Raw genomic sequence first — 72,089 nt, forward strand, 5'->3', positions numbered from 1 at the left:
GGACAGTGTATTTTTTCTGGTGAGAAAAGACCTCAAGGCTGGAGCTTTAGCTGTACTGAGTCTGTTTGCTGCCTCCTCTTCCTGCCCACATTTTTCTGGCGAGTGTGGAGAAAGGTCAGTTGGTTTCCTGCAGGATTTCAATATTTTGAAATACTATTTCAGTTCCAGTGTTTGAATGAAAAAATAAATAAAGGAGGAAATTGTATGTGGAGATTGGAGCTGAGACATCTGCCTCCAGGGTTGCTTTGAAATCGGTGACTGGAATAGCCCAGCAGATGGGCAGCTGAGGTGTCTGGGAAACAAACTGTCCACGAGCCAGACCATTTTCCACTTGAAAACTGCAGAACATTTGCAACTTGGCAAATTTTAACAACAATAGAAAAAACAGGCTTCAGCACTTAATAAATGCCTTCTGTTCAAGACCAACTGGAATTTCATGCATTGTATTGTGGTTTCCATTTGGGCATCAGGCCTATTTGGATATAACATATTTCAGCATGGGCCCTTGGACCTGAATTGATTTTTCCTGTGCTTCTCTGCATATGTTAATGAACATGTTTCAGACATCTAGATTTGTGAAAATGAGTGTATTTATTTCAGCATCTGTTAGTTTTTTAACCGTGCCTGATGTCTGTGCTATCAAGTCTGGCTCCTGGACAGTCCCAAGGTGAGAACAGATCATGGCAAAAGGGGAATTTAATTTCTTTGAATAAAATAATCATAATGTGTCAGTGAAAACAGGCAATAAAAGAGAACCAGCTGATAAAATTTTTCTTCATTTTCAAGTGATTCTAAACAGGTCCTGTTCAGAAAAGGAGACTGCATTGCACCAAGCAATGATAGAGTGAAGCAGATCAGGACTGATGTGGAGTCAGGAAACTAAGAAGAGAATTGCATGATCAGGATGCATTGTGCAAGAACTTTTGTGGGTGGTCCTCACAGTCCCTCCACTGGGTCCTGTGCTTTTTAACAGAATTTAGGGATGCTCAGGGAAGGAAGGAGAAACATGGGATGCTAACATCTGCAAATAGCATGAAGTCAGGCTTAGGAAGGATTATGAAAAACTCTAATGAATGAGGAAAAAGATTGGTGAATGAAATTTAATACAAACAGCTGTAAAGTAACGAGCATCAGAGGAAAAGCATCAGATGTTTCTTACAGTGCAGAAAACATGGACCTGGTTTCATCAGTTCAGGGAACTCTCTCCTGTGGTCATTACAAGAAGACTGGAGGAATATCCGGGTATGGGATGAATACAGAAAAGCTTCCCCTGCTCACTTGTTTCAGCAGTTGCTGGCCTAGGAGCACTGTGTGTTGCTGCTCACCCAGCAGCTGCAGGAGGCTGGAGGAGAGGATTGTAAATGCCCAGGGTCTGGAAATGATCCTTAATGCAATGGCTCTCAGTGCATTTTGGGAGATCTGCTTCAACTCTGTGTGCTAATACAACCTCCCTGTACATCAAGCTCTCTGTATTCTACAGCAATCCTATAGCTCTTCTTCAGGCTGAGTTTTATCTGTAAGAGCTTTATCTAACACCATAATTTCACAAAGCTTTAGTTTGTGTGTGAAGAGCTGCAGTTTCTCTGCCTTCTCCCATGTATTCTTCTATTTTGATAATTTTCTACAACTACCTAAAAGATGGTGGGCGTCAGTCTCTTCTCCCAGATAAAAAAAAAAATAGGACAAGAGGAAACAGCCTCAAGTTGTACAAGGGGAGGTTTGGATAGACTGAGTATTAGGAAAAATTTCTTCATTGAAAGGATTGTCAAGTATTGGAACAGGGAAGTGGTGGAGTCACCATTCCTGGAGGTGTTTAAAAGACATGCAGGTGTGGCACCTGGAGACGTGGCTTCGTGGTGGACTTGGCAGAGCTGAGTTAATGGTAGGACTTGATGACCTCAGAGTCTCTTCCAACCTAAACAATTCTACGATATAATTCCTTTTTATGATTCAAACCATTATTTTAAACACAGATGAGGCTAGCGAGTGCCACAGTAGGGCTTTCGGGTATGCCTGAAGGGGAAAGAAAGGATATGTGGCTACACCAGGAGGTAATCCTTAGCCCACCTTCACCAGTGATACATCCAGCTGATGACCACTGTGTGGGAGTCTGTAGGTGAAGGGGGTTAAGAATCTGCCTGTGCATAGGCCCTTGCCATACTATGCCCTTTTCACGGATAGAAAGCAGCAGGTTGATGTGATGTTTCCCACGCATTTATTTGACGGATTCTTTGCTGGCGTGAGGACAGGATTATAGAATTATCCTGAGATTACTTACCTTCAGTTCTACTCCTGCCTTCACTCGGCTGTAGTTCCATAACCCAGAGAAACATCTTCATATTTTCTAACAAGAAATGTGCTGTGGGGAGTGGTATTGCCCCCTCCTTACATTAATATCTGCTGTCATAGGAAATTTTCCCAGACATCAGCCCTTGCAGCTGTTTAGACACCCATCCACATTGTGGCTCCTCCATGTCTTCCTAGGGTTCTTCTGCATCTCCTACCTTCTTTCCCTGACTGACCTGCCTCTTAATTACTGTATAATCAAGCAAATATGTGAACAGGGGGCTCCACAGGTGCCTCATCTGCACAGAGAGCTGAAAAGTAAGCTAAGAAGTCAGCTGAAGGTAAATATAAAAACTAGAATGAGATTTTCAGGTGGAGGGGTAGGTCTTCAAGGATCTTGTTGTCATGTTATAAATTGACTGCTGAAAATATTGTATGAAACATGAACTATATTCAAACAGTGTTTATTGCATATAAATACATCTTCTACAGTTCTCAGTGGGTTTGCACAACTGTGTTAAAATTCACTCTATAACATCAGTGGTAAAACCTCCAGCAATCATGTGGTAGATTCTTGTTGATAGTGGTTTCTACAGTGTGCACTTCACTACCCAAGAATCCACCAAATGCCTTGTCCACAGTCAGCTGAGAAGTCTGATGTGGAGTTACAAAAATTTACATTTGCTGCTTCCAGCCCACATCTTCCTCATTGCAACATCCAAACACTGGAGCAAACTAGGAGCAAACTAACAAAATTAGAGGCCTATACAGCAATCGTAGTTAGTATGAGAAGAAATCTCATGAGTGAACCTAAATCTATCTAAACAGAATAATGTCAGAAAAATATAAATATGTTTCATGGATTTCTAACAGTAGAGACGGTCACACTCAGGGATGAGTCCTTCGCCTCTTCCTGTTGAAATTAAGAGGAAAAAAAAATACCACTGGCTTCAAAGAGAATTAAGAATTATCCTGGGATTACTAAAGTCATCAGTTAATAGAACTTTGCTTCTCTTCTACCCTTTCCCACAGATTTACTATCTTATTTTCTAAAATAAATTCAAAGAATGTTGTTTATTTTAGAAGACTACAGGCTGAAGAAAAAAAACTGTACAGAAGGATGGATTGAAATCCTCTTGTTTCAGTCATCTTCAGATGGAACATTCAGGTTGGTTTACCCGCTGTGCTATGTAGCAGGACAGCACCTGAAAATGTTTTGTACGTGGGAAAATAATGGAAAAGACATGAATTATGGAGAAATTGTTTGATTTTAAACTCAAAATTTGTACAAACCAACCCAGATAATGTACCCCCCTGGAACTGTATACTGAGGTATATTGTGTCAGGATTCCCTGCCCACGTCTCTTCCACAGGGCTTTATTTCTGAATGAATTCTTGAACAGAGGGTGAGCAGAGGGCAGAAGGTGAAAGCTTTCCTAACCCTATTTGACAGCTCAAGTGTTGTATGAGCCTTTTAACAGATGTCATTCAAGGGCCAGCTTCTCCCACCTTGAATATCTACTCCCATCACGAAATAAGCAAAAACTTCTTTCATAAAACCATAGAGTGCCACAGAGTAAAATCTCATTATTGAATAATATTAATGCATTTCCCTTCTGATTTTGCTTTTCAGATGTTTATACTCCAAACAGCTCCTGCTTTGACAGTGTACATTTTATACTTGATACAGTAAAGAAAATACTATGTTCCTCAGTTTTGTGATATCTGACTCACCTTGTTCCATAAAGATATTTGCAATATCCAAGGAATGTTTGCCAAGTGGCTGTGGACTCTTATTTATTATCTGAATGGTAAAAATCTGCTTAGGTTGTTCTGATGAGAAGAGTTCAAACTGAGCCTGAGAAAGGTCTCACTGTCCACAATGAGCACCTTCTGGTGGTACTATTCCTTGAATTAACATACCTGCTCTTCTCTTCAGCCTTGAAGAAGAGAGCATAATAATTCTCAGAATTTTATTAGAAGCCAGATGTTGAACAGGAATAAAAAATCCAGAAGAGGCAAACACCAAAATTATTTGACCTTGATGAAGTGTGCTCTGTGAGAAGTGCCTACAGGCCAAATATTGACCCTTTACAGAAAGTTTTTTAACCACTGGGAGGCTTCCTTTATAGACAAATGCCTTAGAGAACACTTGGAGATTGGGAAGGAAAAAGCGTGATTGGTTTTAGGCCTTGCACTGCTTTAGTGGTGTACTCTTTGTTCCATCAGCCCCACTTTTGCAGGAAAAAAGTGTATTTTATTAGTATTACTCAGCTAATGGAACTGCATTTCAGTTTTGCAATATCTTGGCATTCTGTTTTCATCTTGCTTTGGGATAAACGCAGAAGATGTTTTGCAATTGGATCTGGATTTACAAAGATGACATATTTTGACATTTTGAGCAGAATCTCATTTTGGCATTTGAAATAAATATTGATTCATACCAAACCGTTTCAATTCAAAACTGGCATTTCAGTTTGAAAATAGCATTAAATTGGCACTTGCAGCTGAAATGTCAATTTAAAAGAGAATTTTTCAGCTTAAATTGACATACAGGAACAAAACATTTTGCTTCAGAATCTCCACCTGTGGGAGTGTAAAAATATTTTTTCTTGTCCAAAACATTTTTTCTCAATTGCAATTATTTTTATGAAACCAGAGTTTCCTACAACAACAGGAAAACAATTATTTAATGCAAAACAGTTAAATCATTTTAGCACTTGGCATTATTGTTCAAATCCAGGCCCAAGAGCAGCCAGACTTGTTTGTGCTATCACGCAGACTGAGTTAAAATATTTGAGTTCATCCTTGTGACAGTTGCTCAGGAAGAGCATCATCACTGTCATCATTAGCATCATTTTCCTCCCCAATAGACCCCCCTCAAAAAAAAAGCGCACACATACAGCTCTGAGCTGGTGCCCAGTTTCACAAGAGAAGATGGTCAAGATTCATCTGCCTGCTCAGGTTCACCCTCTGCAAGAGCCAAGAGGCTTCATTAATTCTACTGCTTTTGTGTGGTTGGGAACTAAATGGAGAGTGAGCTCTGTTGGATTGGCTTCAAGGTGTCAGTCCTGATCTTACTAATTCTTTGCTGTGCTCTTCTCAAATGTCATCCTCTTCAAAACTTGTATCAGGCTTCTTCACGCTTCCCAGCTCTTTAAAGGTTGCTTTTGTTAGTGTTCTCCTTGTGTCCCTCAGGACAGATTTCAGTTTCCTAGTTAGTACATCTGGCCAGTTGTGGCTGTAAAACAGAAGAGAGGAGAGGAGAGGAGAGGAGAGGAGAGGAGAGGAGAGGACAGGACAGGACAGGACAGGACAGGACAGGACAGGAGAGGAGTTGAACTAAATGGCCTTGAAACATCCCTTCCAACCCAAAACATTCTATGAATCTGTGATTCTATGGTCTTATCTGCTGGTCTATGGTTTGGCCAGCAACATGCAATTATTTGGGTGTTTACTGTATTTCCTGAACAAGAAAGAATCTTGAAGAATCTCCTGTTGCTAAGCTGAGTTCATAGCATGAGAGATCATAATAGAAAGAGAGTCAAAGTCTTGAAGAACCAAAAAAACCAAAACAAAAACCAAAACAAACAAACAAAAAAAAACAAAACAAAAAAAAGGAGAGAAAATAACTCCACCTGTAGGCTTATATATCTAAAGGTCAGCAAAGAGCAGTATAGTTTGTACTAAGATTCATACACATGGTTCCCTCTATAAACATAACAGCTACCCATCACATGGGGAGCGAAATCTCACTCCTTAGAACTCCACAATGAATTCTGAATGACTTGCGTGGACTCTTAAGTCTCATCTCCAAAGAGAGACCAACGCACAGGTCCTAGGGAGTCATTGACCTCTCTTGTGGGACAGTTCTCTGTTGTGTCTTGAATTTAAAGAGAGAAATCCCTTTCTCTTTATCAGAAGTCTTTTAAGATGCTACGGGTGGGATTCCTCTGCTTGAGGATATTATCCAGCAGTGTTTGAGATGCCATGGTTTATCCTACCCGGTCTTCAGCTGCTGTTTCCTCTACAACCTTACACAAGTGTCTTTACAAACATGGTGCTCTGGGCTGAATCCCACTCACATGAATGGGTTGGAAGGTACATGATAAGGTCACAGATCCTACCACAGGACAAAGTATAAGAGTCACCAGTGATATAGCCAAGAGATTTATCTTCTGGTAACTGGAGATGCACTCAGGTATTCCTCATGCTTTGATGAACATTTTTATCAAGATCCATCCAGAACCATCACTTCTCTTTGAAATAAGGTGTCCACCAAAGACAGCAGAGTTCACTGCCACTCATTCAAGGTTAAAGGATTTGATTCTTGAGCATGAGAAGCACAGTTGTGACCTTCCTCTAGATTCCAGGCCAGATGAATACTTCCAAATATAATTACTCCAAGATGGGGATCCCTATCGTATTGCAGCAAGAACCCTGTGGGACTGTCAGCTGTTTATGGTCCCAGACTTATAGGATCATGCACTGAGTGAATACACTATGGATCACTACATCTGAGATCCATGGGAAGTGTTCCTTTATTGTTATCAAGGAAAAACAAGGTTGTTGGTGACATATTCCCTTTCACCGTAACTGTCTAAAATAGATTAGCTGGAAACATCACTGAACCACCAAGTAGGCATGTTGGGGATAAATAGCTGCTGAGGACTTAATTGCCTCAATTGAAAGCTTCATGCACACAAGAAGGATTGAACTAGGACCATTGAAAAGATCCAGGTCTGAGTGCCTTATTGATTTTCCAGCTATTTCCCATGGATTGAGCCAAGTTGGCTACTGAGGACCTTCTCTTCTCCACAGTATGCTACTAATCAGTCTGTGGGTGATATAAGTACTAAACAGTTATGTATCAGTAGATGTGCAGATTTAGTCAAGCAGGGTTAACCCAAGTGAGAGATGCTCTTTGGCCTTGGAGGACTGGCTGGTACTCTTAGATGTAAATCAGCAGAGTGGTCTTCTGTGCCTTGGAGCTTATATTTAGCAGCGAGTGTTCTCATATGGTAGTGCTTATTGCAGATCTCTGCAGATTGTGCCCCATATTTAAATACTTTTTGTTTATTTTATTTTTACTTTTCTAATGAGGAATTTCTGCCCAGGTCCTCGACAGGGAGAACCTCAAAATTTAGAAATCTTTTAAGGGAGATAAACCAGCCTAGTAACACACCCTGAATCTTTGAAAGTTTTGTTGGGGAGGAGGAACACAGCCAAAAGTTATCTGCTGGGTTTTATACACATGGAGCTTTAGTCTTCACATAGTAATCTATCAGCCTGACATGGTGTATCTTAAGGGTTTGTAACCATCCTGTATCTAGGTACTCTGGGCTTTCATCCACCTCTCCTTTTTTTAAGAAAGTGAAAATTAAATACACATTAGTTCAGAGGAACTGAGCAGAAGCATTATTGATGTTTTTAGAGATACTATTAAGAAAATCTAACAGCACAACATTTTCAGGGGACACCATACATGTGCCTGTTTGGGTGTGCATGCTTTCATGCCAGCCTTGCTCTGGTAACACCTCCTTGATCAGACACCTCAGGTTATGCTGTAATACTCCACGTAACTTTGGAATTCCACCCAAATCATCCTAAATCCATTATTTCTCATAATTGTAGATACCATGATGATGAATAACAGAGCTGCATCCTATTTCATGTCATGAGATATGGAATTATACTAGGCAGGAGATATACAGTTACAGGAAAGCAATAATAGGCAATTTGGATTTTTTCCAGGCTTGAACAGTTTTATCACTGTGTTTACCATGTACTGGTCTCTTCCTGGCACAGTGCATATCACCATTCAACGGACTGATAATACACTGCAGGTAAACACAGTAATACTGTATGCCTTTCAGGAATTTATATGATACTAGGGCATAAATTTGCTAGGAAACCACCCAACAAGGCTACTACTATCTTTAGAGAGCTTCACTGCTGTTCTGAACACATTTTGGATGAGACATTTTAGAATAATAATACAACATATTAAAAAAATAGAAAGGAAGAAAAACAAAGAAAAAAGGGGAAAAAAAGACACTAAAACCAGCAAAGTGCAGACACACAACATGCAAGCAGACACTAAGCAGAAGAGCTACATTGAGACTGTCCTACAGCTACTACCTCAGATCTAGGCCCTTTTGCCAAGGCTTTTTCAGCTTTCCTCCTTTTGAACTCTGCAATTTCTTCCGGGAGTAACCCATGAGCTCTATACCTGCAGTGAACAGGTAGGCCATTAGAGAAAGAACCAGTTCAGTTTCATCAGTAATAAAGAACAGACTGTAACGTAGACCAAGTGAAAGGTAAGTGTCTTCTGGTGAGAAAAAGGAAAACAAATATTGGTCCTGGTTCTGATTTTATTTATTCCCATTTTGTATCCCTGCATCTTGACTTACTGCAAAAAGTGAGGTCAACTAATTAAATTTTAAGTGTCCAGAGGTTTCTTGGTACTCTTAGACACTTCTCCCAGGACAAGATGAATGACTTTGTTGATTGAGGAGCACAAACTATATGTCTGTCATGGCTGTTTCAGAATCTATTAGACAAGATGAATCCTGGGGGAATGATTCCACCGATCCTTCCCCTCATTAATTAAAGGAAAGAAAAGAACAAAACTGCTGAGAAGACCTCACCTTTGGTTGGTTCAGTTCCTGTCTCAGTGCCTTTTGGTCTTCCAGGGGTGTTGCTTTCAGAAGCTCTCATCTCTCAAAAGTATGGGCACATTTCCTAATGGAAATCCTATTTAACTGTCCCCAGAGATAGCCAGCTGTCTCTGAAAGCTTAGTATAAATTTAACAGCCTTTCCTGAGGGAGATCAGAGTCAAGTTTCAGCTCTTTTGTCAGTTCTGTTCTACAAATGCAAAAATGTCTAGTCAAGTTGTCCTCCTATTCCTTACGTAAATCCTCAGCTCTGGGAACATCTTACTTTTTTTTAGAAACATTAATCCCTGTTTATAAACTTCCTCATGAGTGCTGGAGCATTTAGAGCTCGGTCCAAAGGACAGGGAAGCCAGGGGGATATAATCCTGATGGGCTCAATGAGGAATGACTTCTGGGAATCTACAACTCAGGTGGGATTTAGCTCCCTGCCATTTGTCTCTCCACAACAGAGTATTTTCATCTGAGCCAAATATCTTATCTTCCCTTCTGAGCCAGTGGAGGGAAGCTGACATTGCTGGACCACAGGAGGGGTTTATGCCAAGGTAGATATCCTTAGTGAGGCAGAAGATCTGCACCTAGAAATGTCTGTTTCTCTGCACTGACTCTTAAAAGGTGTGCAAGATGACCAGATCAGATGGAGGCAAATAACATTTAATAAGATTAAATCCTGACTGTTGGAGGGAGAAGAGGAATCTTTGTGTCCAGACCCTTTATGCAAGAGGTAGCAAAATTCAGCCACAGGGTGAGTGTGAGTGGTTTGTTCCTTGAATCCACTTGGTAGGACTCACCCACAGAGGAGTGGAGGATGTTGCTGCCTGTGTCTGCACAATAGTGCAGCAGGTTGTGACCCACAGAAGGTGAAGACCTGACAAGGATATTTAGGGATGAAGCACAGTATGAGATTGAGGTCCACCTCCAAACATTGCTCACACAAGTATCAAATAACTGTGTGATAATGACTTGACTTTCATCCACAACTCAATAACAAGAAGAAAGATCCAGTGCAAAAATAGAACTTCCACATCTCCTGACCTCAGTAATGTCTGAGCAACTGAAGAGGTCTGGTTTTGCACCCTCCATCCCATTCTCTGGCAAAAGCCCTCTTTTTGGAGACAGCTGTTATTTTTCCAAGGTCCTCTCTTCCTACCATCTTGCTTCCAACAGCCAGCAGAAGAAAATCTGTAAAGTCCTGACTTTGCTTCCTTTCTGAATACTGCCTTTACGGTTTCTTGCTATCAGCACCAATTCCCTAACATTCTGTCAATTCTTCAGAAACCTCAGCTTGCTCAAAAAGAGCTTGTTTAAAAATAAAAGCTGAAGCAACCATATCACAAGTCAGACAGTCTTGTTCAAAGGGAGATGTCACAGCTTTCATTCCCTCTCTCCCATCAAGTTTCAGAGAATATTCTTCTTTCTCAAAATCATTATGCCACAGCCATGATCAAAATATTCCTTTTTCTTTATTTTTCTACTGTGTTAAGGGGGTCAGAAATAATTCAAAAAAAGGGATCGATTGTGAAGCAAAAAGCATCTGTCCTAAGATTTGGTGATCAAGTCTGTGAGTATGAGCCAGAGGATGTTTGGATTTCCCTAGATAGCTCTTGTTATATGTTATGTAAAGTTTATCTAGGAAATATTTTGATGCTGTTATATAAGTCCAGCTATGGAAGGACAACAGAAGTTTTTTGCTGCTGTTTGCCCAACAAGCTCTTTTATTTCTGATTTAAAAGAGCATCGGGTAAAAGACTTCAAATAGGAGCCTGAGTAGAAATCTTTCTAGACACATCATCAGCAGCAGCAACAGGAGAGGCTCTCTACCAATCAGCTCCCATCAGCTCAAGAGCCTAGAAATTAGGAAATCCTTATGAATGTATATGAGATCATGACTTGAAACTTCCATATTTGCCAACAAGAGAGACACAACTTCATTTTTGGGCCAAAAACTGAACCATCAAGATAAAGCAGGAAAACCAGGACATACTGTCTGACACCGATCTGATAACAGCACAGCTGATGCATGAGGTGCTTCTCCAAATATTTACCTTGTTCGAACAACCAGTTACTTCTTTCTGTCATCTGATATTTGATTTCTACAGGGTGTAACTTTCATTATGACACTTCACTAGGACAAATTCTGTTTTGTATAATTTTACTTTTTCCTCTGATTACTGTAACATTCATTCAACTGCTGCGTGACGATCTAGGGGGACAGAGATACTGCAAAAGAGCAGTGAAGATCTGCACCTTGGGACAAGAGCAGATCACCTCCCTCTCTGCAGTGCTACAGGTGGACTCGACAGAGGTTACACACGGATGTTCAAGACCTTGTGATCCTGGGTTCATGGGAACATTTTTTTACTTCTCTTATTTTATGCATGGACCTTATTCAATTTCTGCTATTTACAATCCATGTTTAGAAACAGCTGAGCCCTGCATAAATCTGACTTTGGTTCACAGGACCAGAGGCCAGGATCTTTGAGAGTGATGAAAAGAATCTCAACAGTCAACAGACCCATAAATCATGACTTTTAGATAATAAAACCAGGATGAGAGGAATCTACTCTCAAAGTAAAAGTGTAAGTGCTTCATTGGTTGCATGGTAAGCCAGCCCACCTGTGCTAATATGGCAAAATTCCTCCAAGTTTCATATTTCCTGGGCATAATGCATCATTGGTATCAACACACATTATTCAATAGCTCATTTCCATCAAGTATTAATAGTAAAATGCCTTCAAGCCTAAGAAATATTGTCTTTCAAAATTGTCTTTCAGTAAACTTCTATTTTCACCCTGACTGACACCCAAACAATTTTAAAATGATGTCCCCAAATACTGTAATACTGTAAGTTCCACCTTACTCCAAGAAAGCTCTGGGATGGCTCTGAGCATGGGCACTGCCCTGTATGAAGCCTCCCAAATAGTTGACTATTGCGTGTATTGCGTGCAGAGAGAGATAAAAAAAAGAAGTCTTCATTTTACTAGGAGGAAATGAGATAATACGTAGAACAAGACTGATCAGGAGAAGTCAGAGTCACTTGAGGACAGACCTTGTTTGTTGTCAGACCTCTGTCTCTGAGGTAGTCACTGTAGGATCTCTTTACAGTCAACAAAAGAGGCACCATGCAAGGGCAACTCATCTTCTAACACAGACGTCCAAGTAGGCCAATCAAATCAGACACCATAGCTTATATTTCTCTTTATTGACTATAAAGGGAGTCAAAGTTGACTGCTTTTAATGTGGGTGACTATGCTGTTCTTATAAAACAAATCTGACTCCTGTTTTTTGATGTCCTGACCCCAACATCCTTTCCAGGCATACAGCAGGTAACAGCTGAACAGGCAGTACTCTGTTTGCAAAGTCAGGCATGACAAAGCTAGAAAAATACTTAATAAATTTTGAGTGATCAATCTTTGCTCACCGCCACCTGTATGGAGGCAACAACATTAGGTCTTCAGTTACCTAACAGTGCCATAATTTATAACACAAAGTCTCCTTATTTTTCTATTAGAGCGAAAGGAAAGAAACATATTTATATGTTGGATGAGGTTGGTGTTTTCCACAGGAATTCTAATGGAGGGAGAGAAAAATCTGAGTGTCACCCATACACTGATGACAACAGACCTGAAAGTGTCCGTACCTGTGCGTCTCCCATGTGCACACAAAGTACGAAGGAAATTAAGGAAGGAACTCCCTGGTGCTCAGTCTCCGAGGGAGTATAGGGGAGAAGCAGCAGGTTTCCAGGTCACTTCTTAGGAACTGTGACTAAGGAGAGGAAATGAAGAAACCACACCACTTCTCAGTCTCAGTACTATGCCTGAACATACAAGTCACCTAAGGGAAATGATACAGACTTTGCAAACAGATAACATGGAAAGACAGGTATTCAGCCCGCAAACTCCAAAAAGGACCTTTTACTGAATGTGTTGAACAGTGATGAAGTCACACTTACCCTGGCTTTAATTCAGGAGGTTTAGGTAAGGGCTTCAGAAAGCCTTTTTTCCCAACCAGCCAATATGTGTCTTCTACTCCTTTACCCTAAAATAAAACCAAAATTCCAGATAAAGAGCAGCTTTCTGAATGCCCTCTGCTCAATATGTAATTTCCTCTGGATTTCTCTGGCTTCATATATATCCAGAGACAGACCATGGCTTGAAATCTTGGGCGGTCCTTCAGAACAACTCAGGAATTATTTGAATTTCATTATCCTAAACCAGGATATTCATTATCCTTTTTGAAACTGTCATTTACAAATGACCCAAATTGATCTGGGCCATTGAAACTACACAGTTAAACAGAAATGGGAAAGTACAGGATCTCTAATCATCTTATTTGGCAGTACTAGCATTATTAATTGAGAGATTTTACAACTCTTTCTGGACTGAGTATCAGAATATAACTATCCTCTCCCACTACTGATGATTTAGCTTTTGAGATATGATACATCTGGTGAACTGTAGGCATCTATATCAGAGCCAATCACCCTTGGCTGAAGAAGTGGAGGAAATCATTCATCTTCACATAAACTGGACTCTGAAATAATTTTCTAAAGTGCCAATTTATCTCCACTAACTGTGTAAAGATTTCTTTCCATTGACTCAACCTGGAATAATTACCTCTGATCTCCACTTGCAGACATGTGAACTCAGATGGGATGATTCCACTTGTCAAGAAAGATTGTTGAGGGGCCCGAGGCTGTATTCAGAGCTTTAATTCTAGATGCTTAAGGCAAGTAAAGATCCTAATTTTGTCTATTAACTGTGCAAGGGTAGAAATGATGGTTGAATTATTTAACACTGTCTTATTGGGACACTGTGAAAAGTAGCAGCTTCTGTTAAGGGTGGACTAAATAGAGTACTATATAAATACTTATATCCAGCACATACAGCTGATTTCTCAATCCCACAGTCCTTCAATAACCATCTCATGTACTGAAACAACTGGAAGGGACTATTTTGGAAGGATTTGACAGAAGAGTGGTGGATGAAGGCCAAACAAGAGCTTAATATGTAAACTCCTTAAACAAGAAGACTCCCTTGTGAGGCTCTTCACGCAGCTCTGGCCCTTCTTACCCTCAGTTCTGTTTTCCCTCTAGGTATGATTTCATAGCCTTCATTCAGACTCCGAAGCGTATCCACTGTACTTTGGCTGACATGAATTCTGTAAGCTGGGAACAGAAAGCAAAACAGCTGGATCACTATACTGCACACAGGCTGCAAATTCCCCACTGCTTCATACTGAGGAGGAGAAGGGCTCCAAAGCATGCAGGTGCGTAGCTGGTGTAGCTGTGTGGTGCTCCTCTACATAGAGTTCAATGCTGACTGATGGATCCTACAAGGCAGGGCTGTAACAAGCACAGGGGCAGGGGAGATCCACGGTGGGGGCTTCCTGGAGATGGTTACCAAACACATTAACTGCGGAAGCCCAGCTCAACAAAGAGAGTAAGTGAATTTTCCAGTAACACTGTCAGCTGGATTGCTGACATTTACCTATTTCCACAGAATAACTAGGGAATGGGAAAGACAACAAAATTAACTAACTGTCCTGCTCCAGACACCCAGAATAATTTGAAAGTTGGGATGAAGAGCAGAGACATGGAGTTTGCAAGGGAACATAAAAAAAATGTGGCTATGATTTATATGACATATCAATGTGGATATGTCTGGGCTTTCAGTAATTTTTCAGAGCTACCATTAATCTGTGAAAAAAAATGCAAAGGTGGAGAGCCCTACTGAATTCCCATCTCCCCCAGTTTGTTTCACAGCCCTTGCTGGAACTCACTGAAATTTGTTATTGTTATTCTGGTGTGAACAAGTGAGGCAATGTTTCTAAAACTTTTTTTTCAAAGAAAAGTTCAAAGATACTTTTCTTTTTTTTTGTTTTGTTGAGCTTTTATCTCAATTGTGTCAATCACATTCCCTTCTGTCTTTAATGATGTAGGATGAGCCAATTCATTTTTTTTTTTCATAATAATCTAAAAGAAGAACATCAGTTGGAGTATGTAGAGGAAGGTCACATAGCTATGAGCTACATTTCCTGAGAGACTAACCTACAATTTTCCTGTTGTTATTTATCTATATGCATTTCTACTGATGTACAACAATGCTTTTGTACCTGCAGTTCTCCTGCTGCCTCCATCTCAGTGGGACTTTCTATGACCAAAGGTATCATGGAAGCAATGCCCTCGTGTGCTTCAACCCTTGCTTTGTAGTGGTCATGACTGGTAAACGCATTATTTTACTGTGCAAGAACAGCTCTGAATAAAGGGTTCTCAGCACTGACTGAAAGCAAGATCCAACCTATGTCAGAGAAAACTAGGGCAAGATTCATGTTGATTTTGGTTGGTGGGATTCAAATTAGAGGACTGTAGCTGAGAAGGCAGGATCATGAAGGCAGGGTCTTAAAGGCTGACTTACAATTGCAAAGCTGATGCCCTGTCCTTCAGGCTGCTTTGAATTTTGTCATTTGACTTGCCCTTTTTTCAGTTGCAATGCTTACAATTACAGATGTGCATTTCTTCATCTCTCTTGAGAAGTTAGTTCAGCCATCCACCCCAGGGACTGTCCCAAATACTCACGCAGGCCCGTGGACTCCATCCGTGACGCCGTGTTCACCGTGTCTCCGAAGAGGCAGTACCGTGGCATAGTCAGCCCCACCACACCTGCCACACAAGGACCTGAAAGACACATCATCTGTGTAACCCAGATGGTACTGCACAAATCTTGGGGCTCACTGACAAACAAATCTTGTCCTCTCCTCTGACACCCAAAAAGCCACTTGGGAATACAGAAGAAGGGTTTTTTTAAAGATCTCACTGGACTCAGTGCTTGCTATAAGCAATCAAAAATTAAGCACTGCTCTGGATTGCACACTGGTGTTTTATGCCTGAGAAAGACCATGTGTGGTAGGACCTCAGTTTACCATCATCTAGGACAAGTTTGTCCAGAGTTCATGGAAACTCAAGGACTACTATAATCTCACTTTATAAAGACCTTTTTCCATGTGAGAAAACAAAAGTTTGGATCCTATGATATGCCCTGTATCCCACTGAAACAGGATTAAAAATCAGCCTTGGAATTCCAGAGGTGCTGGCAGCACTCTGGACCACCCTGTGTCCCCTCCTTGGAAAGAAAAACATCATTAGCTTGCCTTTCTAGCCAAAACCTGTTTTTTTTTCCTTTATCTCATTCTTTTTACAAAATCCATTCACTTCCAAAATAGCTTCCAGAGAATTGGTGCCAAGTTCGCAGAAGAGGTATGTGTGCAGGATTCACAAGAACATGCACACACTGACAGATGAAATGTGTGACAGCCAAATATCACAGACAATTGTCATCCCCTTGGCTTAGCTGATGTTTAGACTGCACTCTGAAAGATAAGATGCTAAATTTCATCACCCACAATATCAAAATATGAGGCCTGTAAAATAAATGCAAAACCAAACAAACAGAAAAATCAGTGTAAGGAGGTGTGGGGTTTCCTGTAGAGAAAAGACGGGAGACACTGTATTTTCCATTAGATGCATTTATGAGATATGTCTTTGCCTTTTCAATGTCATGATCACTCTGAGTTAAGATTTAGTATAACTGATATCTAGGAAATCTTTTGCCATGCAAGTTTACAAGAGATGTGAACATCGTACATCATCAACACTACCTGAAATGATGCTACAGATAAGGTTGTATGTTAAAATGTTGGAGGTTTTGTGGGTTAAAACATTTGTTTTTAAAACAGTAGTAATAATAATTGTAGCCCAATTTAGAAGTGATCGGTTACTTGTTTTAGTACAATGTAATTTTAGTGCGATGTATTTTTAGTGCGATTTTAGTCTTATTTACAAAAACTGATTCTTTCAGATACATCTTAAGGACAATGAAATTCCATAGCTGAAGGTTATGGGGAACTTTGCAAGGACCCCTATTGCTGTGACCTCTGAAAGGTTGTTGCTGCACAAAGCTACCAGATTTTAATATACTTTATGGGGATGCAAACTGAGAGGTGAGACAGATTTTAACTCTTGCCTGATAAAGCACTGCTAGATTAAAGATTAGAAAAAAAAAAAGAGATAAGAAGAATACCAAAAATGTTCATACTAAAAATGTTACAAGGGCTTAAACAGCATGTCTAGATCAAACACAGCATGCAGAGACTGATGGAGATCATAGAAACCCAATTTAAGGTTTGGTTTTTTTCAACTGTCATTGAACCTTGGACAAGACACTGCTCATCAGAATCTCTTCCAATTTAATTCCCATCCTTATCGGTACTTTCTAATTTGTTTCACGAAGCTCCTTCTGTAGTAGGTGTTGCAAGGACACAAAAAGATGGTTCCTGTCAAAAAAACACTCCTAACTGAAGGGGATTTGATTCCATCTTAAGAAGCACAAGTAAAGGGAGCCAAGCTTCTACTGTTGTCAATGGAGGCAAGTCAATGTGATCAACTGAGCTGTGAGAGCCTTTCTACACCTGCACCTGAACAGCTCTCCAGGGCTCACTTATGTGTCCTCAAAATTAATGCAGGCTCCCTAAAAACCCTGGAAACACCTCCATGTGTGTGCCTAAATTCAGATTACCTACTCAGTCAGTGCAATCATCTAGCCATTTCTGCGAAGCTCACAACCTAGGAGAGGCCAGATTTTTAGGGTGAGGTACTTATGCAGGAAGTTCCTAGTTCAAAACCAGCCCTACAGCGTAAGCATTTCCAGAAGACTTCTCTGTGTTGAAAGCATCCAAGACTTAATTCACTCACTGCCTTCACTGCCTGGGTGTGTTCTCCCTTGTCTAGACAGCTTCAGCAAAAGGCTAGCAAAAATTTTCTGGTGGTAAATCTCCCACAGTAACAACTTTCAGAGAAAACCAGACACTCTGTGATGAGGATGTTATGGCCTAGTTGTTTAATTACACAGGTTCACAGGTTTGCTTTGAAATGGTTCTTTGCCAGGGCTTGCAAGTGTCAATTAATGAGGAGTTCTGGCTAAGACTTTGCAACAATTGTCAGTGGTGCTACAGACTTTAGGAATCCAGATCAAAGTACAGGGTTGACTGGTAGAGAGCCTGACTGATAAACAAATCTTCAACCTCAGTGGAAAAGCTTGTCCTCTCACCAGTGCTCTCCCCAGATGTCCAGCTCCCACCCAGATATGGATGGCATGGAAACAGCTGAGTCAGCTGAGTTATCCCGGACATGCAGTGAAGTCAAGAGTGGAGAGACAAGATTCCAGGATTCGTTTAAAGCAGGAGAGAAACTGCAGACCAAACCTTGGTCTTCTTGTCTTCTTTGCCTTACCCATGCATTGCCACAACTGGACCATGGACATGGGCCAGCAGATTTTCCCAGTTATGTAGCTCTTCATTGGGGTTGAAAGGACATGGGCAGCCCATGCTCAAGTGGCATTTACTGCTTTTTCAGAGAGGTGATCATGAGCTTTCCTTGACACCACTTTCCAGAGAGCAGTTGAACTGCATAACTGGAGGTCACACCCGTTCTCCATCCTTTCCAGTACAGTGAAAGTGTCAGCCAAGATTTCCTCTGCCCCAAGTGCCTCCTCAATGCTTTCATGATGCTGACGATTCCCTCTTTGTGCTTTTTTTCTCAGTAGAAATAGGGTCTAGGGTTAATCAAACTCTATTGTCAGCTCACTGGCTCAGAGAGCTGGATTGCTTTGAACATGGATTTGTGGCTGCTCCCATGACAGTACAATGCTGCCAGATCTGTGCAAAACAAGATCTTCCTTCTGCTTCTTTAGTAAGAAAACAGCAACTCCTCCCCCTCCTCCTCTCACACCCAATACAACAATTCTTAGCAATTCTGCATTCCAGATACTTAGAGTTCATAAAAACAAGAAAAAATATAACTACCCCCTGTACACATCACCTAGCGATAGATTTTTTTGCAGACTGCATGGAAGACACATTGCAGAACTGCTGTCAGCAGGAAGCAGCAGATGTTGCACATCAATTTCTTCTCTTTCCGTGTTGAAAATGTGCTGCTTGTGCAGGTGGGTGCTGCTGCCTACCTGTGTGCAGCCCGATTCGTATCCTGAGGGGAATGTCTGGCATATGCCTCATTTTGAATGTTCCTACTGAGCTGAGGATGTCCAAGGACATGTTGGCTATCTCAGCCGCGTGCTTGTTCCCATTCCGTTTTGGTAGTCCTGAAGCAACCATGTAGGCGTCACCAATTGTCTCCACCTAGCAAATACCATTACATTAAAAAAATAAATTAAAAAATTTGAAAAAGATGGGAAGGAGACATAGAATAAAACTACTCCTCACCTTGTAAACGTCATGATTTCCAAGAACAGCATCAAACAGCGTGTAAAGGTCATTCAGGAGGTCAACTACTTCAATGGGCTCACTGAGGGCTGAAATGGATGTGAAGCCCACAATGTCACTGAAGTAGATGGTAACCTGGTCAAAATACTCCGGTTCCACAGTGCCGCCAGTCTTGAGGGCTTCTGCCACTGATCTGAAATAACAACACCAGCAAAGATGGCAGGGCACAAACCCTTTTCTAATAATAATAATGGCCAGTCTTCGCGAGCGAAGATCCGGGGAAGGTCTTTCCACCTTCCAGCCTGCGCATTGGATTTTTTAGGTGAGACACAGTGTGCGCGGAACTGAGCCCACCCTTTAATCCTAAGGTTCATCTGCCGGGGCCAAGCGAGCTTGGACAGTGGCAGCGAGGTCCTTAGGACGTAGGTGGGTTGCCTTTAAGGGCTAACGAGCCCCACCTGCCCGGGAGTGGCCCTGACCGGGAATCGAACCCGGGTCTCGGCGGTGATAGCGCGGCGCCTTTACCACTAGACCACCAGGGGCTCCAAACCCTTTTCTACTGTATGCCCAAGAGCTCAGACTCATTTTTCCTACTTGTTTGGAATATCTTTCGCTAGATAGAAAGCTCTATGTGGCTGTAACAAGTACTGATTAAAGTTTCTTACTTTGATTGGAAGGTGCTGGCCAAAATTGGAGGTCAGCTGTACATTGTTGCTCACTTCTGGGGAATATTTTTAGCCTGTCTAGCCATGGATTATTTAGTTTAGTTTGGGTTTTTTTTATACCACCTTAAGTACCAGTACTTACGGGGGAAGCATTTGTGACAGCAGTTTTTCTGTCTTCTGTTTTTCAATCTCGAGCTCTTCGGTTCGCTCCCTGATTAAATCTTCCAGGTTGCTTGAGTATTGCTCAAGCATCCTGAGCATTGAGTCAATGATATTAGTCTTTTTCCCTTTGTTGATTGTTTTGAACTGGAAAATAAAACTGGAGAGTTATTTGTCCACCTCATTACACCACTGTAGCACTCTAAGTCTGGAGAAGAATGAAAAGTAAACACTTATTTTAAAGGTTCAGTGCTAAGGACTGGTTTTATCAATGGGAAGAGGTAAACAGTGAAGGAAAAAGGCAAATTAGAAAGTGAATTTGCATCAATAGCGATAGAAGCTGCCCAGGAGCATGTTGCTCATCTATGAGCTTTCAGTGACAGTTCCCTTACATTACCTTACAGTAGTTATCAATATTGTTGTTAAGTAGTTTTATCAGGCTGCAATCTGATGGGGTTTGCAATCCCATTTATCCCATGACCAATCTTTAAGGTAATTTGCAAATTTTTGCATTCAGGGTATTAGCAACACTTACAACCTGCTTACATATTACTGTACTTAAATCCATCTTTGCACGCTGGCATGTGTGTGTATTTCCACCTCCATTCCCTATTCTTCATTAAGTTGTAATTTCTCCTCCTGGCCTGAAGTTGAACCTCTGGAACCTTTGGATAATTTGTGGCTTCTGAAGCTGCCTTAGATTCAACAGTGGAGTCACTGGGTCTAAAATTGTTCCCAGCTTCATAGAACCAAAAGGTAAAAATTATGGATGTTTGTTCACTTGGTGTCAGACCAAGTAAATCAGTAGATCAGTAATTATTGGGTAAGAACCACCTTGTGAGGGAGCATGTGTGTGGGGGCGAAGGGCTAGGCTGGGTCTGCAGGCACATGATCTGTAGCCTCGTGGTAGGAAGGCACATGTAAGGCCTGTAGCCAACACAGCTGCGCCCACAAAGAGCACATGGCAGCACTGAGACCCAAGTGGCTGGGCTGTCAACCAGCAAGGCCTGCCTGGTAGCCTGCCCACACTGCACCCCCTGGAGCCTCTGACTGGGTGCAGAACTCCTCCCTTTGGCCAGGAAGACACTCATGTGGTCAGTGAACCAAAGGTCCTGCCTAGAAAGAGAGGCCACAGTAGATAAAGCGGCACATGTAAGGTCTCCCTTTTGCCTGGTGTCCTTGAAGTTGTCAACATGTGACCTTCCAGTGGAAACTATATTTTTTCTCTTAATCTCTCTTCCTTTACTCTTCCTCTTGTGGGTAACAAAACCACCTATTCTCTGTCTTTCACTTAAGTTGTGGGTATCTCATTTAAGTTGTATAAGGTTTTGTGTTTGCTGGGTATAACAAAAGTTTCCTACTCTATAGGAAGACCCAGTAGCCTGTTGTAATACTTTTGTGAAGTTGCATGTGATCTCTGTAAAACCCATTTTGGTAAAATGCCTATTTTCTCACCAAATTTTTTTTGAAAAGTCTCTTAGACAAAATGCATCTTTTCTCCAGACATGAACTCAAAGTATCAAAAAACCAGAGCTGGTTGCAAGAGTTCATAGGGGCAAAATCTCTTGAAGTCTAAAATTAAAGTGTACACCCCATAAAGCTAGCCTGGGATGTAACACTTGGTTTGAGGAAATGGTTTCAAGTTGTGTCAAGGAAGGTTTAGATTGGGTATTAAGAAAATTCTTTTTTTCACATAAAGGGTTGTAAAGCATGGTAGCAGACTGTTCAGGGAAGTGGTGGAGTCACCATCCTTGGAGCATTCAAAAAACTTGTGAATGTGGCACTTAAGGACATGGTTTAATGACAAACATAGTGGTGGTGCTTGGTTGGTTGTTGGACTTGATGGTCTTGAAGGTCTTTTCCAACCTTAACAGATCTGAAATTCTATGATCTTATAAGGACATAGGAACTGCACTACTGGATCAGAAAGGGAGTTTATTTTGCCAGTACCTGCCCATAAGACTGGCCAGTAACAGATGTCTGGGAAAGCTGTTCAAACTGGGCTCAGGTACAGTCATATTTCCCTGGGATGCTCTCCCATCCTCCACCAATCTGGAGCTGAGAGACCTCCTATGCCAAAACATCGTATCTTTGTGTTTAACAGTCTTTGGAAAATTTTTCTTTTACTCACCTTTTAAAAACTTTAGAAGATTAAAAAAAAAATATATATATAAAAAAAGTGCTATCATAATTTACAAATCATTGATCTCCATGAGACCATCTGTGCAGGTACACTGCAGATGTGAAGACATCAAGCCCATGTCCAGGCTGCTTCACCATCCCAAGGTCAGAACAAGTCTAGGGCTCTTCCACTTCTTCATTCTTTAATAACTCAGTCAAAGAAAAAAACCCCAAACAACAAAACACTTCTCTGCCAAGTACGAACAAAGGAATTACACCCTCTGCTGTATTCACCGACCTTATGAAATACCTCCTCAAAGGTTGGACGTCTTTCAGGGGCTTCAGCCCAGCATTGCTTCATTACCTGGAGGCACGTCAGGGGGGCCACCTCAGGGGCTATGTTTGGGCGGCACAGAGGAGGGGGTTTCTTCACTTTCTTTATGATTTCTGTGACAAAGAGAAGAATGGGAAGCATGTTCTGAGATGGAGTGCTTTGATAGGGGCAAAGGACTTTTCACCTGTCCCTTGCTTGCTTCTTCAGCCCTTACTGTTACTTCTCAGCACCCAGTGTCTGTGTCAAATGAAGTTGAGGTTTCTGCTTTACTCTGTCAGGAGTCTCTTGAAGGATTTAAAAGAGATTCATCTGCTTTCTTGTCCCTGGAGAACCAGGTTATGAGCAATAAGGTGGTTGGATGGGGAAAGGATGTGTGACAGATGGATGCGTGAGCCTGCAGGCTTGTATTTAATGAACTTCCCTCTGACTCTCTCTACTAGGATCAGCAGTCTTCTAAAACAGCAGAGGTTTAATGGCTGAGCCCAGACAGGAAGAATAACAGCCTCCGTCATTTCATGGTTAACTGGGAACCAGTACGTAGGAGGTTATGGGAATGGAGACAGTGGAAACAATATTAAGGGGGAGAGTTTGGGTTCAAAACAACATCTGGGAAATTGCTCCCTATCTAGAGGTGAAATGAGATTAATAAGGAACTGGGCTTGGGCTTTCAAACCCTGAGAAGTCAGTCCCTAAAAAAAACCCACCAAAGTTACTGTATTTGGAAGTTTCATTTTGTGTAGTGCAGAGCAGTCAAATGGAGTGGAAATCACTCTCTCTGGCAGGAGCTCTGCATTTCCACAGCTGTTGCTGTGAGTACCCAAAGCTTTTCAGCGTTGACAGTTTACTTTAAGGTTCTTTAGTTCATCCCACCCGTCTCCACCAAATAAAATAATCGAAGCACCCAGCCCAAATAAATCAACAGGCAGCCAAGGGGAAATGCCTTCCCCAGATTGTTTTAAAGTTCACACCACAAGTGAAAGCCCCTTAAGGATTAAGATGCAATGAGTAGAGATCCATCAAGCTAGGAAACTGGACTGAACTGTGTTCATATTTGTTGGAGATTTTGCAAGAGGACAAGAGCTAATCACAGCATAGGCTACATCATAGGTCCAGCTCTGATTTACAGGGTGGGATACAGCTTAATTATCATTGTCATTGCATTGTTGCACCATCTTCAGACTCAGCAAGGTCAGGGCCCCATTTTTTCAGGCATTGAAGTGGTAGTTACTGAATGGCCATACCCTACTTGGTGATGGACTCGCTTAAAACAGGTTGAGAACAGGCTGTCACTAAAATCAGCTCAATTTAGATTGTTCTCACTCTCTCCCTGTTCAATTTCTTGTGACCCGACCCAGACTGCAGTGACTTTACTCTCTCCATGTATGCACAACATGGTTGCACAAATGAACAGTTCCCACTGAGCTTATCTCTTTGCTATTTCTGATACAAGTCACCTTATATACAAGTAAAAGGTTAACGATATATCACTTCAACCTCTGTTGAAGAGAGAACCTCTTTAAATCGGGAAGAATTAAGGAAAAATAGATGAGCAAGTGGACAAAATTGGGTGCTTGCAAGGGATCCAGCTCAAAAACCTCAACCCCCATGATGTATGTAAAAATGGGCTGTCAAGTGAAAAGTTAAGCAGTGGGAACCTATGGAAAATTCTGCTGTCAGGTTTCAACCCATACCATGGTAAAAAGTTGGAGTTTGGACAGGGAACTGGAGGTGCTGTGGTGGCCTGACTGAGGTCCGCCCTGAAGCATCTTGAGGGGTACCCAGAGCCCCAAGGCTGTGAGTGGAACTACACAGGTTGATGTTTATTATGCATGTTTTGTTGAAAACAAGCTTTTGGTACTGAGAAAGGCCATGAGATTGATACATTATTTCCATATCAGTGTTTTAACCCAGGGGCTTGACAAGACTTTTTCTGAGTGCTCCATCCGAAGCCTTAAAATATACTGTTGCCTACCTTCAGCTGAGAGTTCTGACGTGCAGTATGGTGGACCCCGAGCAACTACTTCTTGTAGGATGATGGCAAAGCTGTAAATGTCTCCTTTGAACGTGCCTTTTCTGCGCATGTCTGGGTCCCTCAGTAACTCAGGAGCTGTCCAGAGCAATTCTAAAAAATTCCAGAGCATCACGTTTCTTACACTTGAGCTCAGACTCTTGCAAAGTAAGTGATTAAAGGAATACCTCATTTCAGTCATTTGAGAAAAGGTTGGAAAGTCCTTAATTATTTACTGGACCAAATATTTTACTTCTTGTGATGCATTAGAAATACTAAACTTCCCTCCTGACAAAAAAATTGAATTTTCCAGATTTCACTCTACATTTAAAAAAAAAGGTTCAGTACCAACAAATTTTATTATATAACACCAGCCTTGAAGTTCAGCATAAGAAGTCACCTCACCATTGCCAAAAGGTTTAAGGTTTTTTTCTTTGATATAAAATATCTCTGAGACAAAATGTTGGCACTTCAGCCTGGATTTCTTGTTACTCTTGTGTTTCTTTTAAAAAGCAAACAATTAATAACATTATTTCTGTAGTACTTCTTAAATGAAAGTAGTTTATGCAAAAGTAGTTTGTGACAATCGGAAGCACAATCAGTCTCTGTAATCCAACAGTTCAAGTGATGCAAAACACAGTTGTAAAACATATCCAGCCTCATGAAGAAATGAAACTTGAAACTGTGATATTGTTACCCTGGTAACTGTGCATTCTGAATAAAGGGAATAATGAACATTTCAACTACTGCAAATACATTTAACTTCCGTAAGGGATGAGAAGGTCTTCTGTCTGGTAACTGCCCTATCTGAGACACTGGAAATGTGTAGGCTTCAAATCCCACGACAGAAGGATCGAAACACGACCTACTACTTGAAACCATGTTACAAGAATAAATTGGGATATCAAAGGAATCCCAAGACAAGGGGCAGGTGAAAGAAATCCTGTTAAATCTCCAAACCTGGTCCCATGAGATGTTTTTCCTGAGTGGTGGGAATCTCATGTGGCAGCCTTTGGAAACTGTCATGTAGAGGGCCTATTTCAAAGACATCTGCATAATTTTGTGTTTCAGATGGCTTCTTTTAACCAAAAGGCTCTTTGCATGTGGGTTAATGTAAAACTTCAAATATAGGGCTTGGTCTAAGTATGTGAAGCCAATTCTACTGGTCACAGAAATTCAGTACTGGTAAGATTTCAGGGACAGTTAAATCCTGCTCCAACTGCAACAAGCTTACATTCTGTCACGACTTACAATAAAATCTATTTTCCTTACAATGACACTCTGTTATTCACTTCACATTCAGGAAGTCTGAAAAGAACTTAGCTTATCCTTTCCTATAACAGTGACATGCAGGAAACAAGATGTCATGAGATTGAGAATGTAAATCCTTATATAGCCACTGGCCTGAAATTGTATTAGGACAAACATTTGTTAAATCAATGGAAAAATATTTCCAAAAAGAATATTTCCTCATGTCACCTACCTTCTGGGGATGGCTGAACATAGGGGCATTTCTGTGCTTCTAAGAGCTCATTATAACCGTAGTCGGTGATCTTCAGCACAAACCGGCCATCCACAACACAGTTACGAGACTTGAGACGTCCATGGGCAAAATCTCGGTGATGCAAATATCTAATTCCCTAGGAAACACAGGAAAAACCCGAGGCTGTTCCTTAGGATTTATATCATTAATCAACATTCAGAGACACCAAGCCAAAGTGTCACCTTAGATGGCATCAGATAACAGCATTGACTTTATGTCACATGCAATCATGATCAAACCAATAAACTACGGGAGAGGTTCAGAAATGGATTAGGAACATGAGCTAAGTTGTCTGCACCATAAAGTAACATTGGAAAGGTCTGACAGCTTTAGGAACAGTCAGATGCCTCCCTCTGTAGCCCTAGGACTCATTGCACTTGTAAGTTCCATTTTTAGGCAAGGGTAAGAAAGCAGGCACAAGTGGTACTCAATGGTTAGGTCAAAGGAAGCCATGAAGAGCTGGATACCCTTATCTAGCTCCCTCCAGGAGGTTCAAAAGGTGTATCATAGGCTGCAAGAATGGTTCTGGCAGTCTATCCTCTGAAAACCACCTGTCCCAGATTGCCAGTTTACCATTATGGAATGAAAACAAATGGGACATGATTGGAAGGATGTGAACACTCTGCTAAAGGGACTGTATGTTTGGTTCTATAGTGGATGCATTTCTGATTTATAATAAGATAGGGCCTTTGAAAAGTATGAATTTGTCACAAAATTCTTTGTTCTAGGTGATCAGTTGCAACCTGATGTGTAGTTTAAACCTCTTATCCTGCTGTGTAGTCTTTAGTCCTGTTACCCCAAATAGTGCTCCTCTCAGATGGTAATAAAATTAGCATAAGAGTTCTCCATGAAAGATGCTGCATATCTATATAATTACATTTACATTGGTTTTCCCTGCATTACTATAAAAATCCCAAAGTTCTGAATCAAATAGCTCAGTCAATATAAAAGTCACATGCAGATCATACCTCAGCAGGAGCAATGGACTTACTTTAATTAGATCCATCACAAGAGAGGACTTGAACATCCAGTCTAGTTTCATATCTTCATTTCTCAGCAAGTCCTCCAGGCTTCCTCGGGAGCAGTACTCTGTCACTATGGCAAAGATGCCACAGTCAGAGAAAAAGCCCAGGAAGAGATTCACATTTTCATGACGCAGATCTTTCATCTGAAACAAGACAGTGAATCACAGCTAGACCAAGTCAGCCAGACATCTGCTCCGCAGCTTCTTGATATCATTAGATGTCCTTAATCACTCTTGTACTCCCAAACAGCCTTCCATACAAGGATGGGGAAGCAAACAACCTTTGTGATTGTTGTTTTTGGCTACTCAGTGCTCTTTTCAAGCTTTGCTTTCCTTTGTCTATCCATTGAGACAAACAAAGAAAGATAGCAAAAGCAAACTGAACAGAGATTTGTTTTCTGTTTAGACAGGCCAGATTGAATCTTTCAATAGGCCAAAATGGCTTTGCTGGGGTAGATTGAGTTCAGCATGTGGCATCTTGCTCTGGGTCTGGTCTGATTTGGAAAGCAATACCATACCTAGAGGGTCCAAAGTTATCCATCAGTGCTGCCTTTGGAGACATGCCCTGGTAAATTTATTGTATTTATATGCATTAAAATGCCACTGCTATGTTAGCGATAGCTGTCAAAAACTAATGGCCTTGAATATGGAAAATAAGTATGCTTTCTTGTCATTTAGTAATGATAATAAAATTGAAGACTTAAACTTTTAACAGGCATCTTAGGTGGAGACACAAAGCAAATACCAGAGAAATGCAAAACTGTCTCTGAGTCATACTGTCAACATATAATACATGGAAGTGTCTATCAGTGCCTCACACTGCATGGGGATGAGCTCCCCCAAACCACTCTGCCTTTGCAGGCAAGGTCACTTGGAGGATTCACTGTATATTTAGCATTGTAACAGCTTTGAAGTGGCAGATCCTGGGTGGGTTTTTGCAAACTGCTGACTCCAACATATTGGCCATTGGTAAGTTTGTGAGATGCAGTCATACATGGTCCATTCTACCAGATTTCAATGGACAAGACTCATTGACAACCATGATGGATGATTCAATGGATAAACAGGAGACAAGGAGAATAAGAACACCCTGAAGCTGCAAAAGTCCCCCCTGAGAAACCTTCCCTCCACACATCTCTTTATCCCCTGTTCCTACCTTCCTTAAGATGCTGGTGGAGCTTTGCCGCAGATTGTGAATTGCTCCGGTCTCAAATTTTTTCAGCCACACCCAGTCTCCCTGTCCACAATCACAGAATCACAGAGTGGGTAAGTGTGGAATAAACACTGATGGATCATCTAGTCCAATCTCCGTGTTCAAGCAGGGTCATCCTAGATCTCATGGCACAGGACGGTGTCCAGACAGTTCTCAAGTATCTCCAGTGAGAGAGACTACACAACCTCTCTGGACAACCTGCCCCAGTGCGTAGTAACTCACAGAGTAAAGAAGTTCATCCTCATATTCAGGTGGAACTTCCTGTGCATCAGTTTCTGCCCATTGCTTCTTGTCCTATTGTTTGGCTCCACCAAGAAGAGCCTGGCTCTATCCTCTTGACACCCTCCCTTGAGATATTTGTACACACTGATGAGGTGTCTCTGTTGTCTCTTCTCAAGGCTGAACAGGCTCAACTCCCTCAGCCTTTCCTCATAAGAGAGATGCTCCAGTCCCCTAATTACAGTACAGGTGGATGAATGGTAGAGCAAGTCTCTGAACAACATCTAACATTGGGACCTAGGTCTGAATTCCAGATCCTTCACTTTCAAACTGGTTAGGGACTTTTAATGTTCTTGGCAGTAGATTCTTTCTACACTGCACCTGAACAAGAATATCCACACAAATCCTCAAAAAAGGGGTGAGGAAGGGCTTTCACCCAGACCAGAACTTCATGCCTGGAAGGTGTATTAGTATCTGATAAACAATGATAAACTGATTAAAAAGGAAAGCAACTCTGGTCAGATCTTTTTTCTGTCATTATTGATAGATGCAGTTTATTTTGCTCCTCTTCAGGTAAAGTCACCATGCCATTTTTTCAAAAAGCTCTATTTTCAGGGAAGAATTGATGGATGGGGTGAATTTTCTCGGCTATTGCTTCTGCTTAAGCGCCATACAGTCCTAGTGGCACAAGAGGGAATTTGAAAGCCTTTATCTGCTTATTTGGATGTTGTTTTGTAAGAAAGTTCCTTATTAGAGATGTCACCAGCTATAGACTGTCCTGTAAGAAAGGTTCTTCATGGTGCCTTTAGGTGGTGACTTCTCTAAGAGGGACCAGATCTGGCAATGCTACATATGCATGTTGAATATCATTATCCCACAGGACTCCAAGTGTCAGGGTGAGGATTGGGGTAGAGTACCCCAACCTTTACTTACCTTAAGCACTTGGGTAAGTCCATGCTTGGGATTAACTTATTTTCATGCTTAGAGTCTGTTTACAGAATTCCTGTTCTGCGACCTACAGTACTGTAGCCCAAGGCTTTCCCACTGGAGCAGTTCAGTGAACAGAAGCAGTGGGAGAAGCCTGCATGAGGTTTCTACCTACCTCATACAAAGCCACATTGGAGGTTTCGTGGGTGGCAACTGTGCTTTTCAAGGAAGAGGAGCGGGTTACAGATTTCAGGCTTCTGCTGTTGATTGCTAAGCTGTTTGCATCAGTCAGACTGTCCAAGGTCAGCCTCTGGAAGGCAAGGAAAGCAGGTGCAAGACAGCTATCACCTTTGGATAGAAATCTCCACTCCAGCTCTGTCTTGGACCACAGATTTCTTGGTAAGGAAATCATGGGATCATGCCTCAGGAGGTCACCAGCTCTGGGTAGGAGCCAGCACAGATCAGGAATGGTTTCCAATATGTTTGAATGCAGACACTTTATTGTAGAGGGTAAGATGATTTACCTATATAGACATGCACTATAATATACCATGCAACCTCAAAAACAAAGAATAAGCCCTGGCAGATAGAACAAGCACAATCAAGGATACTAGTTTACATCATCATAAAATCTCTGACATCCAATCTGAGACTCAATACCACTCAACATGTGGGAAATTTTCTGATATGCAGGGGAAAATGACATGGAGAAGTGAATACTTTCACAGAGCTTTATGGGTATGAAAATACCACACAGCAAACCTGTTTTAGTGTTCTACCAGTTTACCTTCACGAGTAGAAGACTTACCTTTCTATGTAACTCTGGGTTGATGAAGATGAGGTCATCCAAGGTCACTATTATCTTGTTTGGACCCTTGAAAAGCTGGTTGTTCAAGATACTCTGCCTGAAAGGTTTGGAGATTCACAGTTATCATTTTTAGGTAGGTAACCAGTTTGCACCACCTCTGAATTCCCCACATCTGGCTTCCCTGCAGTATTAGACCCCACCTGCAGTACTGCTTCCAGCTCTGGGGCCCCCAGCATAAGGTTGTGGACCTGATGGAGCAGGTCCAGAGAAGGCCACAAATGCTCAGAGGGTTGGAGCACCTTTCCTGTGGTGACAGGCTGAGAGAGTTGTAGTTGCTCAGCCTGGAGAAAGAAAGGCTCAAGGGAGACCTTAGAGCCCCTTCCAGTGCCTACAAGAGAGCTGGAGAGGAACTTTGGACACGGTCATGGAGTGACAGGACAAGGGCGAATGGCTTAAAACTGAAAGAAGGCAGATTTAGATTAGAAATTAGGAAGAAATTCTTCACTGTGAAGGTGAGGAGGCACTGGCACAGGTTGCCCAGAGAAGCTGTGGCAGCACCATCTCTGGAAATGTTCAAAGCTAAGATTCATGGGGCTTTGAGCAACCTGGTCTAGTGGAAGGTGTCCTTGCTGACAGCAGAGGTATTGGAACTACATGGTCTTTAAGGTCTAAAATAGTTTGGCAATGGGGTTGGATGTTGGTGAAAGCAGTGGACAAATCACAATGCTTTGTCTTGGACTGAAATCCCCTGAGTCAAGAGTTATCCATTTCACACACTAAAAAAGATACCATCTCAAAGGGTGTGATCACAAATAGACAACTTGATTTAATCTGGTTACAAATATTAATTGGATGTGTATGTAATGCGTATTTTGTTTTGCTCAGTTTTATTTGTCATATCCCAAATTATCCTCCTTTAGGACACAAAAAGAGGTTTTATTAGTCCAACTGGCCTGGCTAGTGAGCTCAGTTGGGTAGAGCATAACACCAAGGTTGTGGGTTCAATCCCCACACTGGCCATTCAAGTGAGAGTTGGACTCCATGGGTCCTCATGGGTCCCTTCCCACTTAAAATATACTCTGGTATTGACTACTCTGTGATATTGATAAAGTGGACAATAGAATGTAATTTGCTAACTCTACTATAGAAGGACTCCATTACATAAAATACCCCTGCGTCACCACAATTCACTTGTCCACTCCATGTACCACTTTGGGCGTTTTAGAAGAGCACAGACAGATTCCTGGAGCTCAGAGGGAGCCTTGGTCGTGGAACTACAGGCTTTACTTGGGACGATGCTTTTATGATCTTTCTCTAACCACACTGTCCCAAGCCACCCAACTCATATTCATGCAAAAAACTCATCACTTGTGTATCTTACACCAGTCCACCTAAAAAACCTTGTTTGATCAATCACATCCTTTCCCACGAGCATGGAGGAAAGCATCTCTCTGCCGAAAGCTAAGCATAGAGAGGAGAGTGACTCATTGGAGGTCATGCAGCAGCTCCCTAGCAGGGCTAAGACCACAGCTTTCACATTTAAACTCAGACCATGATGTGGTTTAAATTTAGCTCCAGACATACCCTTTCCTAATAAAAATTATTGTCTAAGTCATGCTGGACTTTTTTCTTGGCTTGCAGATGGCCATACCTCTTTACTCACGACTGAGCCTTCCCAATCATGGTAGAAGAGCTTACAAACAGAGTAAGAGCTTACAAATAGAGTGGGCAGAAAGATTGTCTTTTATTTACTTAATTTTAGAGGGTGGTAGTCAGGGAATAGAGCCCAGTTTCAAAGTGTGGGTGGAAGGAGGCAACATCAGTGCTTGCAATACTATCAGCTGCTTCAAGTGGGGGAGCTGTTTGGGGTGTTGCTTGCTGGGTGGCCTTGTATCATCTGGGTTTGGGGGGATGGTTCACAACTGGAGACAAAACATGTTTGGGATTTATTTGAGAGGCAAAGCTGCATGGAACAGTCTAGGAACCCTGCTTTGCTGAACTCATTTCTGCTGAGTAAACATGCCTTCTACTTTCAGTCTATTTTCACTCTAATATCAGTCATGTAGACACCAATAATCAGAGACAGAGTACTCCAGGGGCTACAGTGTCCTTGCCAAAGAGCAATCCATAGCTCCTGGACCAAGCAGTCCATTCTGGATGATTTCTACCTTGGATATAGAGTTGGAACACAAGTGTGACCTATGCAATTATTGGAAATTGTTCGTTTCCCAGACGATTACTGCATTTGCTCCAAACATCCCATCCCCAGACCAATGTTTATACAATGGGAATGATCAGGAATATGAACTCCAGTTCAAAACAGAATAAATCAGTTTGATAATAAAGAGGCATCCTAAAAAATTGTGCCAAACCCTCTCCAGAGGTATTTTCTTTCTCTTTAGTACACAGAGAAAATACAGAGGGTCAGCCTTACATGTTTCATAGGAAACATGGTTGTATCAGGGACAGAAATCCAAGCAAGAATGATCTGGAGTAAGAAAAAAAGTTGGTCTTCACCCTCATGTTCTCATAGCAGATTCCTGTCTTTGGTTCATATGTCATCCTTTGCATTTCCAAAGTGATAGTCATCTTCCTTACGCTTCAGACCCATCATCCAGCTAATCTCTACAGCAACAGACTGCAATCTCCTGCCAAGCCTGGACTGCATTAAGAGTAAAATGGCTGCTCCTGAGACTGCAGAACCAATGCCTGCAGTGCTCAAGCCACTGTCACCTAATAAAGTTGTATTGGGTTTGCATGGCAAAGTTTTGCTAGTGGGGGTCTATAGGGGGGCTTCTTTGAGAAGCTGCTAGAGCCTTTCCCTGTGTAAGGAGGGGATTCTCCTTGATGGAACCAATGCTAGCTGGCTTCAACACAGACCTACTGGTGGTCAAGCCCATCAGCAACAGTGGTAGCACCTCTGGGATAAGATATTTAAGAAGGAAAAAAATAACTGGGGTAACTTAAGCCAGAGAGGAGCACGAATGTGAGAGAAATAACCCTGCAGAAACCAAGATCAGAGAGGAAGGAGGGGGAGGAGGCGCTCCAAGTGACGGAGCAGATATTCCCCTGCAGCCCGTGGTGATGACTTGGGTGAGGCAGGTTGTACTCCTGCAGTTCATGGAGGTTGTCAGTGAAGCAGAAATCCATTTGCAATCCATGAACAGGAGGATGCCCCAATAAGTCTGTGACCCCATGGGAAGCCTGCACTGGAGCAGACTCCTGGCAGGACCTTAGACCTGTAGAGAGAGGAGCACATGCTGGTGCCGGTTTGCTGGCTGGACTTGTGACCCCATGGGGGACCTATGCTGGAGCAGCCTGTTCCTGAGGGACTGCACCCTGTGGAAAGGGACACATGCTGGAACAGTTCATGGAGAACTGTGGCCCGTGGAAAGGACTTCTATTGTATATCTTCACAGAGGACTGTCTCCTGTGGATGGTACCTCATGCTGGAGCAGGGAAAGGGTGTGAGGAGTTCTTCCCTCGAGGAGGAGGGAGCAGCAGAGACAATGTGTGAAAAACTGACCACAGTCCCCATTCCTGGTCCCTGTGCCACTGGTGGGGACAAAGTACAGAATCTGTGAGTAAAGTAAAGCCTGAGAAGAAGGTGGAAGAAGGAGAAGAAGAGGTGGAGAGAAGCTGTTTTTAAGATTTGATTTTATTTGTCATTATCCTACTCTGATTCAATCGGTAATAAATTTAGTTTCCCCAAGTCAAGTCCATTTTGGCCATCATGGTAATTGGTGAATGATCTCTCCCTGACCTTATCTTGACCTATGAGTCTTTTGTTATATTTTCTCTTCCCTGTCCAGCTGAAAAAGGGAGAGAGAGAGTGGATGCATGCCACACAGCCAGGGTCAACACACCATGAATATGAAGAGATTTGTGGCTGGAGAGCAGAGAGCATAATCACACCTGCTTTGTGTGCATGGTCTAAACTGCTCGCTAAAGCACAAGCCTCCCACAGAAGTTAAAAGTGGCACCAAATCAAATACATGCTGCAAATCTCACCTGATGAGAGAAGCCAGGCCCACAGCACACACCACCAGGGCAAATATCAGCATTACTCCCAACGTAATGACTTCAGGTTCAATCCCTGTGCAAAGGGCGGAAAGAATCAGTGGATGAGAAAATAATTCTGATTTAGGCAATAATATTCAAAACATCAATATCAGACCATTAGATTACAAAGTCAAATATTCAGCCAGGAGAATGCCAAAAGACAATTTTTAAGCAATTTTAATTTGTAAATACACAAATACTTACTGACTTTGTTTACACAAGACTGCAACTACTCTAATTATTTATTTCCATGTACTTTTTTTTACCTAAACTAGACTTAGAGCCCTGGATCAGTGGAAACACAGTTTTGCTTCAAGTAAATAAAGACTAGACTCACAGGAAAGTATTAGGTTTTAGAGGAAGCTTCTGCAAAGTTCATAACTTTTTAACATTTGACCCTTTTCTCTCCAGGAACCGAAATGCTGAAAACTCTTTATCATGTGGTACCAAACTGATGACCACTGTGAGTCACTGGCCCATCTGGGATTTTTCATTCTCTGCTACATATTTCTAATGCTGAAAAGAGCAGAAGAGGAGGAGCAGAATGTTGATGTTCTCCTCAACAGTCCATGGACAAAAGTACTACAGACAGGTACTTTGCTCATGAGTGTATTTACTTGAGAGCTAATGGAAGCCAACATGAGTGAATGAGCTGAATTGCTGTATCTATCTCTTCTGTCTTCTGATTTTTCTATTTTATTTTGTTTGTATTCAGAGACCTATAAATGCAAATAATCATGGAGAAATTTGGGTTAATAAAAGGCTCATGACTCTATGCCACACACCTCAATCACAGGCCTCTCTGCAAGCACTGAAACCTAGACCTTCCTAGTGAAAAGTGAAGACATTTTTGAAAATTGGTGTCCATTTCAGAAAAAACAGAGTATTTTCCCGCTTCAGCCTAGATCCCCAGTCCCTGATTGTCCTCACACATATGCAGCAACAGGTTTCCCACAGCTATGGCTGCCCCATCCTTGGAAGCGTTCAAGATCAGGCTCAGTGGGGCTATGTGCAACCTGGTCTAGTGTGGGGTTGGACTAAATGATGTTGAAATGTCCCTTTCCAGTCCAAACTATTTTATGATTCTAGGGAAAGATGTTCCTATCCATAAAAGGGGGAGTTGGACGTGGTAATATTTGAAGATCTTTTCCAACACAAACCATTCTGTGATTCTATGATGTCATGATTCTATAAAAGAAGTCACTCTGCTTTCATGCTCCAGCCTGGATCTAGCCCTGTATACCTTCACCTGGGAAGAAATCAAAGTCAGATTGTTACGATCCCCATAAGAGCAGGTGACAGCAACCCAGTGTTCATTCCAGGCAGGCAAAGGAGCTGCCAAAATGTTCCCCTCCAGATGGAATGGTGTTAAAAAGGTTTGCAAAGGTAGAACACATCGCATTAAGATCTTGCACAACGCTACATGCATGGAGAAGGAAGGATTGGATCCACTTAGAGGCAGATTTGCAGGAAACCCAGTGCTCTGGGCTGTGGTCACCTGCTAAGAAGATTATTTTTAAATGAGCTTTGAATAGCCCAGCCACAGTGCTATGAGTTGTTTTTCTTACTGGACAAAGCAGAGAATGCCTCCTGGACAAACCAGTGATGAAGGTATGAAAGTCCCATCTCACATCCCTGCATGGCCTTCTAACATTTTCAGAGAGAATCTGTAACCCAGACCACAACGTGGTAGGAATAATTTGAAGTTTGGTAATGTCCTCTTCTGTGTTTAATCAGGGGTTTTTACTGGTCCTGTCTCCTAAACTTCCTTAGGTAGCCTCCAGAGACCACTGTCTGAACAAATCTGCTTTGAAAAAGATCTCAAGAGAAATTCTTTTGTTTGTTATCATTGCCTAGAATAACCTACAAGTGCTTGACCATTCTTTAGAGGACCCTAATGGAATATGGCACTTGAAAGGTAGTGCAAAAAACCAAGGAATACCAAAGGGTCTCTTCCTGATCATGTCCCTTGTTGAAGTAGGGGAACAGTGTCACATCATTACAGATGTGAAGGCACTTAATCAGCTAAAAAACATGCAAAGTCCATCCAATTTCACTCACTGAAACACTATTTGATAAGATGAGAATGAGAGTTAGTCAGAGCACAACATTCACTGCAGTGAACCATACACTTAAAGGACAAGAAAAGTAAAAAATAAACAGCCAGATAAACAAACCCTGAGGAATGGGAGATAGCAAAGGCACTATCGAAGACCAGAGAGTTCATGTCAGTGATGAATGTTGCATTGCAGGGACCATGCAAAGCCCCGAGGAAGCTCAAACAGATCTTTATAACTAATTAGAAGTGAAAGCAAGGTTATCGTGAGCTCATGGGAAACAGCAAACTTACAGCATACTTGAGGGGACTTGTGGGATTGTGTTAAAGTCATTAGAGAATGTTTTAAGGGTACCGTGGGACTATGTGAAACTTCTTATGGGATCTTTAGATGGAGGGGCAAAAATGGGGAAAGGGACAGATAGGGTGTCGGGGTTGGTCAAGTATGGGAGAGGATGGGGATGCTAAGCTTTTTCCAGCCATACCTTGCACCTGATCATCACAATCTGTCCTACCTTTTTCTTAACCTCTATTCCTCCTTTTTTTTTTTTTTTTTCGGGTGAGTGTGCTGTCTGAGTGCTTGTGATATTTACAGACTTCACATCAATATAATGAACAGGTAAGATGAGACCTGGAGCCTGCAACTCATGAAAGACCATGTCTGGAGTCACCTCCTGCAGAAACCAAAGGGTTTGAGAGCTGGCTATGAGGGAATTTAGGTTGGGATACATGCTTCAGGAACTGGAGCTGTGAGATCTGGTAGCAAGCTTGGAGCCTAATTATGTTGTGCATGAGAACAGAATGGGGCCATTCATGTTGTCCATGTCCCATCAACCCTGGTTGTGGGTGTGTAGAGCATGTAGACACATGGCTCTTCTCTGTATGTTACTCTATCAGTGACTGGTTGTCTCTGCAGTGTGTGTGTGTTTGTGTGTCCACATACTGGGAACAGCAACACCGTCCCACACCTGGTGAACCTGGAGTTAGGAACCACAGCAGCCTGACAACTTCACATCCAATCCCCCTCTAACCCTAACTTCAAAAGCCAGAGTGAGGCCTGGATTTAATTCTAGTCATAAAATTCGGTCTCTGAAATACTAGTAATAGTAATAAAAGACTATTTCACTGAAAAATGCCTAAAGCTTTATGTTTCTGTAAAGGTATGAACATGAAATCTGATCTCTCTAAAAATCAGTGGGATTTTTTCATAGACTGGAAAGGGATGTTAAATTGCTACATCTTTCCTAGTGGCAGTGCAAAATTAGATCTATGATAGTATTATATTTATCTCTTCTATAGCTTGCCAGCTGCTGTAAGATCAGTGTATCTCCAATTTTCATAGAGTGACACTGATTTAAACCAGCTATGACTGAGCTAAGGGGAATGTTTTTCTCAGTTACTGAATGAAGTATTCTGTAGATGTGGTTACTCTTATCTGATTCGATCATATCCTGGAGCAGTAGGTGTAAATGCTTAGCGTTATAAGTAAATATGCCGAGAGGAGGCTAAGTATCCTACCCTGAGATTCTGGTTTCCCTGTGACTTTAAAACTGCACCACAGTTGCCTCAAGTTAAAAACAATAAGTAAAAACAGTGCCCAATCTTACCAACCCAGGAAGCAGAAGAGTTATCTTGGCCCCCAAGCCTTTGATTACTACCTCTGTCGTCCTTAATGCCACAACTGGATAAAAAAGCTGGGTTAACAGGAGAGATGGTGAGAGCATCTGCTGTTGAGCAGCTCTCTAAGGCTGTATTCCAGGCCTCATCCCTCAGAAGGACAGGGACATAGTGCTGGGTGAAGCCTCTGGTATACAATGGTTATTATTAAAATAGGTAGATGTTGACTTTTAGACCCAGAAAAGCCCTTCAAGCACATCACAACAGTGGAGTGGCAACAACCTTATTGGTCCAGGGAAGTGATGGGAATAATGTCCCTGGAATTGCTCAAAAAATGTGTAGATGTGGTGTTTAGGGATATGGTAGTGGTGGGCTTGGAAGTGATAGGTTAATGGTTGGACTTAATGCTCTTAGAGGTCTTTTCCAACTCTAGTGACTTCATGATTCTATCACTTAACAAGCAATGAAAGAGTCTTGTGGATCAGTGTTGGTATCTCTGCATATGATTCCCATTACAAACAGGACAATGATTGGGTATCTTTACATTAATTTCTTTAATTTAGACTTTTCTTGTCGGGGAATTCTCATTTAAAGGAGTAACCACCTGGAGTGAGAGAAAAGATGAAAGAAATGAGACTCAATGACATTTGACCCTTTTGTTGTCTTTTTCCCCCTTACCTTCAGTGCAGAGAATATCTGGATCAAACCAACAGCTGGAGTCTGGCTTGGGTGGAACTTCATTGGGAAAGTGGATGGCCTGGCCTAGGGACAGCACGGAGTCTGAAGATATGTCCAGCATGTGGGTTGGGAAAAGCTGGTTCCCATGACCATCTGTGTCCAGGATTACATAGTTGCTGAGCCCCTTCCCACAGCTGTCTGTCTCTATCTGGTGAGTAAATCCAGGGAAACTGAAGTTTTTTGTGTGCTCAGCTATGTTAGCTCCAGAGGTTCTGACTCCTTTCCTCCGAGCACTGTCTATAGCCATTGCCATGAAGTAAATAGCATCATAGATTGTTCCAAAGAGTGGAGAAACCTAAAAATACATGGAGAAATTGAGGTCAGGCTACACTGTTCCTAACCTCCAGTTTGAGGTTTGTGGCAAAATATTGTCCCACTGGCTAAGCTGTAAACTCAAGTACTGAGACAGCTGAGCATTAAGGCTCAGAGAGTAAAGGGTTTGAAGAATCTTAGGTCGAAGGTAGCTTTGGATAGACTCAATATATGCATGACTTTGAATACCTGTTTTTTCTTATGGTTGCTTCCCAAAATACAATTTCAAAATATTTTTAAAACCGTGCAAAATTGCTTTAGGATGGCAAAAGTCAAGACTCTGAGCCTGATGTTCACCTGAAATTTATCAAAACCTGCCTCAAAACACTACACTAAAACATCTGCTACAAATAGAAGTTCAAAGTCACAGACTCGCCTCCCTCCCTACCAAGACAGGAAAAGTGTCATTGCCCAAACAATTGCTCTTCTCTGTCAGAGCATTACTTATTCCTAAGATGTTAAAATCCCAGAGCAGAGCCATGGCAAACTTGTTTTGTTGTCTAACAGAGCCTTTTCTCTTTGCATTGCTCCCTTCCATGACAGACTTGATTTAGGAACCTTTAATAAAAATGGTGATGTTTGCAATCATGTCGGCATTCACAGCTGGTAGGTGAAGAGAGATTATAGGCAGATACCTGTGAAAAAAATGAGGAGTGCTGTTGGGAGCCACAGAATTCGATATTTGTGGTGGGATTCATTACTCAGATATAGATATCTACAGTGAAGAACCCGACACTATATAGTTAACCAAGGTTCTCATTATAGTGAAGGGAAAGAAATGAATGCTTTCAAGGCATGATTCATCTCCTTCTGAAGTAGGCATCCATAAATCATGCCTTAAAAGTACTTGTAATTTTTTCAAAGGTCATAAGGAGACTTGAAGATCAGCTCAGTGGAATCCTGCATCTCTTCACCAGTACGAGATTCCCCAGTTCTACTTGTAAATGTCTACAAGGTAACAACTGATTTAGTTTTTAATAGGCTACTGGTGACATTTAGATAATTGTGATGACAATAACTTTGACTATAGTGCTAAGAAGAACAAGGCAGCAAGAATCTTACACATTTCTCTCTAGAAACATCCAGTATTTCATTAGTCTGTCTCATCCCCTCACGTTTTCAGTCATATGGACATCTTATTTTGGTTCCTTACAAACTCCATGGATTTTATCTAGTTTCGGAGACACCTTTTCAACTTGAGTCTACTGCAGCTAGCACACAGCAAAACAAATCTGAAAGGCTCAGAGACAACCCCTTTCTCTTGAATTCCCAGCACGGTCCTGCAAATTGAACCAACTGAGTTATATTGCCAGACATCCAGGAGAAATTATCTTTCCAAATGAATGTAAACCATACTCAAATTTCACCATGTTTTTCTCAAAATGAAAGCATGCGGTCTCGGTTGACTCTCCCCTGTACTTTCTCTATAGCTATTGCTTGTCTCATGTCTCTTGTTGACACGCCCCAGAAAAGCCTAAGAGAGAGAATATTTACCTGTGTGGCTTCCAAATCCCTCATTATTTCACCACTTTCTTTAGCTTCCCTGAACGCATCATAGAAAGTCCTTTCTCCAGACTCCAATGTGATAGTCAGCACAGCATCATATGCTTCCCGAAGCCTAGCTGTCATTATCAAAGATATTGAATGAGTTGTTTTGATAAGGAAGACTGTACAGTAAAGTGTCATATGGAACAAAGATGTATCTTCCATCTGCTAGTCCCATTTCCAGAGCTTTTGTGAGTAAGGTGGCCTGTTCCTCCCCTCCGATGAGAACAGAATGCATGCACAGGACTATAACTGGAACACAAGGACAGCAAAGAGTGTTGTTAATCTATTTGGGGTTTTCAACACAAAATAGCACCCTCCCCTCCCAATAAAAGAGCTGTCTGAACTACTCTATCACGTCAGATTCCTCTGTTACGTGCTGAGGAAGCTGAGAGCTACACCTATTTTGTTCAACCTCTGGAGGTCTGCAATACCTTGTAAAGAAGGCTGTGAGTAGTACATATTTCTGGAGCTGTAAAGAAGAAAGAATGGGGAGAAATTTTGACAGAAGTGAGGCAAGGGTAGTTGTGGTCATTGTTGTTACTGACTGTGAGACCTGAGCTTTCCCTCTGTGTGCCCTGAGCTGACAGACACCTCACCATTGTAAGCAATGCCCAACCTCCACACATTCGCCCTGTCACCAAATATACAGATTTTAGCTTGGACACTGTATTGTGTTTAAACATCTGGTTCATGCCTGACTGTCCCAAAGTCTGGGTCTTCGACTGCAAAATGTCATGGGCCCAATCCTCATGTCTAGGGGGGGAGATCTGAAATACAGGTGTACCTGTTTAACAGGCTTTCCTGGATGCTCACTTGCCCTTCAGGAAAGGCACTACTCCTGATACTTGATTCAAGACTCAGTTAATGAGAGAAGAAAAATAGGGCAATGGTGTGAAGCAAAGTTGCAAAGGAGACATGATGGCTGCTAAACGAGGAGAGAGCAGGATCCCTAGGGTGGCTGTGGTCTCTCCTTAGGGGAAAAAGGATCCTTGGAAAAGTAGAAGCTAAAATGAACAAGACTCTTTTCAGGTTTCTGAATTACAGCAAAGAAACTGTTACTTCTTGGCAGTGATTCATGCCATACTATAGCAGCTGGTCAAATGAACGATATTTGAAAAGGGACTGGTTCTCTCCATTTGTTATGAAAGGAGCCCATCATCTGTGACTCACATGGAGAGCTGTGATGGTAAGGACATGAACTCACCCGAGGTGGATTTGGTCTCAAGCATAGATTTAAGCACTGATAGAACTTGGGTTTAGACAGCATTTTCTACCCTTGTTATTCTTTGGTGTAAAATCCAAAGTAAGCTAAAATGTCTCCTCACTGGAGTCCTGGTGATGACTGCAGGGGCATACATCCAGGATCAGAGCTCCATCACAGACTTTCCAACAAGGCTCTGAACCAGAAAAACATGTCTTTTCCCCCCATCCATTTTCTCAAGAGAAAGAAGATCATTCTTTACTACAAGCTGTGTGTCAAAAAGAACCCTTCCACTGCTTTAGTAGTCTGTGGTGTGTGACATTGGACAGGCAGCAAGGACACAGCATCAAAGGGTGAGATTTTTGACAATCCAGAATACAAATCATTATTAATATAAAACAATCCTATAAACTACTCTTTACACAAGTCAAGCACAGACAACCATCTACTAAATATAATTTTTTTTCAGATAAGCTGGAACTGATCTTTTGTGTTGTAGGAGACTATTTTGCTCTATCTTCATCAAACACAAAATATCCAACACTCTTGTATGTGAAGACCTGGCTCCATTAAGGTCAGAGGTAAAGTTCTTCTTGATTTAAACCACTTCAAATGTTCATTCTCTAAACTATAACAATGCAGTACTACCCTAGAGAAAATAATAAGAATTTAAAAAAAAAAAAATCAAAAAGTGGAATGAAACTTAAAACACTTACTTTTAATGTCATTAACTTCTTTAATCTTGTTCCAGGTGTCTTCAATGCCTTTTTCTCCTTTACGCACATATGTAACAATGCCTACAGGTAGCCCCTGGCTCCTGAGCGAAGTTGCTAACTCGTTGGCTGTGTACATCCAAATATCCTCTCTGGATGCAATGATGCCAACACGGGCCCAGTTAAAATATTTCATTACTGTAAACAAAACTTGGGTTGGAGAGGGCAGAGTCCTTGCAAATGCAGGGTGGTGAATGGTGGAATCCAGTTTATAATTGATGCACATCCATGAGAAGATAGCTTTATTCCAGTTTTCCCCTAAGTGTGTAGCCACCTCACAGAAGCCAGGGTTCAGAGGGCCTATGAAAGCTGATGAAAGCTTTTCAAAGTCAATGAATCTAACCAGAGCTCTTGGTGCCTCACATTCTTCTTGCAGGATCACATAATCCAGCCTGTGGCCAAGATCTAGTGAAGGATCTTGGCTTATTCGTCCCACAGCTAACCTGGCAGCCACGTGGGGAAAGGCTTTGGAAAAGAGGGGGTCACAGTTCCAGGGTCCGAGCAGTCCAATTTTAAAGACAGAACAATGTACTGGAGAGCAAAGTAGGATTATTCCAAACAGCAGCCACCAGAGAGCCCAGAAAAATGTCTTGAATGAATTTCCAGTGTTGAGGTGATGCAAGCTAATGTGCCTCGACAGCACCCAGAAGAAGCTGTTAGGGCACCGTAGGAGAAATGACATTGTTTTACAGGTGGGTAGATCTGCACCAAATTCTTGAGGAAGTCAAGCAGTGCATTACCAGTTGCTGGAAGGAAAGTAAATTACGTTTGCCTTTCAATGTACGTATTTGTTCACTGCACGTAGGTACAGCTGAGTCAGCAAAAATTGCACAACGGTTCTCAAGGCGCAAGTCTGTGAGAAGCCAAAACCATGCACAGACGTGGACATCCACCACACAACCCACCTCATCACGCAGAAAAGTGTCCAACCAGTGTCAGACGGGCTGTAACCCTTAAATGCACACTTGTGTAAACATTTTAATATGCTTTGCAATATATTCTGACACCAGGCAGTGAAGAATGAGTCTGCTTTGTTTGCAGCAGTAAGCAGAACCTGTGGACACACTGTGGTTTTCGTTCTTAAGAAGGATAATTTCAAAATCACACAGACAAACACCCATATAAGAAAATAGAAAGGTGAAACACACTAAGCCATCAACTTTTGCCAAAACTCCACAGTGAGTTTTGAATATGAATTAGAGCTGGACATGAAAAAAATACACACACACACATACATAGACCTTATATTCATATACTTAGCGATATGTATGTATGTGCATTTGATTTTAAAACTTCCTGAAAAATTTTTCAAGGACAAGTCATAGCAAAGACTCTTAAACCTGGCAAAAACAAAAACAAAACAAAACAAACCCAAACAAAAATTAAAAAAGGTGGATAAACAGGTAATCAGAAAATGAGGGAAAAATAGGATTATTGTTTGAATTTGGATAAAGAACTACTATATAACTATCATTTTTAAAACTTTGTGTACCCTCTTGGCTTAAAATACTCTTGGTTGAATATGAGGAGCAATAGGGTTTTTTTTTTTGAATAACCATCTAACCCTTTGCAGCCAAGGCACAGAAATAGCAAAGCCACAACAGGCTCCCCGCTCTCTGCAGTGTTACCCCATGGCTTAAAAAACTTTGCTGATCCCAGAAAATTTGTACTCTAAAAATAGCAGGCCCCTTACATCAGCTTACCTGTTCAATACTGGAAAAGTACTTTTATCCTGGATCCTCAGCCACCGAGACACGTAACGCAGGGCACTGCAATGCAGTGTGTGCTGTAAATGCACTCACAAGTCCTCTAGCCTGATGGAGGGAGACCTCCAGAAGGAGTCACCCACTAGCAGAGCAGCTTCTCAGCAGTGGCTATCCTTGTATTTGGGTACCACCACAAGGATAGGTGATGCACAGTCAGCTTCCCCTGCTTTGGTACCCACCTCCATCAACTTCTTGGGTGCATGGGCCATTCCAGCTGGGTGGGTGCTCTGGGACCCTCTATGCCTTGTCAAAATCTTCCTAGGTCACTTTTGGTGAAGGCCATCCTTTTGCTGAGGGTTTCACAACTTGAAGATCTTGCAGAGGTCCAAGGTTGCCTCACACTGAACTGTTCTTAGTGCAGAGATGTACTCCTGTCTAACTTACTAATTGTAGGGATGGCATCTTAAAGCTCTGCCCTTGGATTAGTGGGATTTAGCTCCTGGGATCTGCCCCTGCAGAACAGCTCCTTAAGTCTCTGCAGCTCAGGAGAGATGGCTCCTCTTCTGTCTTATAAGCAGGTGAGAAAAGAGCTATTTTAGGTTGGGGTAAGTGGAATATTTGATTTTTGGCTTTACCATTCTGCTGATGTGTTATGTTCTCCTTTTTACTGTTTTTTCCTTTATACTCATCATGACACACACTTGCATCAAAGACTTCTTGGGGGTTGGACTGGGTGACCTTTAAAGGTTTCTTCCAAGACAAACTAATCTACAATTCTATGATTCTTGGTTATTTTTCTGTATACCTCCCTAGGGCTGAGCCCTCCAATGAACCACTCCCAGACACCCTGGAAATAAAACTTTCATCCTGCAAAGACCTCAGATGTCTCCGTGCCTGTCCTAGCTAGGAAGCCCCTTGCAATAATTTAGCTGGGGTCAGAGGACCAGGACCTGTGGTCTAAAGGGAATAATTTGTGGTTCAAACTTCTAGCAGTGTTAACTTCAAGTAAATCATATAAATTATGCACATGTAATTGATATGTGTTCAAGAGCAGTTCATAACTAATGAATGAGGGAAGCCCCAAAGACTTCCGATGTAATGGGGGGAGCAGCTCTCTCCATTAATTTCATCCATTTCCTCCCATTCATTCATTTCCTTGCACAGGCCCAGATCCAGGAAGGTTCTTGGTCATGTGCTTCATTGAGGACTGTTACAGCTCAAGATAGTCATCAAGGACTATCGAATAGTTTCAGCTTTGGAAAGTGCCTAAAACACACTCTAATGTCAAGCCTAAACTCAGAACACTGCCTTGTAAGTGACTAGTGCATTATGGTTTGTCACCAGAAATAAAGTTTTTTCAGTTCGGAGTCTTTTTCTTATTATTTGAACCTGAAAGTTTGATTTATCCATATACAGATATATCTCTATCCATATATCATATGCTCACTGCTATCTCATTTCTTTCACTATAAACACTGGGCCTGCACAGCTTAATTCCACTTCAGGTCAGCAGTCACGAGGTCTCCTGGAGTAGCTGCAGAACTCCAGTGACTCACTTCTAGGGCATCTTTATAGCATTAAAACCTGATCTGTTGAAAAATATGTGGTCAGGCACACAGAAATGGAAGATTAGAAATTAACCTTGGTGGTCTATTCATTAATGTAATTACTCTGCCCTTAAGAAATTCATACATTTCCATAGCCAAGTGGGTGAAAAACTTTATCAGTGTCTCCCTTTTCTTTTGCTTCTTGTTTGTCAGTTAATGAAACGACCCTCCTGCCATCAAGTAGTAACTGTGGCAGTAATCCATCCTCCATAGGAAAAGCTGGTTATCCCAAATGGCTCTGCCACATCTATCCTTTGCTCAGGGTATCCAGGACAGGAGATAACACTCCTCCTTCTGCAAAACAAGTGCTGGCAGCCCTCTCAGGTCCTGTAACTGCCTGATTGGTTTCACTAATAAAAGAGCAAGGTAAATCAAGCAGCTGAGACCAAAAAAAAGCCCAAAAAGTTATTTAGGCTATCCTTCTGGTTGAAATTAACATTGAAGTTTAAAACCTTGCCTGTGTCTGCAAACCTTGCTTTTCCCCCCACATCTAACAGCTCATCATTACTGCAACAACCACACTACAGAGGAAAGGTTTCCTTGCAATGCTGCATTACTTGCATACCATCAGATTAATTCCCAGCACTCCTCATACTCACTGAAGTGAATAACATAATATTTCCCATGAGACAGTGAAGCCACAGCTGTATCGCTTTGCTTTTAATTTTTAGAGCAGGAGAGGGTGCTCTAATCTCTCAGACTGACCTCCCACATCAGCCTGGCCAAGCAGCCTCCCAGGAGCTGCTGCTCCTCCAAGCTCTTTCAGCATCCTGGAAATAAAATATGTTTTGTAATGAATTATACCAGAGGGTACCACTGAATAAAGCTGATTTATCTGGAAAACCTCAGCTGTCAGCAGAGAGAGACAGGGAAAAGGCTTGACTCTTGTTCTGCTCCCCCTGCAGAAAAGTCTCGTATCTCCACTGATTATAGAAAAAATTGAGAGAGAACAGCATGGCAACGCTCACATTAGCCTTTCTGCACGTCCTCTAAGCCTTAATTAAAAGCTCCAGCCTTGGAAGATCTACCAGGTTCTTTCGTCTATTATTCCAACTGTTAATTTTCCTCAACATTAAAAATAACCACTTAACGTCTAGTGTGTCTGGCTTCAGCTGCCTGCAACTGGTTCTCACTCTGCTTTTGCCATAGAAACAAAAATCAGAAAGCATAAAAAATATCACCTCCCTGTAGACTATTTGCACACCATAATTAGCTCACATCCTAGTCATACTCTGAGCAAAATAAATAAACAGCTCATTAAGACTTTTGCCATAGAGGATGTTTTCAGCATTCCATCTTTGCAATGCTCTTTCAACATTCATTTTTAATTTTCTTTCTTTTTGCTAAATTAAAACCAGTATCCATTAGTAAGCCTCACTCCTTAATGCTGAATATAGGGGTGGTGACATCTTTTATCACCTGTTTGATTTTTTTGGACTTTAATTCTATAGCTTGGATGAACACAGTTGCAGAACCACTGTTTTTAAGCCCTTCTCTGCTCTCCTTAGTGCAAACATCTGCCTTGAAAGTGTGGTGTGAATTCTTTGTTCCTAGCTTTATAAACCCATATGGTTTAGTGGGTGTTTCTAAAATATTTCCATTTAATGAGAGGTCCAGACTAATCTGCAAGTTCTATAAATAATGATTTTTCTATTTCTTCAAGGTAATGTGACAGAGGTTTTGAACTGCACTGTGGGGGAAAAATCACATCCCAGAGGCTCTACTGGAAAACACTACCAAAGAAGGGTCCCCATCTACAATTTTATGTCAAAATAGCAATTAATCTTCTTTTAAATTTTATTATGATGCAGACACATTCACTACGTAACACTAATTTTCTCTTCCAATATCACCTTTCAGCAGGATATCAACTTATAGGCATTATGAAAGACAGCATCACCACTTGACTTCACATGCCAGACCTGTGACTTGATCACAAAAATTATGTAAAGTCAGACAGACAAGATTTATTATCACTCCAGCCTCACTGCCTGGCATTAGTCAACCTTCATCCTTTCATTTTTTAGAAGTTCCTCTCTATTTTGTCCTTTCCATGACCTTGGTTTGCTTGATGTCAACCCAACCTGATCTCACTTTCTTGACTGCAGCACAGGAAGGATTTGATATCCCATGATTTTGGTGGTACTGGAATTTTTAGGAAGGAGTGTTCTGCTGTGTAATATTGTCCTGTTTTCAAATTGCAGTCAAGCATTTGGAACATCTTTTTCTCCAGATTATCTGGTTTGCATCAGACCAGCAACAGGCCATCCCTGAGGAGTCCTGTAGAGTCAAGTTGCAGTGAGTCCACTTCTTTCCCAAAATGGCTAGATTTATTTGATTTTCTTGGAAACCGATGTTGTAGCCTGTGACATCTGAGTCTCTAGCACTGGCATTAGTGAAATATATGATGTTGCAGGTAGTTTGGATAGTCAGTATTAGTGCTGGCAGGAAAACAGTCTCATAACACCAGATGAGATATTTATACATGTATTTATTTAGGCATCAAAACCTGAGTATTTAATTTGACAGCCTCATCTCCAGAAGCTCATTATACAGCAATATATAGAGAAACATTCCCCTTCTAGGAGATGTTTCCAAACCTCTTAGAATCCAGCTATGATTCAACCTAAGTGGCTACTGTTCATCCTTTTTCTTTTTTTTTTTTTCCCTACATGAGGCTTAGCAAGGCTGGACTTTAAACGAGCAAGTTAAAGCCAGGTACTGAAGGAGGTGAAAACTAAAAAAGCCCTTGCCCAACATGTTTAAATGCTTTTTTCTTCAAATATGCCAAATTCAAAAACACTTCAAACATGTCTGGATCAATGTCTGGAACAACCTTAGAAATTGCCAGGTGTCTTACCTGGGAATAAAGATATCAAGCAGGTCTGTCTCATAGGCAGGGAAGCTGAAAGCAGATGAGTGTTAGATATATGGTTGGGAAGACTGGCCAGCATAAAGAAGCCTCAAAACCAGCCACAGCAGCTCAGTGCTGTGATTTCACCCCAGCCAGCAACCAAGTACCACACAGCCGCTTGCTCACTCCCCCAGCAGCAGGATCAGGGAGAGAACTGGAAGGGTAAATGTCCTCCCTATTCCTTCTTCTTCCTTCTACTTTATAAACTGAGCATGATGTCATATGGTCTGGAAGTTCCCTTTGGTCAGTTTGGGTCACCTGTCACAGCTGTGTTTCCTCCCATGCACCTTCAACTTTCTAGTCATTGTGGCAGTACAAAAAGTAGAAAAGGCTTTGGCTGTGTGCAAGCACTGCTCAGCAGTAACAGAAACATCACTATATTATCAACACTGTGTTTAGCACAAATGCAAAACACAGGCCCCCACTATCCACTGTGGAAAAAGTTACCCCAGCGAAAACCAGTAAAGTCAGTGACAAATTACAATTTCATTGATGGCCTTAACAGAAAACCTGAGGGGAACAGCAACCAGCAAACCAGCACTTGTAGAATTCAGGAAGCTTGTCATTCCTTGGGTACTTAAAAAATAAACAGCTTAAACACATTGCAGCCAAAAAAAAACCAACAAAAAACAAAGCAAACAAACAAATAAAAAAACCCAAACAACACCCCCCCCAAAAAAAACAAACCAAAAACCTGAAAGAAAAAAAAAATCACTGTTAAAAAAAACCACAACAAAAAACAAAGCAAACAAACAAACAAAAAAACCCAAACCCCCCCCCCCCAAAAAAAAAAACAAACCAAAAACCTGAAAGAAAAAAAAATCATTGTAAATCTGGCAGACCATGATCTCTGGCAGACAATTATGGTTTTTGGCCAGCCCTGCACACAGTGAATGGTAACAGGACTTCCAAATGCGTCAATGGACTCACGAATGGCTGACGTTTTCCATGATGTCTTACCCTGTGTTATGTTGCAAAGTTTCCCGTAACCACATAATCTCACTAGAGCATTCATCAGATCCTACCAGACCTGATAACTGACATTTATCCCTAAAATAAAGCTTGAGTATGGCACTGAGTTGCATTTCCTTTAGACCAAGGCTTTACAAACCCCATGGAGAAAATTACACTGGAATATCTTCTCTCACCTGGCCTATAAGAAAATTTGTTTCCTTTTATGAGAATACCCAAATATCTAGCCATTATTTGGTGGTAAAACAACACAATTAGCATAATTTAAATGTTTAGAAACTGAGGACACAAAAGTTTAGCTGTCTACACTAGGCTGCATGGGGAATGCATGTACTAGACCCAAAGCTTTATATTCTTTTTAGTGTGGGATGAAACAAGACCCAAGAGGTGTGTTCCTTCTGTTATAACTGGAGACATCTATCATGTAGAACTTAGGCCAGTATTTTTAAGGTAAAGTCTCTGCATGATCTGCCAGATGTTACACAGAAGATTATACAGAAACAGAGAAAGAGACTCCACACTGCATGTCCATTCAGTGCTAAATCTCTTCTCTGTCAGCTTCTTGGCTTCCCAGTACCAAACTTCTCCTGCTTAAGAGTTTTTCTGTTGTAACAGACACTTTGTAATTTTTCCTGCAAAATGTGCAGTAATCTCTTATATCTCTATTTTCTAAGGCCACTTCATCCATAATTAGGAGTTACAGAAAATTATTAAATCAATGAATTAACTAATTAACTAATACAGAACATGAGCTAGGTATGAACTTTCCTGGGTAGATGGAAGGTCTTAGCTGGTAGCCTCTAGCAACCTGATGGCTTCATCTCTTCTGCTTCAGTTACATATGTAGATAGATAGATAGATAGATAGATAGATAGATAGATAGATAGATAGATAGATAGATAGATACAGATCGTCAGTTCATATAGTCAAAGAATCACAGAATGGTTTGGGTTGGAAGGGACCTTAAAAATCATCTCATTCCAAACCCCCTGCCATGGGCAGGAACACCTTCTACTAGACCAGTTTGCTCAGAGCCCCATCCAGCCTGGCCTTGAACACTTCCAGGGAAGGGGCATCCACAGCTTCTCAGTGTAACCTGTTCCAGTGCCTCATCATGCTCACAGGGAAGAATCTTCCTAGTCTATAAACTAATCTCTGTCAGTTTGAAGACATTTCCCTCTGCCCTATCATTCAATGCCCTTCTCAAAAGTTCCTCTCCAAGTCACTTATAGCCCCTTTAGTATTGGAAGATGCTCTGAAGTCTCCACAGAGCCTTCTCTTCCCTGAGGTGAACAGCCCCAACTCTCTCAGCCTGTATTCATGGGAGAGGTGCTCCAGTCCTTTGACAGTCTTCATGACTGCCCCCCTGCACCCACTCCAACAGGTCTACATCCTTCTTGTGTATATATAAATATATACTGTATAAATAATGGCCAGTCTTCGCGAGTGAAGATCCGGGGAAGGTCTTTCCACCTTCCAGCCTGCGCATTGGATTTTTTAGGTGAGACACAGTGTGCGCGGAACTGAGCCCACCCTTTAATCCTAAGGTTCATCTGCCGGGGCCAAGTAAGCTTGGACGGTGGCAGCGAGGTCCTTAGGACGTAGATGGATTGCCTATCTAAAGGTTAACGAGCTCCATCAGCCCGGGAGTGGCCCTGACCGGGAATCGAACCCAGGTCTCGGCGGTGACAGCGCCGCGCCTTTACCACTAGACCACCAGGGGCTCCAAATATATACTAATATATATATAAATATACCTATAAGAAGAACACACACACACAGAGACATATATATATAAAGCATGTATTTGTGTATATATCCTCTGGCAACGTGCAGTGACAGGTTTGCATTGCATTGTAGCAGGAGAGTCACTGCCTTTCTTCAGCCCGGCTCTGCTGAGTCCCTGCAAAGTCCTCTCCCATGAAAACCCCATGGTCTGTCCCAGCCTTCCCTCTAATCCCCTCCATATCCACAGGGTTGGACCAGTGCCTGCTCAATTTACTGGAACTTAACTGGCCCTATTTCAGACTGACAGAAAATCTAATCTGCAGAAATTTCTACTAGGATTTTTTAAAACTATTTAAAGCCTTTCTGAAGAGCCTCGCTCTCTGAAGAAAATATTTCCATTGTTTCCAGAGCCTCAACAAAACTTAGTGAGGGTGAATGTACCCAGTTTCTGAGCATACCTATAATTTAGTGCCTATTAATTGTCATTTATAAAGACAATCCTTTACATGGCTATTTCCAGGGGACATTCAAATCACATGAATGGTTGCAGATGGTTAGTTTGTAGTGCTGCTCCAATTCAGTTGACCCAGCTGGAGTAACACATCTGTTAAACATATGCTTTAGTTCTTCAGCAAAGACCAGAGATAACAGAGCAAAATATACCCAATGCCACTTTTTCTTTGTGTCCTAGGGTTGTATAAGCAATCAGTCCTAACTTCCCTCCAAACAGCAATACCTGTGGTTCAACTAACCACAGAAAGGAGAATAAAAATAAAATAAACAATTGCTCTTATCTATCTTCATGCCAACAGTGTGATTTTTTTTTAATGGAATTATAATTTAATGAAGATGTTGAAAGAAGCAAGACAAAGGATAAATCCCAGTGTAAATATTGCCGTATTTCAAACGTGCTGCCTGCAGGAGTCCCAAACAAGCCCCCAGGTATTAATCCCTTTCATCTGAAACATGCACATCCAGGCTAACACCTCACTAAGTCCCCATTAGCTGCTGCTGCACAGCATGGTATGCTATAGCAGGGCAAGTGCAGAATGTCCTCAAAGAGAAGAGAAAAACAGATCAAAACTATTGGTGAAAATAAGCACTGACCCAGAAGACAGACAGACATTTTTAAATACCAGCAGCCTGCTGTGTCCTGGTATAGCTTTTCAGGGTGGCCATCACGAAGGGTGCCTTCCAGAGCAGTGAGACAAATGAACAGTGTGTTCTCCTTGGAAAAGAAAAACCTTCAGAGAAATTTAAGTTTAAGCCAGAGCATTGACAGTTGGGGATCAGCATGGCATCACTGCATTTCATGGAGCAACTTATTTCAGCCAGGATGAAGAGAGGAAGAGTCCCAAGAGTTGCAGCTCATCTTCTTCTCTGGTGCCCATTTAAGGGAATTGATAATATCTTTGTGTCTTTGGATGTGAAAGTGTCTCTGCTCATTAAAATTCCCTGATGACCTACATCTCCTAAGCTGATAATGATAAGCCTCTCAGGCTGACGGTGTGTTGCTCTGTTACCTCCAGAGCTGTTGTGCATGGGTGGCAGACACAAGACACAGGCAGTCATTGCTGAAAGCTCTGCAAGCCAGCATGGAAATCTTGAATACTCAGAGCTATGGGAGAAGAAGAGAAACATCTGGGTCTGGAGAAGCAGGGTACCACCAGGCTTGCCCAGTAGCATGGAGATCTGTGGGCATCTGTAGAGAGAACTGCAGGGAGATTTATCAGAGGGGGGTCAGAAAAGACCCATCCTAAACTGCCTGTGGCTCTGATAGGCTGTTTCTGATTTTCCATGGTTCCAGCTTCATTAGCCTTTGCTTCCCATCGGAGATCAAGAGATTCCACATGGATCTCAGCCCAGATTTCAACCCTGGTCAGGAAGTTCTCATTTGGTCTTTCAAACCAATGTCATAGTGTCTTTGCGGGGCTTGCAATGCTCAAAGGTGGGCAAAACAGTCTGGTGAGAAACCACTTCCCCAGGTTCTAGGACTGCCTGCTTCTCAGATGGATTCAGTAGGAACAAGGCACTGTGGAGGGCAGCTTGCCTCTTCCTACTAGTACTGCCATCATCATGCTGTGAAATAGGGACACAGCTGTTGTCTCCTTTCTTCTATCACTTTACCTTCTGCAGCTGTCTCTAAAGCAGACCATGTAGTCTTATACAATAAGATACTGGAACCTGGATTACCTTTTCCCACATTTTAAAGAGTGCAAAACTCTTCCAAGCCTGCACCTGGATCAGTATTATTCTGAGTGACTGAAGTATTGAGTGGATAATGAAGCAGCTGCAGCAAAGAACTGCCACTTCTGCTTCTTCTCTAAGACTGTAGACGTATGTGCAAGCTGTGTTTTACCCCATATTGAGTAATTTATGCTGCTTTTGCTGAGCACTAGACTATTTAGATGAGGATCTGCCAAATGATTTCATATCTAGCTGACTGGTAGGAAGGGTGTCAATAAGCAGTGTAAATACGCCATCAGAATTCCATCTGGATAATATACATATTCTAATATATATTATAATACATATAATATTTACATAGTACATAAAAATATATATCTGATGTAAATACTCCAGCAGTATTCATCTGATGGAGCGAAGATGTTCATCCACAGCAGTATCAAACTCTGGTTTCTGGTCCTATCTCAGTCTCTGAGCATCATCCTCTGAGGGAAATCCAAAGAGGAGTTCAAGGGAAGAACCTCAATACAATATTGTAAGCATACTACAGTGAAGAATGTAAGGATATGCTTAACTGTAAGAATCAACATTTTGCTCATGGAGCTCAGCTCCATGTATTGGATCTTGGCCAGAAAACACTCTAGCTCTGTTTCTGGGGATTTCTGGTGGCTATTTACCAAGTAACAAGCTACAGTCAAGAGAAAATAACCTCAATTTGCACTAGGGCAGGTTTAGACTCAATGTTAGGAAAAAATTCTTCCCTGAAAGAGTTGTCAAGCACTGGAAAAGGCTGCTCAGGGAAGGGGTGGAGTCACCATCCCTGAAAGTGTTCAAACACATGTAATTGTGGCCCTTGAGTACATGGTGGACCTGGCAGTGCCAGGTTAATGGTTGGAATTGATGCTCTTTGAGGACCTTTCCAATTCTGTCATTCTGTTCTAGTTTCTGAAAGCTCCTGTGCCATGAGATGCAGCAGAGATGTGTATGTGGGTGCGATGCAAACAGAATAAATTGCATGTTCTTCAGAGTACCCCAAGGCAGCTCCAAAGAGGTGGAGGGTACTCTGGAAGGAGGAACAACTTGTTTCAGGCTATCATACTTTGTCACCAGCTTTTTCTAAGACCATAGGCAAATTAAGAAGGGTTTGTAGTAGCATATTTAACACTTTCATAGAATCATAGAATCGGCTGGGTTAGAAAGGACCTCTGAGATCATCAAGTCCAACCCTTGATCCACTACCACCGTTGTTACTAGACTATGGCACTAAGTGCCACATCCAGTCTCTTCTTAAATACCTCCAGGGACAGAGAATCCACCACTTTCCTGGGCAGCCCATTCCAATGCCTGATTACTCTCTCTGTAAAGAATTTCTTCCTAAGATCATTTCACCCACCCAGCAAAGATAAGTGTGGCTCTCAACCTTGTGCAAACCATCATATATCAGTTAATGGACTCTTCTTCTCATCCATCATCCGTGTTCCTTCTCTCTTGTTGTGTTCACCACATTTTCACAACCATGGGCAGAAACACACCCACCTGAAGTTTCCTGATCCAGCTGCCATTATCAGCTGCTGGCTGGTTTGTCAAAACTCCAACGCAAGCAAAGTTAGAGCAAAAGCAGCATATCTGTGCCTTGCTGCAAGCTGTCATACATGCTTCTGCCATTCACAGCCCCCAGGCAGGGGTACGTGACACGTTGGACCTTACCTTTCATCTCAGTTGGCCTCAAGCAGCACAGCAGGTGCCTGAAGTGGCTCTTACACTGGGGGTGGTGGGTAGAGGGGGTGTTGTTATTTGTCTCCTTCTTCCTTAGCTCTTCCTTAGAAGAATATCAAAACAACCTGACATCTGGTTGCACTTAACTGCTGTGCTGGTTTATGTCATGTCTTTCTTCCACAGTCTTTATTTTCTTTATTAATCACCTCTGATCCAACATAGCTGACACATGCTCTACTCACCCCCTGCATAGCCCACAAGAGAGCGCTCCTTCGCTGGTGGACTGCAAGCTTTTCCAACGGGTTAGACTGGAGCAATTCAGCTGGGGTAGCTAGGTCCCTGGGCTGCCCTCTAATCCCCTGTTCACACTCAAACCCTACCAAACTCAGTTCTCTAGGGATCAGACATAATGCATCAGCATCTGATCTGTCAGAGAGGGATTTTTTTTCCGGGAAAGAGATTTCTGCAGGACACAAGCACTTGAAAGCGAAACAGGAGAACATGAGGAGGGACAGGGTTTCTGTTATTCCAGTCACACCTTTTACCATGTGTAAGTGTGATTTGCCGGTTCATCATCCAGACTAAACCATCACTAGCAGGATTTTGATCCTTAGAGCAAGCTAAAATCAGTGCTGGTAAAATGTATTTCACTGTCCTCAGCCTTCCTTTTCATATTGAGGGACCTCCTGTCCAAAAGAGCTTCCGTTGTTCCACTACATCACTGAAAACAATTGTTTCTCCAATCAAGCAGTGAGCTGCTCTGGAGACTAGAATGGCAAGCATCTCTCAGCACCTCATTTTAATTAAGTTTCCCTAGTGGTGAACGTCTGAGAATGACAGACATTTCAGAGGATTCCCCAAATGCCAAGCTTATAACCACTCCTGATTTTATGGCATTCTGAGGGTACTTTCCTGCTCAGATGATGGCTGGGTCTCATCGAGCCATGTGCGTAATAGTCCTTGTGCTAATCAGAACCTCAGAGCTGCAGTCCCCCACTCACCACACCCTGCAGCTGAAAAGTAATGCTATAAAAACACTTAATGAGGTGTGGTGTCTGAAAAACACCCAGCTCATTCCTCCAGGGAGTGGAAATGCCCTCAGTCATGATTAAAGTGATGCTTGAACCCAGTGGCTGGGGGGAAGATGGTTTAATCTGCCTGGTCTCCTGTGCCTCTTGCACAGTGCTCTGTGTTGGATAGTAGTGGAGCCACCATCCTGCTGCACTGAGAGGAGGGAATAAGGTCTGTCCTCTTCAGAGCAGTGCAGTCAAGACATTGTGGATGGCAAGGCAAGCCCCTGATATAAAACTGGGGCAGATGAGTGGCCCAGCACCCTAAGCAATGGATCTGGGTATCTGGCCCGAGGAGTGGTCTCTTTGGGTAAATAGCAATGGCCGTTGGCTGAGAAGCCATGTCATGTCATCCTACAAAAATGCCTTGGATGTTGAGTTTGTCCCTCCTTTCCTGACATCCATTGAAATTTTCTTTCTTCTCAGCACAGCCCTTCAGCTGCAAGAAAACCCCTGCCAGATGTGCCTGGTGGCAGACATGTCCCCTGCAGCAGCACTTGTGGGATTTGAACTGTCCATTTGATGCCAGGATGTGTTCCCATGTTCACAGCAGACTGTGGCATTGAGCAATAAGCTTGTCACTCTTCATTAGTGAGGAGAGGAGGGGAGAACAGGCATTTTATCCCAATCCTAGTCCCAGTAGGTAGGAGTGGAAGGAGCTACATGGAGGGAGTGAAGGCAGGCAGTGTTGATCTGCCCTTGCAACATTGCTCTGTTTTGCTTGCACCAGCAGGACTGCAGTGACCAGAGGGCACCAATGAAGACTGAGGCTGAGAAGGGTGAAATGGGAGAGAAACAGGTAAGGGAGGAAAACCACCTAGGAGAAGAGAGATCAAATGCAGTGGGGAAGAACGGAGATGCAAGAAGAGAGCAAACATTAGGAAGAAATTCTTGACTGTGAGGGTGGTGAGACACAGGAACACATTGCCCAGAGAAATTGTAGATACCCCAGTATCTATAGTATACATTAGATGCCTGGAAGTATTCAAGGCAGGTTGGATGGGGCTCTGATCAACCTGGTCTGGTGGAAGGTATCCTTGTCCATGGCCAGGGTATTTGGAACTAGACGATCTCTAAGGTCCCTTACAACCAAAATATTCTATGCTTCTATGAAGCACAGCCTCAAAGGGGAAACCAGAGAGGGACAGCTCAGCTCTATGGCAATGCCTGTGAGTCCCTGAGCATTGGGATGATCAGCCTACCATCCTGCCAGGGAGAGTAACCAGCTCGTATACCAATGTAAACACTAAATTCACAGGACCAGGTGTATAAATGGGAGGTTTCTTCTGCAAATTACAGCTGCAAGCACCCTTTCTAGGTTCCAAAAGGATCATTTTAGGATTATGAAAAAAAAAAAGGAAAATACTAATTGCTGAGTTTTGGATGGCATGGGATTGGACACTGAGAGAATTACTTTCATTTCCCACTCATACAGTGTTTTATCTTGTCCTTTCAAATCTGAAGGTCCAGTGTGTGCATGGTAATCAGTGTTCAGTTGCTGCTCAACAGTGAGGGGCTGAGATGGCATAGATGTCTAAAAAGAGGGGCTTTGAAGGGAATCTCCCACCACAGACTAGCTTGAGTGGATACCAGGTCCAAGTATACACTGGCATGGGGGTACTACCATATCTGAGCAACTAAGGATGTGGTAAGATCAGAATTCAACTTTGAAATCCTCCAGAGAAGTGCAAACATCCTTTACCCAAGATTTTCTGTCTCTTAGCACTCTACGTAGTCTCCTTTTAATGTGTGAAACACCTTACATCTGCAATTCCCCCCTCCCAAGAGGGGAGACATTGGGATACATGGGATTAGGGTGCTGGTATCTCTGACTCCCTCCTTGCCATGAGCCAAGGCGTCAAAATGAACCCACCACTTCAATTAACTGCTAAAAGAATGGGATTAAAACACCTTCTGCCATTCCTCATTCCCTGTCTGTAACGTGTAGACAATACCTCCTCAGCTCATGTGGGTGTTGCAAAGAAAAAGGCATGAAAATGGTAAGGTACTCCATTGCTATGGCAACAGAAACCATTGAATTATGGGTGGATGGAGTCAAGTCAAAAGGATAATGGAAATGCATTTGTGCCTCCTGCTCCCTGTTTATACATGTCATTTTTCACTGGTGTTCCCGTTGTGTGTTATTCCAGAAACAGAACACAAAATGTTGTCTCCACTCCTCGGTCAGAGGGCATGGTCTCCCACAAGGCTTTTTTGGTGTGTTTATTAGCATTCTGTGTTTCTGAGGTCTTGTAAAATATATGTGTCTCCCCCAGGGTTTGTTTAGTGCTAACCCCTATTATTTCACTGTCTGGCAGAAAAACATGAATATAAGAAAAGCAACTAATTCCCCTGAGTGGACATCTGTGCTGATGCTAAAGGAGGTTCCAGGAAGAAATACAGAAAGAGTTGTGCTCTGCTGTGATATAACTTTTGCGGTAGAAGAAAGGACCATATTAAAGCACCTGGTTTGCACAAAACTTTTCCAACCCTCACTCCTGGAGCTGAACCCTCCAGCTGGGTAGACATCTCTAGTCACAGCATACACCTCGTATTAAGGCAGCCTTGTTCCAGTGCAGAAGAAACATCGTTCCAGGGAAAGGAACCCTTGACACCAACAAATGACTAAGCAAAGATGAGTCATAGTAATAAAGGAGGATAAAATTTGTTGCTAACCAGATTTCAGTTTGCACCATCACAGTTTCAAAACCTGTGTATTTATACTCAGTTATCTTTGTGACACTTAGTTTAGTTCAGAGGGGAACCAGGAGAGAAAACTGGCTTTATGATGAACAAAACTAGATATCAGAAACCTAGAGCTCAGCAGTGTTGGCTTGTACTTCCACGCTACATGAATGTGACTCATGAAGGCGAACATATCATGCTGAGGTCTTTGGGTCTTTTTGTAGGCATCAAAGATAGCTTGTGACTCAGGATTACCAGCAACATTGAGGTTTGATTAGGAACTTGAACATGGTACACTCTGGATGTAGGAAATAAGGGAAGAAGGAAGGAACAGAGCTGGAAGATGAAGAGAGATGACTGTCCTGGCATTTCTGTCTTGGACACAGTCTGAGCAGTATTATTTGGCCCCAGAGGTAAAGAATACTCTTTAGAAGAAGAGATGAAACAACATAGTCCAAAGAGATTGATGGAAAATCAGTAATAAGAGGTCACATCTTCCCAGAAGCCTAAAGAAAACTCAAAACCATCAGTAGAAAAGCCCCAAACCCACAAGAACTGGAAACTCATATAGCAAGAAGGCAGAAAGAAACAAGGACATGTACATGTGTAGGACCTGATTACGTTTTTTAATTCACCCTATTGCCTGTATCAGTGGATGGATTTCCATTTAACATTGGTTAAACTGGGTCACATCTCTAAAGAGCAAAGGATAAATACTTACTCCTGGCTATCATTGCCCCATGCTAAGAGTTGTTTTGCAGACATTCTAAACCTCTGGAGCAATTTTTTTATGAAGCAAGCATTTATGTTTAACTTTTAAGCAGCATAGATCTCCATATAAGTCTATAATATATGCAAAGGATCATTAAATTTTTATTGTGCAATTCTGGAGGGGAAAAAAAACCCCACAACTCAAACCAAAAAAACCCGTAAAAATCAAAAAAAAAAAAAACCCAAAAGACAAAAAACAAACCAGCAAGAAATTTTTTTTATTTAAATGGGGCATGTTTACCTCAAATGATATTTTGACTAGAGATGAAACAGGGGTATTTTGGAACTGCTTGCCCAAAAGAAAATTAAAAGAGGCTTGTCTGAGAGGAAGAAGGTAAAATCTCAGAGGCCTTTGTTGACACCCTCGATGCATAACTTTCCAGATGCTTCTAATAAGCCTCAAGGTACGTAATGGATACAGTTCTGCAATAACACCACTGGCAATATTAGAAAATTTCATCAGTTTTGGTCTGATGCATTTTCCTATGGATACAGGGAGGAGGAGGCACAGCATAACAGCAATAATGAATAACAGAGATGAAACAGCCGGCAGTGATTGGAGCTCATGAAAAGTATTGAGCAATGTGAGGCTTCGGCAGGATTGGATTTGGCTTTGTGGCTTGGCCCATTTTAAAGAGAGGGATTGTTTGCAAAGCTTCAGTGTGGGATTAGATTTCCAAACTCTTCAAAGTCTGAGGGATGCTTGGATAGAAAACAAAGGTTTGGGCTATTTGCTAAATAATAATAACAGCAGCTTCTGGTTGCTATGTTTGATCCAAATATTTCCTTGGAAACAAAGCACAGCAGCAGCTTTTGCAAAGTTGGATGAACCAGATTTGAAACCAAAATCAAAATATAAATAACAATAACCATTTGGAGGGGAAGCGGGTTACCAAAATCCCAGTTAGGTAATCTGCAGGTGAATTTTTCTGCCTAGGCTGCTCTTAAGACCATCGTCTGTACCACCATGAGTAGTGCAGAGAAGGGGATGATTATTCACTGATGACGAAGGAACTTCTAATGAAGTTCCTGGTGTCAAGTTTAAACCAAACAGGAACAGCATGTTCTTTTTTTCACTTAGTGCATGGAAATTTGTTTCTAGAGGGCATAAAAAAACCATATATCTGTGGTACCTGTGTGTGAAGTGTTGCCCATATTCAACCTCTAGCTCAGAAGGTCTTAAAATCACTACTAAAAGCTGAGAAGGTCTGTTAGGAAAGGTTCACTTTATCCATGACACCTTATCCTACACATTCTTGACATGTCAGAGAAACAACACTGACGCAGAAAAGAACACTTGCTTACATTTTATTCCAAGTTTTCAAATTTCTCTCATTCACAGATATTTTTGTCCAAATTATTACTATAATATTAAGAAATTAAATGTTTTAGCTGTGATAAAAGCTTATGAGTGATGAATACAAGGTCCAAAGAGCTGGCATTCCAGCCAATATGTGTTGTTCTGTGTCACAGCAGTTAATGTCTGAAAATTCTGCCAAAATGAAATAGTGTGGGAAGATGAGACCCTGGTGGGCAACTGCCAAGACCTGGAAGGATGTCTCTGCAGTTAATGGATTTAGCAATAATTTTGTTAATTTTTGGCTTCCTTTATGAGTCTGACTCCAAAATGCAGTTCATACTTCAAAGAGAATAGGGTTCAAACATAGGAAAGCAATAGCAATCAGGCATGTCTTCAGCTGACATGAAAAATGACATGGTGTGATTGGCAGATGACTAGTCAAACTAAGCTCTGGTTCACTCTTCTAGGCTATCACATCCCCAAACAACCCACATAATTCTCACTTTTGTCTCCTTAGATTGCCTGCCAATATATTTTTGTCTCATTTTGCACATCCAGGTGTCTTGTGTTCAATTAGAAACTGGAATAATCAGTGATTATTATTAATGATGGCCCTATGTTTCCAGTAGGTAAGCCAGGAAACAAATTATATTCTGCAGCAAAATGACCACAGGGTATTCTGAGCCTGCTGGTTTCCCCTCAGCCTGGTATTACTAGTTCATGATGTTCCCTCTATCCTGCAGCACCTATGGGACTAAGGTAGCTATTGACACCTTCCCCAATGCTGCCCCTGAATAAACAATGTACAGCAACAAACAGTCAACCAAGGCACAGCTTTAGCACACTTCAAGACTGGAACTACAGTTACTGGCACTGTTCAGAGTTGCTTTGTTTGCTCTAAGGCTTTGCTGCTGTCTCAATTGGTTTTGTTTGTACAACATGGGTGTGTGTTACTCGCACCATGCCACTCCTAACTAAAGAGAATCTCCTTCAGCCCTAGCTGGGTGAGTCTGTGATGACATGGCTTGCCATGTGACAGATGCTATGCATGTCCTGAAGATACTAGGTTCAGTTCTCGATGTATCAACAAGGTTCGTGGCTGTTTTAGATACTCTAATCTAAGTTACTGGTGCCTCAGCTGATAGAGGAAGTCTCTTTACACTGTCATGGGTGAAGCTGCCCAAGCACCTGAATGTGCAAAGCTCAAATTTGGTCAAGTCAAAACCGGTGACAACCAACCTGGCTGACTGTGCGGATTTTTTTGATGTTGAACAGCTTAAAATTTCAGCAGATAAACAAGAATCCTGATTTTGGGGTGGTCTGGACATTCAGTGTCTCACCCACCTCACCTAAGAATGCTGCCTTAGCCACCAGGACATCTGAATTATTCTGAAGACACAGTGGATCAGATACACTGTCCCATCAATGTGATCAGTGTAACCTATATAACCCTCTGAGTGGGTGCTCCTCAGCTTCCTCTGGGGGTCTTTTTGGCCTTTCAGAAATGAGAGAGTCCTGCCCTCATACAGCCTCTTTGACACTGGTTTTCAAAGGGAGAAGACTTTTTGTGGTTCGGTTTCTTTTCTTTCTAAGGCAGGAGTTTGTTTTTAAGGAGGCAGGAAATGAGTAGCTTTCCAAAAGAATTTGATTTTTATATGACTGTCAGGGATATATCCATTTACCACAATTAATTTGAGCCGGTGTGAGAAGGGATATTAATTCTTGTGTTTAATTCTCTGGCTATTAGACCATGTTTACATCACAGTCCAGAGACCTCACCAATTATCAGTGCAGACTGAACTCAGAAACCATGCATGTCTGTGTTTGCATCCAGCTGTCTTGGGAGCTGCTCAGCCTCACCGCTGGGCTAACAAGCTGGAGGATCCTACATGCAGTCACAGTTCATGCTGCTGCTTCAATGCTTCTCATGGTTCCAGCTCAGTGGGGTTTGCAGCTGCACAATCACCTCTTCCAAGGTACATGATGGAAACTTTCTGCCCAGCTGCATTGTCTTTCATCTAGTCACAGGACTGACTTATTGACATCTCATTGAGCACCTCCTGGGCTAAGAGAGGTCTGAGCCAGGACAGAAACAATGAGTCCAGCTGCAACCAATAAGTCCAAGGAGAAAGAATTTGGGATCAGGAGAGAAGGATGGAACAGTCTTCTCAAGAAGGCTGCTAATAAACAGAAACATATGCAATCAAATTTTCTCATTTCAGCCCACCACGGCATCATAAAGGGTGTGACATCCATCCCTTCACCACTGTTAGAGGGAAGATCTGAAATGAGGCAGTATATATATTTTATTAGTTGAGTTTTTCAAGAACTTCCTGTGGTTTGTCCCTGTTAATGTGGCACTTAAATAAAATGTTTCTGCAGTTCTGTAGTAAAGGACTTATTTGCTGGTTTTGGCTAAGGAAGGTGTAGAAGTACCTGGGGGACTAAGTAGATCATAGCACAATGGATTGTAACATGCAGCAGGACCAGAATACATCCCTCTGTAGCATATACCTTCTTTCCGAGGAAGGACTGCTCATCACATCATTTCTGCTCCTTGAGATCTCTTTAGCAGTTTCCCAGTGATGCTCAGTATCTTGTGATCTGCCAAGTTGCATAGTGATTCTTTGAACTGTGGGGCTGTCCAGGACAATGCTGTGAAACGTCACCATCTGTTGATTATATCATCTGCTCAGTCTTATTTTTTTGGTCATGAGCCTGTGGCTGTACCCCATGCAGGTGGAGGTCTCAATGCAAACATTTTCAGATTCATTCAGAATGTAATATAGACCTTACTTTAAGCTTAATTTGTTTTGCGTCAAAATGGAAAAAAAATGTCAGGATTTGATGGCAATTGTTAAGGTGCAGTGGAAATGAATTTTTGGAAAATGTTTTCTCAGTTTCTCATTATGTTATGCAATTTATAAAACGCTTTTCTATTGTTATTGCCTGGGTAGTTTAGATAGAAATAGGTCCCCTGTTACTGGGGATTTCATCTCCTCCTGTTCAGCATCAGATGTCATGGGTGGTTACTACAGCAGTGGCTCTTTGATGTTTGCAGATGGAAGATGACAATCCACAGCAGGACATAATAAAAAGCAATGAAAATGCTGTTTGCCCTAGTTTCCTAGGGAAAGAAGTACTATACAGTCATGCTACCTTTGCAATAGTCTCTCTGAAACCATCTTTGCCTGCCTAACCTTTCAGTCCTCTTCTTTTTTTCCTGAGTATTTTTGAATATGCTGTACAATTTCAATTCCTTTTGATAGAAAATTGGAGACCTCGGAGGTACTCTACAGCTAAAGATTTCCTGGTTGTCCAGAGGGAAATTCTGTAGCAAAACCTTAGGCCTTAATAGACATTAGAGAACCAACCACAAGACACAGATCGATAGGAAGGCAGGTTTTGGTAACACCACATGTTAGAGTGAGCCATCACTGTAATGAATACGGCTGAAGGAAAGAAGTACAGAAACACTGTGAGGTCTTTTCTCCACTGGGAAAGCGATATGTCCAAGTCAACTCACCTCAGGCAGAGAGTTTTTGCAGAGACAATTTCCTAGTTGTTTAAGTGCCTTTTTATTTTTATTTTTTGTTTAGGTTTTTTCATGTGTGTAAGCATTACAGAGGAGATAAGAGTGGATCTGGAGCACCTTTCATTCATTGCTTGCTATCAAGTATTGTGGTATTTGTAACAAACCCCTGCAATCCCAAAAGAAATGTGGTACAAAGCAGAAAGCTGACAAAGTAGCCTTTGGGCAAAGAGCAAGAGATCGATATCACAAGGAAGGAGGATATAGGCAGCAATGTGTACTCTCAGCCCGGAAAGCCAGCTGTATCCTGGGCTGCACCAGAAGCAGCAGGTCCACCACAGCAGGTCATGGTAGGGGATTCTTCTCCCCTTCTCTTCTGGTGAAATCCCACCTGGAGTACTCCATCTAGCTCTGGAGCCTCTGACATTAGAAAGTTGTGAACCAGTTGAAACGAGAAGGTCATGAAGATGATCAGGGGGCTTGAGCACCTGTGCCATGGAGACAGGCTGAAGAAGAAAAGGGTCCAGGGAGACCTTATTGTGACCTTCCAGTACCTGAAGGGGGCTACAAGAGAGCTGGAGAGGGACTTTGGAAAAGGGCATGGAGTTACAGGACAAGGGGGAATGGCTTCAAACTGACAGAGGGCAGGGTTAGGTAAGATATTAACAAGAAATTCTTTAGTGTGAGTTGGTGAGGCACTGACAGAGAAATTGTGGCAGCCCCATCTCTGGAAGTGTTCAGGGACAGGTTGGATGGGGCTTTGAGTAATTTGGTCTAGTGGAAGCTGTCCCTGTCCCTGGGCAGGAAGGTTGGAACAAAATGATCTTTAAGTCCCTTTCAGCACAAACTGCTCTGCCATTCTATGATTACATTGGAGCTGCCCTGGCCAGCAATAAATGGGTAGCTTATTACTCCTGTAGAGTAACACTTGTTGAACCTTTGATTTGATTTTTATAGAGCAATTTGATGTCCACCTCCAAGGCAGAAGTAATTTCTTGTCTGCTGGTCCCAGTATATGACATAGAGACTAACTCCAGCCTCTGGGGACTGGGGGAGTTTTAATGAGCCATTTGCAGTGCGTATGTGAGCCTCTGAAGGTGGATATTCCTATTGCATTTCCCTCTCTTGAGAGTATCACATTGCTGCTCTCCTTACTCCATGCATCAGGTTATGGACAGGAGAAATGGAAATCACATGGCAGAGGCATGTCCATAGGGAGCACGCTTTCTAACAGCAATCCTTTAAGTCCTCTCTGAGCATCCATCCTGCACAGATCACCCCCTTGTCATGGCTGTTGCCTGCTCTGTGACCCCACACCTCATCAGATAACCCTTTATTTGTGTACACACAACATCCCTCATTTCTTAGGAATGTCCAAGAACTCTTTTTCAAACACAGTCTGAGCAGCTGTAGGGCCACAAAGGGCTGTGAGACATCTGAACTGGGCCGTTCTAGCGCTTGCATGTGCAATGCCAGCTTCATTAAGCCTGGCATATCTCTGGCCATGTATTTGCATGCCCACACAAGACATCCATTATTTAGTGTGTCAACATAACCCCCCACCAAACCACCCTTACAAGGCCTTTTGGAGCTCTTCAACATTTTCCTGCTCCAGGATAATTCAGCAATGACAAGTCCCACCCAGGAGATACGACCACATACTGGAAAAGGAGGGGCTGTTCAAAGGTGCTTGATGCAATTTACTAACTAAGTAGCACAGGCAAAACAACTCAAAGAAAATCAGAAAGGAAACAACATTTCCACTCAAGAAACCTCATTCAATATGATGGTGAGAATACATCAGTCTTTTTAAATTTCCTTTTCTGAGAGTTTTGAAAAGCTTGGATAAAACTTTTCTCATCTTCCAAGCATTCTCCTAAGAGATCCTTCGAGGAAAATGTGTTATGCCTCAGTCCTCTGCCATACAGCTTGTACTAGCCCTGGGCTATGATGAGGTAATTTCAGGAGGGAAACCAAGGGACTAGTCAAAAAAGTTGAAGCTGTGGTCCTTTTTCCATATCTTGTTACACTATTCTTACAGTGTAACTAGGCCCAGGCCATGTCCCATATGTCAAAGCAGAGGAGCAGAGGTACACTGTACTTCTTCGCCCATCCTTCAGGCAAAGCAGATGTGCTTTTTTCAAATTTACCTTATAGTAGAAAAAAGAATGTGAATGTGGATCTTTTGAACCCAAATTTTTTGCCCAGTCCACTGAGGTGCCATTGCTTTAGGAGGCTCCACGCACTCTGACCAGTAAAGCTTCTAATATTCTGAGGTTGTTTAAAGTCTTATAATGTGGATCAGAGACCATCCTGGATTTAAGGGCTCTTGACCATCTCCTGAGACATAGAAGGGATGGTATATATTGACCCACAGAGTGGGCTCTCCTGCTCCTTGCAGCCTCACACACTCAGCATCAGAGGATTCTCAGGCTCACACTTCCCTGCAGTGGTACAGCAGAACTTCTGAGTTGAATTTCTGTCCATCCTTATGTTGCAGAACATGTCTGGTCCTAAGCAGTTCAATCTCTACAAGATGCATACCTCCTGCAAGTCCACTGGGATCAGAATTCATTGGAGCCAGCTCCTGGGACTTTCCCAGACTCTCATCCATGCGCCTGACAGGTTCCTCTGACAGCCAGGACTGGGGATTTGTCCCCAGGTAGACAATTTTAGTAGAGCAGTTTGAGGAAACTGGTCTACCATCTGTCTGTGTCTACCTGTAGCAGTTTAATGGAGAGTAATGATCCTCCATGAACCCTCTAAATGAAAGCCATTAACTCAAATGATGAGAGAGATTGAATTATTGTCTCACCCAATACTTCCAATTTACCTGCCAGTTCACCTTGTCTAAGGCGTGCTGAACATGGACGTAGCCTCTGTCAGTCACCAAGTTGCAGGCACAGAAAGAGATCCCTCCTTGCATCCCCAGGAAAGTTAAAATGTGCTGGCAAGTCCTTGGTCAATTACTGACTGATTTTTATAACTCACTTTCTCTCCCTGTAATCTGAACTAGTTTGAGGTTGATATTTTTTCTGGTGGTTTGTACTGACAGCAGGTGTGTCCAGGAGCTGTTCTCCTGCAAACCAAGCCTGCTTCTTCCTGAGGCTCAGACCATGCAGTAGGTGCAAAGTCAGTGGTCACAGACCCACTGGGTGTATTTGTGCTGTTTTAATCAGATTCAGCCTGACACTTCTAGAGAGACCAAATTTAGTACAAACACTAAACATGAAAACATCAAGATAAACATGAATTCATGGTTATAAGGATGCACATGAGCTGGGGACCCTAAGCTCTCCCAACATTTAGGATCTCGTCAGTCAACTGGCAGGAGGCACAGCAGACTTGAAAGGAGAGTTTGAGAGCAAATTTCCCAGTTTGAGGCAATATCTAACAAATTAGTATCCCTAATAATGGAGAACTAGCAAACCAATTTGATGCCCAGGATGCAGTGGTGCTTTGTGACCATTTACTACAAAATGCAGAGGAGTTAGAGCAACTCAGCAATATCTTAGAAGTGAAATATTTTGTTCTTACTTATCATGCATCCAACTGTGGGCAAAGGGGACCTTTTTGTCCTTGATTTTTGATGAAGTAGATTTAATCAGACAGGACATTGGCCCTGATAGTGTCATGTTAGTCCATCTATTATTCAGGTTTTGTTTCTGCTGGTCCCTAGATGGATTGGTGTGTCTTCCAGATGTTCTTCCCTGTTCATGCAATGTCTTTTTGTTTTCATAGTCGATAACCTTGTGCCTGGTGTGTGCAAATCTAATTATATTTTGGTCGAACAGAAAATGTCAGCTTGCATATACTTCCAAGAATGATGGATATCCTGTCTCCGGAAATAGCAGAGCCACAAATGGGAACTATCCACAAGTGTGAAGTTAACTCAGTCTATTTGCAAAATAGAATAAAAATAAAATAAAATACCCAAACCACAACACACCTTTATTCTTTGCTTCTGTAAAACTGCAGCAATAAATGGAAAATGGTAGTAAAGATGGAGCTAATAGCATATAGATGATGTGTGCAGTGAACACAAATATAAAGTCTCTGGTTTGGCTCCTATTTGTTTCTTGCTCTGTGATCTTGGTGAGAGTTCATTTTAACCATCCCTTTTCTGTGCTGACACTTTCTTACCTCTTCTTCCTCACCATTCATTCTGTATGTGTGTTGTCTTCTTCCACTCCTCCTAAAAATGTATGGATCCTCCTCAGAAAAGACAATCAACCTTGAAATATCATCTTTTATACTGCTGCCTGCCTCCATCAGTTGTCTGTTATCTTAGCCCAACAAAAGACCTTCTGTTGTGGCTCCTTGTGTGCTTAAAGCACATAAGGAGGTTTTTGCAAAACTGGGGGCTGAGGCTATCAGGGGCTGCAAGGGAGACACCCCAATGCTATGGACACTCAATGCCTTCAACAAGCTCAGCCTGCTTTCCCAAAAAGTACACAGAGCTCCCTGAATATACCATTTTAAGTATGTTTTATTTAGAATGACTGTGTTGGGGTTTTTTATGGTGTTCTCTCTTTCTGTAGATTTTCTGATACTGTGGTGGCTGGAAAGGCTCTTGGTGCCAGCTCATGTTGGAAAATGCACTATATATAAAACGTGATGTTGTTGACAAAACTTACAGACGACTGAAGCTCATTAACAGTAGCAAACAGCTGGTGCTAGTCAAAATGCAAATTAGTTTTCCATGTCAGGAAGGAAGGCACAAATAATCATCCCAAAAGGCAGCAATAAAGACCTACTTCTATCATTTAGGATCCTATACAGCTCCAGGACATAAATCCTCCTGAATTTATGGGAATGCCTTGCTGCAAACAACAACTCAGCTATGATCTCTTTGGATTCAGGACTCCTTCCATTGATTCCCACAATGAGGATGAAGTTAAATCGGTAAAACTGAGTCACAGAGGTCTAAAGAGTGTGAATCTTTCATTTACTGGCTCAAGCGATCCTGTTCAATTTTCACTGGACTTTTTGGTTCAGATGCCACCAGAAGGCAGTGACAGACCCTAATTATAGACATCTGTGAGTAATGCATTTCACAGCTGTCGTGCTATAATGGGCAGAGAGAAATTTGGGCAGCAGCCAGCATGTTCATGGCGTGCCGGATGCCAATTGCTGGGTCTCCGCTTGGTGCAGAGCCTGTGGGTTGCAGCTGCTCAGGACAGGAGGCAAGCAGCACTCCTGGGGCACCACATTCCATGGGATAGACCAGTGCTATCAGAAAGACCAGCTGTACCTGAAACAAAAAGGTGGTTCTCATTCCCAAGGAAGGTTCATCCCACTGGGCCACAGCAGCTACTGTCTCCAGAAGCTGGAGAATTGTAGAGAGAAGAAATTGAGCCTGCAGTAACAAGCCAGGAGGCAGACAGAAGAATACTGCAAAAAGAAAAGACCCCTGGAGGTTATTCCAGGGTACCTCCTCTCCTATCACCATGATCAGTCTGTAAACTCCATGAGGCAGGAATGACATCATGGAGTTGGCATCATATAGATGGAGATACTCTCTGCTAGGTCAGTGACGGTGCTGAGATACCTTCCTCTTCATCTGTCCTTGCAGATATCACACTTCCATCATCCCCGGCTCTCTAGGGACTCTGGAAGTGGGGAATAGGTGCCAGCTATAAATAGTGTGATAACAACCTGCAAATAAGCTGAAGAGCCAGAGTGTAATGGCAGAGGGGCTGTCACCATGTGTGGGAGATGCTGTTTTTCCTGACACTGGCAGTCCAGCAAGGGCAGCTGTGAACTATCCATGGAAAGCATCCAAGTTACCATGTGTTCAGACAGGGAAGAATTCAAGCTCAGCCCCCATTCCTCACAGCCCCTGCTATTTCTAGCTCCCTTTCATGTGTGTGTGTTTTAAATAGATACAATCTTTAAATAGCCATGACTTCAGATGGTAGTTTTCAAATAAATCCAAGTGATGGTCTGTGGTCTGACCAAGTGCCCTGGGGCAAGGTCTGGCCTCTTATCATAGCCTTGGTCCTAGGATCCAAATGGATCAAAACCAAGACCCTCAGGATACAGCACCTGAATTATATGGCGCTGGCCTTTGTATGGCTAAGTTACAAAGTTCTTCCCAATTTCTGCCCAGGCAGACAGAGCATCACCTGGCTGAAGCACAGCCCCATTCTTCAGGGCACCTGGAAAATTCTGGACAGCACGGTGCCTGGCTCGAGGTAGTGGGCGAGGAACAATAAAGCAGTGCAGAACTTGCCTACTGGTTTCAAACACACATGGTGGATTATAGTGCTTGGAGTGTTTTGCAGTTTGGATGAGAATTGTCCCATCCTCCAGCAGCTTTCTCCTGGTTTTAATAGCCAGATACCATAAACTAGAAGTTCCTCTGGATAAACCTCCTCTGCCAGAAAGAACCAATCTGTTTATAAGAGATCTGATCACATTTGTACACTTGAATTTAAACTGAGCTTGTTAAATGGACCGGGCCTGAGTCTGGTCTCAGTCAATTTCTGCAATTATAACACAGGGACAAGAGAGAACAAGGACCAACAGTTCCTTGTAAGCAAACCCACTTTTGTGACAGACTCTATCTGTGAGCCATGGGACCTGTCTACTTCTACCTGTGAGCATCTTTCAGTGTTTTGGTCAGCCACTGAAAAGACATTTGAAGCAAAAAGTCAGCTCATTCTCTTGTTAGCTTTGCTAAACAGCTCACTGAGTGATACAGAAGCTGAATGAAAGGATGGATGCTGGTTTTAAGAGCTGCAAAATGTTGCAGCTGTTAAAAACATCTGCAGTTCTGCACACTAGAAAGAGGAGGATCCAGCTTTCCTGGCCAGAGCATGATGCTGACTGGTCTCAAAGTGAATGTTGTTATGTGCAATGCTGTCCAACATGATGATGTGCTCAGCTCCCTGTGCACCAAGTACTCTGTGCATTGGCTGACGCATCTTCCTCCAATACAACCAGTATTGACAATTTCTAGACTGGAACAATATCCCTAAGCTCTGCAGGAGTAGCTGCCTGGTTTGGTTTGGTTCTGTCCCTGCAGGGCTGATTCAACAGTCTGATTCCTCCAGACTTGGTGCAGAGCTGGGAACTCACCATAACGCAAGTCTCCCTGCTAGGGTGGGGCAAGCACATATTTTTTAGATGACAGCTGAGTAAACTCAGTCCTCTGGTAATTCATAAAACAGGGATAGTGCAAGAAGTCTTGAGGTTCTTGCCTTCTGGCAGAGATACTGGATAGCATCGCGCTGTGTAACTTTATACAGTAAGCCACGCCTTGGCCCAGCTTCCCTGTGGGGATAGATTCTAAGGATGGCTAGCAGCCAGGAAAGGGCACTGGGGTTCAGCAT

At 42.2% G+C, this 72,089-nt stretch overlaps 1 protein-coding gene across 1 annotated transcript; it reads right to left on the reverse strand.

The window, feature by feature from the left end:
- Positions 1-2,816: 2,816 nt before the first annotated feature.
- On the reverse strand, positions 2,817-43,901 carry LOC126649514 (retinal guanylyl cyclase 2-like). Its single transcript, XM_050333722.1, is given in 20 exon segments — positions 2,817-5,527; positions 8,428-8,518; positions 12,914-12,999; positions 14,034-14,128; positions 15,539-15,637; positions 18,978-19,152; positions 19,237-19,429; positions 20,044-20,207; positions 22,480-22,628; positions 24,488-24,637; positions 26,007-26,163; positions 27,058-27,234; positions 28,247-28,327; positions 29,625-29,759; positions 30,258-30,354; positions 34,269-34,353; positions 38,671-39,025; positions 40,537-40,662; positions 40,664-40,839; positions 42,508-43,901. Coding segments are annotated over 20 exon segments (3,357 nt in total). The 5' UTR covers positions 43,247-43,901; the 3' UTR covers positions 2,817-5,500.
- Between the last annotated feature and the right edge of the window lie 28,188 nt (positions 43,902-72,089).

The sequence above is a fragment of the Myiozetetes cayanensis genome, unplaced genomic scaffold, assembly GCF_022539395.1.
Source record: "Myiozetetes cayanensis isolate MyiCay16 unplaced genomic scaffold, myiCay2020 scf5-8, whole genome shotgun sequence".
NCBI classification, from domain to species: domain Eukaryota; kingdom Metazoa; phylum Chordata; class Aves; order Passeriformes; family Tyrannidae; genus Myiozetetes; species Myiozetetes cayanensis.